The sequence below is a fragment of the Nycticebus coucang genome, unplaced genomic scaffold (assembly GCF_027406575.1).
Source record: "Nycticebus coucang isolate mNycCou1 unplaced genomic scaffold, mNycCou1.pri scaffold_65, whole genome shotgun sequence".
In the NCBI taxonomy this organism is placed as follows: Eukaryota; Metazoa; Chordata; class Mammalia; order Primates; family Lorisidae; genus Nycticebus; species Nycticebus coucang.
Genome location: NW_026515591.1, coordinates 622,078 through 694,166, shown reverse-complemented (window position 1 = coordinate 694,166; position 72,089 = coordinate 622,078). Strand labels below are relative to the sequence as shown.

At 41.3% G+C, this 72,089-nt stretch overlaps 1 pseudogene; it reads right to left on the bottom strand.

Moving 5' to 3' along the window:
• Nucleotides 1–68,076: 68,076 nt before the first annotated feature.
• Nucleotides 68,077–68,906, bottom strand: LOC128579551 (CAP-Gly domain-containing linker protein 1-like; annotated as a pseudogene).
• Between the last annotated feature and the right edge of the window lie 3,183 nt (nt 68,907–72,089).

The following is a 72,089-nucleotide window of genomic DNA, read 5'->3' as shown; positions in this document are numbered from 1 at the left end:
CTTCCTTCCTTCCTTCCTTCCTTCCTTCCTTCCTTCCTTCCTTCCTTCCTTCCTTCCTTCCTTCCTTCCTTCCTTCCTTCCTTCCTTCCTTCCCTCCATCGTTCCGTCCCATCCTTTCTCCTTCCCTCCATCCCTCCCTTCCTTCCTTCGTTCTTTCTTGTTTTTTTTCTTTCCAGTTTTTTACCGGGGCTTGGTTTGAACCCGCCACCACCGAAATATACGGGGGGAGGGCGGGGGTGCCTCCAGGCGAACTCTTTCAACTAAATGGTTTTGAGGAGGGGGCAGTTTTTCTCGCCACCCACCTCCTCTGTATATGGGGCCGGCACCCTACTCCTTCACCCACCGGCGCCACCCGTTAACTTGTATTCTTTTTCCTTTTTGTAGAGACAGAGTTTCACTTTATTGCCCTTGGTAGAGTGCCGAGGCGTCACACACCTCACAGCAACCTCCATCTCCTGGGCTTAGGCGATTATCCTGCCTCGGTCTCCCGAGTAGCTGGGACTACAAGCGGCCCCCACAACGCCCAGCTACATTTTCGTTGCAGTTCGGCCGGGCCTGGGGTTGAACACACCACCCTCCGTATAGGGGGCCGGCGCCTTGCTCACTGAGCCACAGGCCCCGCCCCCGTTATCTTCTATACTTAACAATAGCTTCCCCCAAACACATACATCTCTCCAGATACAGTGAAACCAGGTGTGGGAGAAGGATATTTAACTAAATCGAATTAGGCTTGGCGACGTGAGGCGGCTCAGGCCTGTAATCGTAGCACTTTGGGAGGTCACACCATCTTGGCTCACACGCTGCCGAGTTCGCTCCTGAGCTCTAGTAGTTACACAGGACGCAAGCAGTGCATATTGTCAGAGCACAGGTTTCAGAATAAAGGGAGAGTGAGAATGAGGGGGCAGAGTGACGGAGAGGCGGGAAAAGGGAGGGAGAGAGGGAGAGAGAGAGACAGAGAGAGAGAGAGAGAGAGAGAGAGAGAGAAGACGAACACGAAAGAAGGAACACGGGGTTTGGAGGAGCGAGGAGAGTCTCAGAGCCTCAGGGGATCCACAACTTATACAAGGCCGCCACCTGCTGGACTGACTAGGCCAAAGCACGCAGAAGAGACATCTGGTCGACCAACAGGCGCTGAGGTGACAAGATCCCCGCTCTAAGGTCGGCCACGGACGTCTGCTCATCCGCGGGGCACTGTGGAGACCCAAGTTTCCTAACACCCACGTGTGCTCTACCTGGGTGTCATGCATGCCTGCCTGCCTGGCAGGAGAACCGGCGTGCTCATTCTTAGCTAGCTCCGGTGTTTCATACGCAGGTGCGGGGGGGCCAGGGGAGGGGGTATTTTACGAGGGAAGGAGAGAAAGAAAGGGGAGAGGGAGTGGAGGACAGAGGGATGTGTGTCGCAGCATCTCCTTTAGTCGTTCATAGGCGTCACGATCATGTGTTCCAGCACAAGTGTGAGATGTGCAATGAGAGAAACAAGGGATAAAAGAAGAAAAAAGAAACCCCGAAAGTGCTGCCTTGGGACACGCAGTCAGAACAAGTCAGCAACCTGCAGACACGGAGGACCGGCCCTCTCCGCAGCCAATTGGAGGCTGACAAGAGGTCAGGAGCTGGGGCCTCAGCGGGGGTTTTGCTCAGTTCAGAAACGCGTGTGCCCCTGGCTCAAGGATTAGGGCGCCGGCCCTATATTATACCGTGGGTGTCGGTTCAAGCCCGGACTCCGCCAGAACTGGAAAGCAAACAAACAAACCCATTTTCGGGAGCTCAACTCAGTGAGCTGAAGCGATCCGACCACCTAGATCTCCCAAAGTGCTACGATTACAGGCCTGAGCCCCCTCACGTCGCCCAGCCTAATTCGATTTAGTTAAATATCCTTCTCCCACACCGGGTTTCACTGTATCTGGAGAGATGTATGTGTGGGGGGGAAGCTCTTGTTAAGTATAGAAGTTAACGGGGGCGGGGCCTGTGGCTCAGTGAGCAAGGCCCCGGCCCCATATACGGAGGGTGGTGTGTTCAACCCCAGGCCCGGCCAAACTGCAACAATAAAGTAGCCCGGCTTTGTGGCGGCCGCCTGTAGTCCCAGCTACTCCGGAGACCGAGGCAGGATAATCGCCTAAGCCCAGGAGATGGAGGTTGCTGTGAGCTGTGTGACGCCACGGCACTCTACCGAGGGCAATAAAGTGAAACTCTGTCTCTACAAAAACGAAAAAGAATACAAGTTAACGGGTGGCGCCTGTGGGTCAAAGGAGTAGGGTGCCGGCCCCATATACAGAGGAGGTGGGTGGCGAGAAAAACTGCCCCCTCCTCAAAACCATTTCGTTGAAAGAGTTCGCCTGCGGGCACCCCCGCCCTCCGCCCGCAGATTTCGGAGGTGGCGGGTTCAAACCAAGCCCCGGCAAAAAACTGGAAAGGAAAAAAAACAAGAAAGAACGAAGAAAGGAAGGGAGGGATGGAGGGAAGGAGAAAGGATGGGACGGAACGATGGAAGGAAGGAAGGAAGGAAGGAAGGAAGGAAGGAAGGAAGGAAGGAAGGAAGGAAGGAAGGAAGGAAGGAAGGAAGGAAGGAAGGAAAGAAAATGAAAGAGTAAAAGTAGTTCAGTGCCTGTTCCTCAGAGGAATAGGGCACCGGCCCCAAGTACCAGAGGCGGTGGGTTGAAACCGGGCCCCAGTCAAACACCGCAGAAGAAGGAAAATATTTAATAAATAAATAGATAAATAAATAGGCTGGCGTGGGGTGGGGGTGTGGTGCATAGCACAGTGGTTAAGGCACTAACCACATCCACCGAGGAGGCTGGCAGATTCCAGCCCTGTCTGACAACCTAAACAACAATGACAACTGCAACAAAGCAAAAATACCCCGGCGCTGTGGCGGGCTCATGCAGTCCCAGGTACTTGGGAGGCTGAGGCCAGACAATCGTTGACACCCAAGAGTTGGAGGTTCTTGAGAGCTGTGACACCACACCACGGCAATCTACGGAGGGTGACTAAGTGAAGGTCTGCCTCAGCAAAAAAAAAAAAAAAAAAAAAAAAAATCAAATGGACCAAAAAATAAATTAATAAATGTTAAAATCAATCTAATAAAGAAGTAAATAGAGTGGCGGCGCCTGTGGCTCAGTGAGTAGGGCGCCGGCCCCATATGCCCAGGGTAGTGGTTTCGGACCCAGCCCCGGCCAAACTGCAACAGAAAAATAGCCGGGCGTTGTGGCGGGGGCCTGTAGTCCCGGCTGCTCAGGAGGCTGAGGCAAGAGAATCGCGGAAGCCCAGGAGTTAGAGGTTGCTGTGAGCCGTGTGACGCCACGGCACTCTACCCGAGGGCGGTACAGTGAGACTCTGTCTCTACAAAAAAAAAAAATAATAAATAAATAAATAAATAAAAATAAATAAATAAAAAAAAAGAAGTAAATAGACACGTAGCACAGTTCCTGGAACAGAAACCCTTCCTCTCCCCCAACCCCCGCTTTCCAATCCAGAAAAAAAACTTCAGTAATGAATTAAGTGTTTTTTTTTTTTTTGTAGAGACAGAGTGTCACTTGATGTCATTCGGGTAGAGTGCCATGGCATCACACAGCTCACAGCAACTTCCAGCTCCTGGGCTTAAGCGATTCTCTTGCCTCAGCCTCCCGAGTAGCTGGTACCACAGGAGTCCGCCACCATGCCCAGCTATTTTTTGGTTGCAGTTCAGCCGGGGCCGGGTTTGAACCCGCCACCCTCGGTCTGTGGGGCCGGCGCCTTACCGACTGAGCCACAGGCGCCGCCCCTCAGTTAAGTTTTCGACCTTTATTTCTGATCTGTTCCATTTTACAGTAGAGCTAAGGTGCCAAGCACAGAGGCGCTGACCTGACCTGACCGGAGCCGAGGTTGAAGGGAAAACTCCTAGGATCAGTCCCCGCCCTTCTCCGCACCGCCTCCCCACTAGACTTTGAGAGGACGGATCTGCCCCCGGGTAACAGCTCCATTCACATTCAAAGAAGTTACGGGGTCGGGGGCGGTTGATCTCCACTCTAATGCTAGCATTCTGGGAGGCCGAGGCCGGTGGAGACAGGAGACGACCGCCCCACACCCCACCATAGTCCCACCTGTTCGGGAGTCTGAAGCAAAAGCATCCCTGGAGCTCAAGAATTCGAGTGTGCTGTGACTTGTGAATGGCGCCACTCCGCTCTTTCCAGTGAAGGTGGACTGAGGGTGTATGGCCAAAAAATATATAAATAAATAAATATATAATCCCACACACATATACTGTCCTAGCTGGTTGTGTAGACCTGAATGAAGAAGAGTTTTTTTTTTTTTTTTTTTTTTATAGGAATGTCACACCCCCTAGGCTCACACGCTGCCGAGTTCCCTCCTGAGCTCTAGTAGTTACACAGGAGGCAAGCAGTGCGTATTGTCAGAGCAACCATTTCAGAATAAAGGGAGAGTGAGAACGAGGGGGGAGAGAGACGGAGAGGCGGGAGAAAGGGAGGGAGAGAGAGAGAGAGAGAAGACGAACACGAAAGAAGGAACACGGGGTTTGGAGGAGCGAGGCGAGTCTCAGAGCCTCAGGGGAACCACAACTTATACAAGGCCGCCACCTGCTGGACTGACTAGGCCAAAGCACGCAGAAGAGACATCTGGTCGACCAACAGGCGCTGAGGTGACAAGATCCCCGCTCTAAGTTCGGCCACGGACGTCTGCTCATCCGCGGGGCACTGTGGAGACCCAAGTTTCCTAACACCCACGTGTGCTCTACGTGGGTGTCATGCATGCCTGCCTGCCTGGCAGGAGAACCCGGCGTGCTCATTCTTAGCTAGCTCCGGTGTTTCATATACAGGTGCGGGGGCCAGGGGAGGGGGCATTTTACCAGGGAAGGAGAGAAAGAAAGGGGAGAGGGAGTGGAGGACGGAGGGATGTGTGTCGCAGCATCTCCTTTAGTCGTTCATAGGCGTCACGATCATGTGTTCCAGCACAAGTGTGAGATGTGCAATGAGAGAAACAAGGGATAAAAGAAGAAAAAAGAAACCCCGAAAGTGCTGCCTTGAGACACACAGTCAGAACAAGTCAGCAACCTGCAGACACGGAGGACCGGCCCTCTCCGCAGCCAATTGGAGGCCGACAAGAGGTCAGGAGGTGGGGCCTCAGCGGGGGTTTTGCTCAGTTCAGAAACGCGTGTGCCCCTGGCTCAAGGATTAGGGCGCCGGCCCTATATTATACCGTGGGTGTTGTTTCAAGCCCGGACTGCGCCAGAACTGGAAAGCAAACAAACAAACCCATTCTCGGGAGCTCAACTCAGTGAGCTGAAGCGATCCGCCCACCTAGACCTCCCAAAGTGCTACGATTACAGGCCTGAGCCCCCTCACGTCGCCCAGCCTAATTCGATTTAGTTAAATATCCTTCTCCCACACCGGGTTTCACTGTATCTGGAGAGATGTATGTGTGTGGGGGAAGCTCTTGTTAAGTATAGAAGTTAACGGGGGCGGGGTCTGTGGCACAGTGAGCAAGGCCCCGGCCCCATATACGGAGGGTGGTGTGTTCAACCCCAGGCCCGGCCGAACTGCAACAATAAAGGAGCCCAGCGTTGTGGCGGCCGCCTCTAGTCCCAGCTACTCGGGAGACCGAGGCAGGATAATCGCCTAAGTCCAGGAGATGGAGGTTGCTGTGAGCTGTGTGACGCCACGGCACTCTACTGAGGGCAATAAAGTGAAACTCTGTCTCTACAAAAACGAAAAAGAATACAAGTTAACGGGTGGCGCCTGTGGGTCAAAGGAGTAGGGTGCCGGCCCCATATACAGAGGAGGTGGGTGGCGAGAAAAACTGCCCCCTCCTCAAAATCATTTAGTTGAAAGAGTTCGCCTGCGGGCATCCCCGCCCTCCGCCCGCATATTTCGGAGGTGTCGGGTTCAAACCAAGCCCCGGCAAAAAACTGGAAAGAAAAAAAACAAGAAAGAACGAAGGAAGGAAGGGAGGGATGGAGGGAAGGAGAAAGGATGGGACGGAACCATGGAAGGAAGGAAGGAAGGAAGGAAGGAAGGAAGGAAGCAAAATGAAAGAGTAAAAGTAGTTCAGTGCCTGTTCCTCAGAGGAGTAGGGCACCGGCCCCAAGTACAAGAGGCGGCGGGTTGAAACCGGGCCCCAGTCAAACACCGCAGAAGAAGGAAAATATTTAATAAATAAATAGATAAATAAATAGGCTGGCGTGGGGTTGGGCGGTGGTACATAGTACAGTGGTTAAGGCACCAACCACATCCACCGAGGAGGCTGGCGGATTCCAGACCTGTCTGACAACCTAAACAACAATGACAACTGCAACAAAGCAAAAATACCCCGGCGCTGTGGCGGTCTCATGCAGTCCCAGGTACGTGGGAGGCTGAGGCCAGACAATCGTTAACGCCCAAGAGTTGGAGGTTCTTGAGAGCTGTGACACCACACCACGGCAATCTACGGAGGGTGACTAAGTGAAGGTCTGCCTCAGCAAAAAAAAAAAAAATCAAATGGACCAAAAATAAATTAATACATGTTAAAATCAATCTAATAAAGAAGTAAATAGAGGGGCGGCGCCTGTGGCTCAGTGAGTAGGGCGCCGGCCCCATATGCCCAAGGTGGTGGTTTCGGACCCAGCCCCGGCCAAACTGCAACAGAAAAATAGCCGGGCGTTGTGCCGGGCGCCTGTAGTCCCGGCTGCTCAGGAAGCTGAGGCAAGAGAATCGCGGAAGCCCAGGAGTTAGAGGTTGCTGTGAGCCGTGTTATGCCACGGCACTCTACCCGAGGGCGGTACAGTGAGACTCAGTCTCTACAAAAAAAAAAAATAAATAAAAAAATAAATATATAAATAAAAATAAATAAATAAATAAAAAAGAAGTAAATAGACACGTAGCACAGTTCCTGGAACAGAAACCCTTCTTCTCCCCCAACCCCCGCTTTCCAATCCAGAAAAAAAAACTTCAGTAATAAATTAAGTGTTTTTTGTTTTTGTTTTTGTAGAGACAGAGTGTCACTTGATGCCCTTCGGGTAGAGTGCCATGGCATCACACAGCTTACAGCAACTTCCAACTCCTGGGCTTAAGCGATTCTCTTGCCTCAGCCTCCCGAGTAGCTGGTACGACAGGAGCCCACCACCATGCCCAGCTATTTTTTGGTTGCAGTTCAGCCGGGGTCGGGTTTGAACCCGCCACCCTCGGTATGTGGGGCCGGCGACTTACCGACAGAGCCACGGGCGCCGCCCCCTCAGTTAAGTTTTCGACCTTTATTTCTGATCTGTTTCGTTTTACAGAAGAGCTAAGCAGCCAAGCACAAAGGCGCTGACCTGACCTGACCTGACCTGACCGGAGCCGAGGTTGAAGGGAAGAACTCCAAGGATCTGTCCCCGCCCTTCTCCGCACCGCCTCCCCACTGGGCTTTGAGAGGACGGATCTGCCCCCGGGGAACAGCTCCATACACAGCCAAAGAAGTTACGGGGTCGGAGGCGGTTGATCTCCACTCTAATGCTAGCATTCTGGGAGGCCGAGGCCATTGGAGACAGGAGACGACCGCCCCACACCCCAGCATAGTCCCACCTGTTCGGGAGTCTGAAGCAAAGGCATCCCTGGAGCTCAAGAATTCGAGCGTGCTGTGACTTGTGAATGGCGCCACGCCGCTCTTCCCAGTGAAGGTGGACTGAGGGTGTACGGCCAAAAAATATATAAATAAATAAATAGATAATCCCACACACATATACTGTCCTAGCTGGTTGTGTAGACCTGAATGAAGAAGAGTTTTTTTTTTTTTTTTATAGGAATGACACACCCCCTAGGCTCACAGGCTGCCCAGTTCGCACCTGAGCTCCAGTAGTTACACAGGAGGCAAGCAGTGCACATGGTCAGAACAACCGTTTCAGAATAAAGGGAGAGTGAAAAAAAGGGGGGAGAGAGACGGAGAGGGGGGAGAAAGGCAGGGAGAGAGGGAGAGAGAGAGAGAGAGGGAGAGAGAGAGAGAAGACGAACACGAAAGAAGGAACACGGGGTTTGGAGGAGAAAGGCGAGTCTCTGAGGCTCAGGGGAACCACAACTTATACAAGGCCGCCACCTGCTGGACTGTGTAGGACAAAGCACGCAGAAGAGACATCTGGTCGACCAACAGGCGCTAAGGTGACAAGATCCCAGGTCTAAGGTCTGCCACGGACGTCTGCTCATCCGCGGGGCACTGTGGAGACCCAAGTTTCCTAACACCCACATGTGCTCTACGTGGGTGTCATGCATGCCTGCCTGCCTGGCAGGAGAACGCGGCGTGCTCATTCTTAGCTAGCTCCGGTGTTTCATATGCAGATGCGGGGGCCAGGGGAGGGGGGGATGTTACGAGGGAAGGAGAGAAAGAAAGGGGAGAGGGAGTGGAGGACGAAGGGATGTGTGTCGCAGCATCTCCTTTAGTAGTTCATAGGCGTCATGATCATGTGTTCCAGCACAAGTGTGAGATGTGCAATGAGAGAAACAAGGGATAAAAGAAGAAAAAGGAAACCCCAAAAGTGGTGCCTTGGGACACGCAGTCAGAACAAGTCAGCAACCTGCAGACACGGAGGACTGGCCCTCTCTGCAGCCAATTGGAGGCCGACAAGTGATCAGGAGCTGGGGCCTCAGCGGGGGTTTTGCTCAGCTCAGAAACGCCTGTGCCTGTGAGTGGGCGCAGCCCCTGGCTCAAGGATTAGGGCGCCGGCCCCATACTATACCCTGGGTGTTGGTTCAAGCCCGGACTCCGCCAGAACCGGAAAGCAAACAAACAAACCCATTTTCGGGAGCTCAACTCAGTTTGCTGATGTGATCCGCCCACCTAGACCTCCCAAAGTGCTAGGATTACAGGCCTGAGCCGCCTCACGTGGCCCAGCCTAATTCGATTTAGTTCAATATCCTTCTCCCACACCTGGTTTCACTGTATCTGGAGAGATGTATGTGTGTGGGGGAAGCTATTGTTAAGTATAGAAGATAACGGGGACGGGGCCTGTGGCTCAGTGAGCAAGGCGCCGGCCCCATATACGGAGGGTGGTGTGTTCAACCCAAGGCCCGGCCCAACTGCTACAAAAAAGTAGCCTGGCGTTGTGGCAGCCGCCTGTAATCCAAGCTACTCCGGAGACCGAGGCAGGATAATCGCCTAAGCCCAGGAGATGGAGGTTGCTGTGAGTTGTGTGACGCCACGGCACTCTACCGAGGGCAATAAAGTGAAACTCTGTCTCTACAAAAAGGAAAAAGAATACAAGTTAACGGGTGGCGCCTGTGGGTCAAAGGAGTAGGGTGCCGGCCCCATATACAGAGGAGGTGGGTGGCGAGAAAAACTGCCCCCTCCTCAAAACCATTTCGTTGAAAGAGTTCGCCTGCGGGCACCCCCGCCCTCCGCCCGCAGATTTCGGAGGTGGCGGGTTCAAACCAAGCCCCGGCAAAAAACTGGAAAGGAATAAAAACAAGAAAGAACGAAGAAAGGAAGGGAGGGATGGAGGGAAGGAGAAAGGATGGGACGGAACGATGGAAGGAAGGAAGGAAGGAAGGAAGGAAGGAAGGAAGGAAGGAAGGAAGGAAGGAAGGAAGGAAGGAAGGAAGGAAGGAAGGAAGGAAGGAAAGAAAATGAAAGAGTAAAAGTAGTTCAGTGCCTGTTCCTCAGAGGAATAGGGCACCGGCCCCAAGTACCAGAGGCGGTGGGTTGAAACCGGGCCCCAGTCAAACACCGCAGAAGAAGGAAAATATTTAATAAATAAATAGATAAATAAATAGGCTGGCGTGGGGTGGGAGTGTGGTGCATAGCACAGTGGTTAAGGCACTAACCACATCCACCGAGGAGGCTGGCAGATTCCAGCCCTGTCTGACAACCTAAACAACAATGACAACTGCAACAAAGCAAAAATACCCCGGCGCTGTGGCGGGCTCATGCAGTCCCAGGTACTTGGGAGGCTGAGGCCAGACAATCGTTAACGCCCAAGAGTTGGAGGTTCTTGAGAGCTACCCCACACCCCGGCAATCTTCGGAGGGTGACTCAGTGAAGGTCTGCCTCACCAAAAAAAAAAAAAAAAAAAATGAAATGAATTCTATTTTGAATTCAAAATTTCAAAAAATATATTAATAAATGTTAAAATTGATCTAATAAAGAAGTAAATCGACACGTAGCACAGTTCCTGGAACAGAAACCCTTCCTCTCCCCGAACCCCCGCTTTCCAATCCAGAAAAAAACTTCAGTAATGAATTAAGTGGTTTTTTTTGTTTTTTTTTTTGTAGAGACCGAGTCTCACTTTAAACCCTTCGGGTAGAGTGCCATGGCATCACACAGCTCACAGCAACTTCCAACTCCTGGGCTTAAGCGATTCTCTTGCCTCAGCCTCCCGAGTAGCTGGGACGAAAGGAGCCCGCCACCATGCCCAGCTATTTTCTGGTTGCAGTTCAGTCGGGGCCGGGTTTGAACCCGCCACCCTCGGTCTGTGGGGCTGGACCCTTGCCGACTGAGCCACAGGCGCCGCCCCTCAGTTAAGTTTTCGACCTTTATTTCTGATCTGTTCCATTTTACAGAAGAGTTAAGCAGCCAAGCACAGAGGCGCTGACATGAACTGACCTGACCTGACCGGAGCCAAGGTTGAAGGGAAGAACTCCTAGGATCTGTCCCCGCCCTTCTCAGCACCGCCTCCCCACTGGGCTTTGAGAGGACCGATCTGTCGCCCGGAACAGCTCCATACACACCCAAAGAAGTTATGGGGTTGGGGGCGGTTGATCTCCACTCTGATGCTAGCATTCTGGGAGGCTGAGGCCGGTGGAGACAGGAGACGACCGCCCCACACCCCAGCATAGTCCCACCTGTTCGGGAGTCTGAAGCAAAAGCATCCCTGGAGCTCAAGAATTCGAGTGTGCTGTGACTTGTGAATGGCGCCACGCCGCTCTTCCCAGTGAAGGTGGACTGAGGGTGTATGGCCAAAAAATATATAAATAAATAAATATATAATCCCACACACATATACTGTCCTAGCTGGTTGTGTAGACCTGAATGAAGAAGAGTTTTTTTTTTTTTTCTTTTGAAAGGAATGACACACCCCCTAGGCTCACACAATGTCGAGTTCGCTCTTTAGCTCTAGTAGTTACACAGGAGGCAAGCAGTGCGTATTGTCAGAAGAACCATTTCAGAATAAAGAGAGAGTGAGAATGAGGGGGGAAAGAGACGGAGGGGGGGAGAAAAGGAGGGAGAGAGGGAGAGAGAGAGAGAGAGGGAGAGAGAGAGAAAACGAACACGAAAGAAGGAACACTGGGTTTGGAGGAGCGAGGCGAGTCTCAGAGGCTCAGGGGAACCACAACATATACAAGGCCGCCACCTGCTAGACTGACTAGACCAAAGCACGCAGAAGAGACATCTGGTCGACCAACAGGCGCTAAGGTGACAGGATCCCCGGTCTAAGGTCTGCCACGGACGTCTGGTAGTAGTTCCTTTAGTAGTTCATAGGCGTCATGATCATGTGTTCCAGCACAAGGATGAGATGTGCAATGAGAGAAACAAGGGATAAAAGAAGAAAAAAGAAACCCCGAAAGTGGTGCCTTGGGACACGCAGTCAGAATAAGTCAGCAACCTGCAGACACGGAGGACCGGCCCTCTCCACAGCCAATTGGAGGCCGACAAGAGGTCAGGAGCTGGGGCCTCAGCGGGGGATTTGCTCAGCTCAGAAACGCCTGTTCCTGTGAGTGGGCGCAGCCCCTGGCTCAAGGATTAAGGCGCCGGCCCCATATTATACCGTGGGTGTTGGTTCAAGCCCGGACTCCGCCAGAACCGGAAAGCAAAGAAACGAACCCATTTTCGGGAGCTCAACTCAGTGAGATGAAGCGATCCGCCCACCTAGACCCCCCAAAGTGCTTCGATTACAGGCCTGAGCAACCTCACGTCGCCCAACCTAATTCGATTTAGTTAAATATCCTTCTCCCGCACCTGGTTTCACTGTATCTGGAGAGATGTATGTGTGGGGGGAAGCTATTGTTAGGTATAGAAGATAACGGGGGCGGGGCCTGTGGCTCAGTGAGCAAGGCGCCCGCCCCATATACGGAGGGTGGTGTGCTCAACCCCAGGCCCTACCTAACTGCAACAAAATAGCCGGGCGTTGTGGCGGCCGCCTGTAATCCAAGCTACTCGGGAGACCGAGGCAGGATTATCGCCTAAGCCCAGGAGATGGAGGTTGCTGTGAGTTGTGTGACGCCACGGCACTCTACCGAGGGCAATAAAGTGAAACTCTGTCTCTACAAAAACGAAAAAGAATATGGCGCCTGTGGGTGAAAGGAGTAGGGTGCCGGCCCCATATACAGAGGAGGTGGGTGGCGAGAAAAACTGCCCCCTCCTCAAAACCATTTCGTTGAAAGAGTTCGCCTGCGTGCACCCCCGCCCTCCGCCCCCATATTTCGGAGGTGGCGGGTTCAAACCAAGCCCCGGCAAAAAACTGGAAAGAAAAAAAAAACAAGAAAGAACGAAGTAAGGAATGGAGGGATGGAGGGAAGGAGAAAGGATGGGACGGAACGATGGAAGGAAGGAAGGAAGGAAGGAAGGAAGGAAGGAAGGAAGGAAGGAAGGAAGGAAGGAAGGAAGGAAGGAAGGAAGGAAGGAAGGAAGGAAAGAAGGAAGGAAGGAAGGAAGGAAAATGAAAGGGTAAATGTAGTTCAGTGCCTGTTCCTCAGAGGAGTAGGATACCGGCCCCAAGTTCCAGAGGCGGCGGGTTGAAACCGGGCCCCAGTGAAACACCGCAGAAGAAGGAAAATATTTAATAAATAAATAGATAAATAAATAGGCTGGCGTGGCGTGGTGGGGTGGTGCATAGCACAGTGGTTAAGGCATCAACCACATCCACCGAGGAGGCTGGCAGATTCCAGCCCTGTCTGACAAGCTACACAACAATGAAAACTGCAGCAAAGCAAAAATACCCTGGCGCTGTGGTGGGCTCATGCAGTCCCAGGTACTTGGGAGGCTGAGGCCAGACGATCGTTAATGCCCAAGAGTTGGAGGTTCTTGAGAGTTGTGACACCACACCAAGGCAATCTACGGAGGGTGACTCAGTGAAGGTCTGCCTCACTAAAAAAAAAAAAAAAAAAAAAAAATTCAAATAAATTCAATTTTGAATTCAAAAATTCAAAAAATAAATTAGTAAATGTTAAAATTGATCTAATAAAGAAGTAAATAGACACGTAGCACAGTTCCTGGAACAGAAACCCTTCCTCTCTCCCAACCCCCGCTTTCCAATCCAGAAAAAAACTTCAGTAATGAATTAAGTGTTTTGTTTTGTTTTTTTTTTTTGAAGAGACAGAGTGTCACTTTAAACCCTTCGGGTAGAGTGCCATGGCATCACACAGCTCACAGCAACTTCCAACTCCTGGGCTTAAGCGATTCTCTTGCCTCAGCCTCCCGAGTAGCTGGGACGAAAATAGCCCGCCACCATGCCCAGCTATTTTCTGGTTGCAGTTCAGCCGGGGCCGGGTTTGAACGCGCCACCCTCGGTCTGTAGGGCTGGAGCCTTACCGACTGAGCCACAGGCGCCGCCCCTCAGTTAAGTTTTCGACCTTTATTTCTGATCTGTTCTGTTTTACAGAAGAGTTAAGCAGCCAAGCACAGAGGCGCTGACCTGACCTGACCTGACCTAACCGGAGCCAAGGTTGAAGGAAAGAACTCCTAGGATCTGTCCCCGCCCTTCTCAGCACCGCCTCCCCACTGGGCTTTGAGAGGACCGATCTGCCGCCGGGAACAGCTCCATACACACCCAAAGAAGTTATGGAGTTGGGGGCGGTTGATCTCCACTCTGATGCTAGCATTCTGGGAGGCCGAGGCCGGTGGAGACAGGAGACGACCGCCCCACACCCCAGCATAGTCCCACCTGTTCGGGAGTCTGAAGCAAAAGCATCCCTGGAGCTCAAGAATTCGAGTGTGCTGTGACTTGTGAATGGCGCCACGCCGCTCTTCCCAGTGAAGGTGGACTGAGGGTGTATGGCCAAAAAATATATAAATAAATAAATATATAATCCCACACACCTATACTGTCCTAGCTGGTTGTGTAGACCTGAATGAAGAAGAGTTTGTTTTTTTTTTTTTTTTTGATAGGAATGACAGACCACCTAGGCCCACACACTGCCGAGTGCGCTCTTTAGCTCTAGTAGTTACACAGGAGGCAAGCAGTGCGTATTGTCAGAAGAACCATTTCAGAATAAAGGGAGAGTGAGAATGAGGGGGGAGAGAGACGGAGAGGGGGCAGAAAGGGAGGGAGAGAGAGAGAGAGAGGGAGAGAGAGAGAAAACGAACACGAAAGAGGAACTCGGGTTTTGGAGGAGCGAGGCGAGTCTCAGAGCCTCAGGGGAACCACAACTTATACAAGGCCACCACCTGCTGGACTGACTAGGCCAAACCACGCAGAAGAGACATCTGGTCGAACAACAGGCGCTAAGGTGACAAGATCCCTGGTCTAAGGTCTGCCATGGACCTCTGGTCATCCGGGGGGCACTGTGGAGACCCAAGTTTCCTAACACCCACATGTGATCTACGTGGGTGTCATGCATGCCTGCCTGCCTGGCAGGAGAACCCGGCGTGCTCATTCTTAGCTAGCTCCGGTGTTTCATATGCAGGTGGAGGGGCCAGGGGAGGGGAAGATGTTACGAGGGAAGGAGAGAAAGAAAGGGGAGAGGGAGTGGAGGACGGAGGGATGTGTGTCGCAGCATCTCCTTTAGTAGTTCATAGGCGTCATGATCATGTGTTCTCGAGCACAAGTGTGAGATGTGCAATGAGAGAAACAAGGGATAAAAGAAGGAAAAAGAAACCCCGAAACTGGTGCCTTGGGACACGCAGTCAGAACAAGTCAGCAACCTGCAGACACGGAGGACCAGCCCTCCGGTGTCTGCGGGGACCGTGTCGTCCCTGCAGACACGGAGGCCGACATGAGGTCAGGAGCTGGGGCCTCAGCGGGGCTTTTGCTAACTTCAGAAATGCGTGTGCCTGAGAGTGGGCGCAGCCCCTGGCTCAAGGATTAGTGCGCCGGCCCCATATTATACCGTGGGTGTTGGTTCAAGCCCTGACTCCGCCAGAACTGGAAAGCAAACAAACAAACCCATTTTCGGGAGTTCAACTGAGTGAGCTGAAGCGATCCGCCCACCTAGACCTCCCAAAGTGCTACGATTACAGGCCTCGGCCACCTAATTCGATTTAGTTAAATATCCTTCTCCCACACCTGGTTTCACTGTATCTGGAGAGCTGTATGTGTGGGGGGGAAGCTATTTTTAAGTATAGAAAATAACGGGGGCGGGGCCTGTGGCTCAGTGAGCAAGGCGCCGGAACCATATAGGGAGGGTGGTGTGTTCAACCCTAGGCCCGCCCGAACTGCAACAAAAAAGTAGCCGGGCGTTGAGGCGGCCGCCTGTAGTCCCAGCTACTCGGGAGACCGAGGCAGGATAATCGCCTAAGCCCAGGAGATGGAGGTTGCTGTGAGCTGTGCGACGCCACAGCACTCTACTGAGGGCAACAAAGTGAAACTCTGTCTCTACAGAAAGGAAAAAGAATACAAGTTAACGGGTGGCGCCTGTGGGTGAAAGGAGTAGGGTGCCGGCCCCATATACAGAGGAGATGGGTGGCGAGAAAAACTGCCCCCTCCTCAAAATCATTTAGCTGAAAGAGTGCGTCTCCAGGCACCCCCGCCCTCCCCCCGCTTATTTCGGAGGTGGCGGGTTCAAACCAAGCCCCAGCAAAAAACTGGTAAGAAAAAAAAGAACAAAGAACGAAGGAAGGAAGGGAGGGATGGAGAGAAGGAGAAAGGATGGGACAGAACAATGGAAAGAAAGGAAGGAAGGAAGGAAGGAAAATGAAAGAGTAAAAGTGGTTCAGTGCCTGTTCCTCAGAGGAGTAGGGCACCGGCCCCAAGTACAAGAGACGGCGGGTTGAAACCGGGCCCCAGTCAAACACCGCAGAAGAAGGAAAATATTTAATAAATAAATAGATAAATAAATGGGCTGGCGTGGGGTTGGGGGGCGGTGCATAGCACACTGGTTAAGGCACCAACCACATCCACCGAGGAGGCTGGCGGATTCCAGCCCTGTCTGACAAGCTAGACGATAATGACAACTGCAACAAAGCAAAAATACCCCGGCGCTGTGGTGGGCTCATGCAGTCCCAGGTACTTGGGAGGCTGAGGCCAGACAATCGTTAACGCCCAAGAGTTGGAGGTTCCTGAGAGCTACCCCACACCTCGGCAATCTTCGGAGAATGACTCAGTTAACGTCTGCCTCACCAAAAAAATAAAATAAAAAAAATAATCAAATGGACCAAAAAATAAATTAATAAATATTAAAATCAATCTAATACAGAAGTAAATAGACACGTAGCACAGTTCCTGGAACAGAAACCCTTCCTCTCTCCCAACCCCCGCTTTCCAATCCAGAAAAGAACTTCAGTAATGAGTTAAGTGTTTTTTTTTGTTTGTTAGTTTGTTTTTGTAGAGACAGAGTGTCACTTTATGCCCTTCGGGTAGAGTGCCATGGCATCACACAGCTCACAGCAATTTCCAACTCCTGGGCTTAAGCGATTCTCTTGCCTCAGCCTCCCGAGTAGCTGGGACCACAAGAGCCCGCCACCATGCCCAGCTATTTTTTGGTTGCAGTTCAGCCGGGGCCGGGTTTGAACCCGCCACCCTCGGTCTGTGGGGCTGGAGCCTTACCGACTGAGCCACAGGCGCCGCCCCTCAGTTAAGTTTTCGACCATTATTTCTGATCGGTTCCGTTTTACAGAAGAGCTAAGCAGCCAAGCACAGAGGCGCTGACATGAACTGACCTGACCTGACTGGAGCCGAGGTTGAAGGGAAGAACTCCTAGGATCTGTCCCCGCCCTTCTCAGCACCGCCTCCCCACTGGGCTTTGAGAGGACCGATCTGTCGCCCGGAACAGCTCCATACACACCCAAAGAAGTTATGGGGTTGGGGGCGGTTGATCTCCACTCTGATGCTAGCATTCTGGGAGGCCAAGGCCGGTGGAGACAGGAGACGACCGCCCCACACCCCAGCATAGTCCCACCTGTTCGGGAGTCTGAAGCAAAAGCATCCCTGGAGCTCAAGAATTCGAGTGTGCTGTGACTTGTGAATGGCACCACGCCGCTCTTCCCAGTGAAGGTGGACTGAGGGTGTATGGCCAAAAAATATATAAATAAATAAATATATAATCCCACACACGTATACTGTCCTAGCTGGTTGTGTAGACCTGAATGAAGAAGATTTTTTTTTTTTTTGATAGGAATGACACACCCCCTAGGCCCACACACTGCCGAGTTCGCTCTTTAGCTCTAGTAGTTACACAGGACGCAATCACTGCGTATTGTCTGAAGAACCATTTCAGAATAAAGGGAGAGTGAGAATGAGGGGGGAAAGAGACGGAGAGGGGGGAGAAAGGAGAGAGAGAGGGAGAGAGAGAGAGAGAGGGAAAGAGAGAGAAAACGAACACGAAAGAAGGAACACGGGGTTTGGAGGAGCGAGGCGAGTCTCAGAGCCTCAGGGGAACCACAACTTATACAAGGCCGCCACCTGCTGGACTGACTAGGCCAAAGCACGCAGAAGAGACATCTGGTTGACCAACAGGCGCTAAGGTGACAAGATCCCCGGTCTAAGGTCGGCCACGGACGTCTGCTCATCCGCGGGGCACTGTGCAGACCCAAGGTTCCTAACACCCACGTTTGCTCCACGTGGGTGTCATGCATGCCTGCCTGCCTGGCAGGAGAACCCGGCGTGCTCATTCTTAGCTAGCTCCGGTGTTTCATATGCCGGTGCGGGGGCCAGGGGAGGGGGGTGTGTTACGAGGGAAGGAGAGAAAGAAAGGGGAGAGGGAGTGGAGGACGGAGGGATGTGTGTCGCAGCATCTCCTTTAGTAGTTCATAGGCGTCATGATCATGTGTTCCAGCACAAGTGTGAGATTTGCAATGAGAGAAACAAGGGATAAAAGAAGAAAAAAGAAACCCCGAAAGTGGTGCCTTGGGACACGCAGTCAGAACAAGTCAGCAACCTGCAGACACGGAGGACCGGCCCTCTCCGCAGCCGATTGCAGGCCGACAAGAGGTCAGGAGCTGGGGCCTCAGCGGGGGGGTTGATCAGTTCAGAAACGCATGTGCGTCAATTTTTAAGGCTGAATAGTAATCCATGGTACACATATATCACAGTTTGTTAATCCATTCATGTATTGATCGGTACTGGGGTGGATTCCACATCTTGACAATTGTGACTTGAGCTGCAATAAACCTTCTAGTGCAAAAGTCTCTATGTTAAAATGATTTTTTTGTCTTCTGGGTTGGAGTGGAATTGAAGGATCAAATGAAAGGTTTACTTTTAGTTCTTTCAAAATTCTCCATACTTCTTTACAAATAGGCTATATTAGTTTGAAATCCTACCAACAGCGTAAAAGTCTTCCCTTATCTCCACATCCATGCCAGTCTTAGCAGCTTTGGGATTTTATAATGTATGCTATTCTCATTGGGGTAGATTATATGTCAAAGTGCTTTTGATTTGCATTTCTCTGATGATTAGGGATGGTGAGCATTTTTTTTTCATGTATTTGTTTGGCCATTTGTTCATTACTGTTAACTTAGAACATTATATTTTATGGCTGAGTAACAGTCCATGGTATAGTAAACCCCAAGATGTTTATCCATTCATTTATTGATTAATATTTAGGTACTTTTGATTTTGCCTCGATAATGTATGTTGTAGTCACCCTTATGCTGAGACTCTTTATCTACAGCCTGAGGAACAAAGATGTGAATGGAGCCCTGGGAAAACTCCTCAGAATAGCAGCCCTTGTCTGTGATTAATTAGAGCCTCAGAAGTACTTGAACTCTTTGTGCAACTAGGCCAATGGGTGTGTATTTCAATATCCTATGTCTTTTTCTCTCCCAAGACATGCTTCTTGTCTTTTTATTGCCAAAAAAATTTTTGACTTTGTTTTCACTTGTTTTCATGTTACTTTTATTCAAAACTCCCTGTTTTATTTCTTTCTGACATTTGTTTCCTATATTTTGTCCAGAAAATTCCATCTTTAGGCCATCTACAGTCCCTCATACCTGTAGTCTTAGCACTCTGGGAATCAGAATGGGGAGGATCACTTGAGAATAGTATTTGGAGACCAGTCTGAGCAAGAATGACACCCCATCTCTACAAAACAAATTAAAAAGTTAGTTATGTGTGGTGGTGGAAACCTATAGTGCCAGTAACTCAGGAAGCTGAGGGAGGAGAGTCACTTGAACTGAAGAGGTTAAGGTATCAGTAAGCTATGATGATGGCACTACACTCTACCTAGGGTGACAGATTGTGACTATGTCTCAAGGAAAAAGAAAAAACATAGAAAATTTCATCTTTTGCCAGTTTTCTGAAAACCATTCCTGAAATTTCTGTCACATTTATAGCACATTTTGCATCAAATGCAGACATGATTTCCTCAAACACTATTCTTGTCAATGTTAATACTCTTCACTTTAGCATTTTTTCTCCTTCTACCAAATGAAATAAAAGTCATAGTGTATCATAAGCAATGTTTACATTATCAGGACTGTTTTGTTGCTTTACATGTATGACTTTAATACTGAAAACATTTATTCTAGCTATTTTCTGTCATTTATCTTTCTATCAAGGAAAGATACTGAGATTCAGGTGAACTATGTCCTGGGAAACTGACACTTTGCCCACACTCCTAACTTTGCTGTCCTGCTGTTCATAAGAACTCATGAAGTGACTTTCAACTTCAAATTCATAATCTAGATTTGAAAGCTCACAGATTCAGATGGTTCCTAGCAATGTACAACCCAGGATAGCTCTGACCTGGTATCTCTTTATGGTACAAGCAGAAGTCAGAGTTGTGGCCTCCAGGAGCACAAATTCCTCAATCACTCACTGTTGGTAATCTTTGTCAGTGCCACTTTTGTTCCAACTCTATTCCTGGACCCATGTATTCTATATATTGAGGACATAGCATGTTGCATTTTTTCACTCTTTGGAGTACACATACTGCATCATGCATTTATGTACCAAACCTTTCCTGTTAGTCAAATGCCTGCAATAAGTATAATCTCTTTGAAATAAAAGCATTTTTATATCTTCCATTAAATATATTTTCAAACTTTCCTTCAATACTTCATAATCCTTGAGGATATATTTTACCCCTGCCCTTTCTTTCCCTGATAAACTTTACAATTGGTTTATATTTGTCACGTCTATTTCCACAATACTCATTCCTTTCTTTTTTCTTCTTCATGAGACAGACTCTGTCCCACCCTGAGTGCAATGTTATCATCGTAATTTTCTTCACTTTCAAGCTCCTCGGCTCAAGTGATTCTCCTACATCAGCCTCCTAAGTAGCTGGGACTACAGGCTTCCACCAGCATGCTCGGCTAATTTTTCTATTTTTGTGTAGAAACAGGATCCCCCTCTTAACTTATATACATTCTGCAACCCTTTCCACCTGAATTGTTTTTGCCTCTACATTTATATTTATTTGTAATTTTTTCCATTTCTCTTCATTTGATCATTTATGGGGTACAAGTGCCATTTTTTTGCATGGATATATTGTATTATAGTGAAATCAGAGCCTCAAGTGCATCTATCACTGGACCAATTCACATTGTATCCACTAAGCAACCTCCCATGGCATGACCCCTTCCCAGCCTCCCCACTTCAAGTTTCCATTGTCCATCATGCAACATTCTCCTTCCACATTTACACATCATTTAGCTCCCAGGTATAAGTGAGATCATGCAGTACTTGTTTTTATGTATCTGCATTGTTTCACTTAAGATAATGACCTCCAGTTGAATCCTTGCTGCTGTAAAAGACATTATTTCATTCTTTTTGTGGCTAAATAGTATTTCATTGTGTATATAGACCACATTTTTTTTTACCCAGCACTCCACTGATGGCAACTTAGGTTGATTTCATATCTTTGCTATCATAAACAGTGCAGTAATAAACATATAACTTCAGATGTCTTTTTATACATTGATCTATTTTCCTGTGGGTAAATGCACAGCAGTAGTATTGCTGGATTGTGTGGTATTCCTATTTTTAGTTCTTTGGGAAATATCTAAATATTATCCACATCCTGGCCAACATCTTTTTTTTTTTTTTAATCATAGCCATATTGACTAATGTAAGATAGTATCTCATTGTTGTTTTAATTAAAATTTCTCTGATAACTCTGATGGTGACATTTTTTCATACGAATTTTGGCCATTTGTTTATCTTCTTTTGAAAAATGTCTATTCATGTCCTATGTCCATGTTTTGTTTTTTTTTTTTCTTTCTCTTGGGCTCAAGTGATCCACTTGCCACAGTTTTTCTATTTTTAGTAGACACAGGGTCTGATTCCTGCTCAGGATGGTCTTGAACCTGTGAACTGAAGCTATCCATCCACCTCCGTCTCCCAGAATGCTAGGATTACAGGTGCGAACCACCGCGCCTGGCCTACTGTATTATTTTTAATTTGTATTTTTTATTTTTATTTTTATTTTTTTTTATTGTTAAATCATAGCTGTGTACCTTAGTGCAATCAAGGGGTACAATGTACAGGTTTCATATACAATCTGAAATATTCTCATCAAACTGTTCAATGAAGCCTTCATGGCATTTTCTTAGCTACTGTATGTAGGCATTTGTATTCTGCATTTAGTAAGTTTTGCCTGTACCCATTCCGAGATGCACCGTACATGTGGCCCCACCCATGACCCTCCCTCCACCAAAACCTCCTGCCTCCCTTCCCCTTCCTTGGCCCTTTCCCTAGTATTGTGCTATAGTTGGGTTATAGCCTTCATGTGAAAGATATAATTTAGCTTCATAGCAGAGCTGAGTACATAGGATACTTTTTTCTTCCATTCCTGAGATACTTTGCTAAGAAGAATATGTTCCAGCTCCATCCATGTAAACATGGATGTAAAAACATGGATGTAAACAGCCCTCCCATCTGAGGGCTGTAAAGAGGTAAAGTCTTAGCAGAGAGTCTTAGCAAAGTCTTAGCAAAGTCATAGCAGAGCTGAGTACATAGGATACTTTTTCTTCTATTCCTGAGATACTTTGCTGAGAAGAATATGTTCCAGCTCCATCCATGTAAACATGGCTGTAAACAGCCCTCCCATCTGAGGGCTGTAAAGAGGTAAAGTCTCCATCTTTCTTTAAGGCTGCATAATATTCCATGGTATACATGTATCACAATTTGCTAGTCCATTCGCGGGTCAATGGACACTTGGGCTTCTTCCATGACTTAGCAATTATGAATTGGGCTGCAATAAACATTCTGGTACAGATGTCTTTGTTATATTGTGAGTTTTGGTCTTTGGGGTATAAACCTAGTAAAGGAATTATAGGATCGAATGGCAGGTCTATTTTTAGGTCTCTAAGTATTCTCCAAACACCCTTCCAGAAGGAACGTATTAGTGTGCATTCCCACCAGCAGTGTAGAAGTGTGCCCTTTTCTCCACATCCATGACAACATCTCTGGTTTTGGGATTTTGCTATGTTGGCTACTCTTACTGGGGTTAGGTGGTATCTCAAAGTAGTTTTTATTTGCATTTCTCTGATGATTACGGATGATGAGCTTTTTTTCATGTGTTTGTAGATCATGCATCTGTCTTCTTTAGAGAAGTTTCTCTTCAAGTCCCTTTCCCACCCTGAGATGGGATCACGTGTTCTTTTCTTGCTAATACATTTGAGTTCTCTGTGGATTCTGGTTATTAGACCTTTATCGGAGGTATAACCTTCAAATATTTTCTCCCATCTGAGGGCTGTCTGCTTGCTTTACTCACTATGTTCTTGGCTGTGCAGAAGCTTTTTAGTTTGATCAGGTCCCAGTAGTGTATTTTTGATACTGCTTCAATTGCCTGGGGAGTCCTCCTCATAAAATATTCACCCAGGCCAATTCCTTCAAGAGTTTTCCCTGCACTTTCTTCAAGTATTTTTATAGTTTCATGTCTTAAGTTTAAATCTTTTATCCAGTGAGAGTCTATCTTAGTTAATGGTGAAAGGTGTCAGTTCAATTTCAAACTTCTACAGGTTGCCAGCCAGTTTACCCAGCATCATTTGTTAAATAGGGAATCTTTTCCCCACGGAATGTTTTTAATTGGCTTGTCAAAGATCAAATAACGGTAAGTAGCTGGATTCATCTCTTGGTTCTCTATTCTGTTCCAGACATCTACTTCTCTGCTTTTGTGCCAGTACCATGCTGTTTTGATCACTACCAATTTATAGTACAGTCTGAGGTCTGGTAGCGTGATTCCACCTGCTTTGTTTTTATTGCTGAGTAATGTTTTGGCTATTCAAGTTTCTTTTCTGATTCCATATAAAACAAAGTATTATTTTTTTAAAGATGTTTAAAATATGACAATGGAGCTTTAATAGGAATTGCATTAAAATTGTATATTGCTTTGGGTAGTATAGACATTTTAACAATGTTTTTTTCTTCCCAGCCATGAGCATGGTATGTTTTTCCATCTGTTAACATCTTCAGCTATTTCTTTTCTTAAGGTTTCATAGTTCTCTTTGTATAGATCTTTCACATCCTTTGTTAAGTATACTCTCAAATATTTCATCTTCTTTGGCACTACTATGAAAGGAATAGAGTCCTTGACTGTTTTTTCGGCTTGGTTATTGCTGATATATATAAAGGCTACAGATTAATGGGTGTTGATTTTGTAGCCTGAGACATTGCTGTATTCCTTGATCACTTCTAAAAGTTTAGTAGTAGAATCCCTAGTGTTTTCCAGATATACGATCATATCATCTGCAAAGAGTGAAAGTTTGATCTATTCTGACCCTATGTGGATACCCTTGATCGCCTTTTCTTCCCTAATTGCAATGGCTAAAACTTCCATTACAATGTTAAAGAGCAATGGAGACAGTGGGCAACCTTGCCTGGTTCCTGATCTAAGTGGAAATGATTTCAATTTAACTCCATTCAATAAGATATTGGCTGTGGGTTTGCTGTAGATGACCTCTATTAGTTTAAGAAATGTCCCTTCTATACCAATGTTCTTAAGTGTTCTGATCATGAAGGGATGCTGGATATTATCAAATGCTTTTTCTGCATCAATTGAAAGAATTATATCTTCCTTATTTTTTAGTTTGTTTATGTGTTGAATTACATTTCTAGATTTACGTATATTGAACCAGCCTTGAGACCCTGGGATAAATCCCACTTGGTCATGGTGTATAATTTTTTTGATGTGTTGTTGGATTCTGTTTGTTAGGATCTTATTGAGCATTTTAGCATCAATATTCATTAGTGATATTGGTCTATAATTTTCTTTTCTTGTTGGGTCTTTCCCTGGTTTGGGGATCAAGGTGATGTTTGTTTCGTAGAATGTGTTGGGTAATATTCCTTCTTTTTCTGTATTTTGGAAGAGGTTTAGTAGTATAGGTACAAGTTCTTCTTTAAACATTTGGTAGAATTCTGACGTAAAGCAATCTGGTCCTGGGCTTTTCTTTTTGGGGATATTTTGTATAGTTGATGCTATTTCAGAACTTGATATAGGCCTGTTCAACATTTCCATTTCGTTCTGGCTAAGTCTTGGTAGGTGGCGTACTTCCAGGTATTGGTCTATTTTTTTCAGATTTTCAGATTTCTGAGAGTAGAGTTTCATGTTTTAATGGGGTTACTTGTTTTTGTTGTTGTTGTTGTTGATGAGCTGTTTGAGTTACTTATAAATTCTGAATATCTTATTTTATCCCATTCTGAATATTGCCTTTTCACTCTGTTGGTTAATTCCTTTGCTGTGCAGAAGCTCTATTGTTTAAGTTCTGTTTTTCTGTATTTGTTTTTGTTGTCTGTGCTTTTGAGGTCTTAGTGATGAACTCTTTGCCTAGATAATGTCTAGAAGAGTTTTCTCTAGTATTTTTTATAATTTCAGGTCTTACATTCAAGACTTTAATCCATTTTGAGTTGATTTCCATATGTGGTGACAGAAAGTTATCCAGTTTCACCCTTCTGCATATGGCAACCCAGTTTTCCCATCACCACTTATTGAGAAGGATATATTTTCCCTGGTCTATGTTCTTCTTGACTTTGTTAAAGATTAGTTGGCTGTAAGTATGTGGGTTTATTTCTAAGTTCACTGTTCCATTTCATATACATATATTTATTTCTCTTTTTTTTTCTTTCTTTTACTTTTTAGAAACGGGTGTCTTGGCTCAGCACTTGTAGCTCTGTGGCTAGTGTGCCAGCCACATACAATGAAGCTTGTGGGTTCAAATACAACCCAGGCCAACTACAACCAAAAAAATAGCTGGGCATTGTGGTGGGCACCAGTGGTCCCAGCTACTTGAGAGGCTGAGACAAGAGAATCACTTAAGTCCAAGAGTTGGACGTTGCTATAAGCTGTGACACCACAGCACCCTACCAAGGACAACATATTGACACTCTGTCTCAAAAAAAGAAAAGAAAGAAATGGAGGTCTTCCTCTAGTTCCCAGGCTAAAGTGGAGTGTGATGACTATAGCTCAATGGAACCTCAAATGCCTGAGTTTAAGTAGACTTCCCACCTCAGCCTCCCAAGTAGCTGGGACTTCATACAACCACACTTGGCTGTTTTTTTTCTTTTTTCTTTCTTTTTTTTTTTTTTTTTTTTGTAGAAACAGGAGCTCACTTTATTGCCCAGGGTGAATTTGAACTTCTGGCCTCAAGGGATTCTTCCACCTTTCCCCCCCAAAGTGGTAGAATTATAAGCATAAGCCACCACCCCTGACCTATATGTCTTTTTTATACCAGTTACTGTAGACTTATAGTATACTTTTAAATCAGGCAAAGTGATGCCTCCAAATATGTTCTTTTTCCTCAAGATTACCTTGGAAATCCAGATGTTTTCATAATTGCATATGGTATTTATAAATGTTGTCTCTAAATCTGTGAAAAATAATATTGGTATTTTGATGGAGATTGCACTGAACCTTGCTTTGGGTCATCTGGCCCTCTTAACAATATTGGTTTTTCCAATCGAGGAACATAAGATGGGTTTCCATTTGTGGAAACAATGGAAGCAATTTATTTTATAAGTGTTTTCTAGTTTTACTTTTAGACATCTTTTTCCTATTTTATTTAATATATTCCTAGTATTTTTTTTTCCTTTTTGCAGGAAATAAATTGTTTTGTTGATTTGTTTTTTGCTAGGTTGGTATACAGAAAGGCTGCTGGTTTCTGTACATTGATTTTGTATCCTTAAATTTTCTGTATTTATTTATCAGACCTAGAAGTTTTTTAATGGAATCTTTAGGATTTTCCAAGTATAACATCATTGAACAAGAATATTTGTATCATTTTTATTTTTCTTCTTCTTCTTCTTTTTTTTTTTTTTTTTTGGTCTGATTGCCCTAGCAAGACTTCCAAATACTGTGTTGAATAACATTGGTTAAAATAGACGTCCTTGTCTTGTTACACTTTTTAGGGGGAAATGCCCTCAACTTTTTCTCATTAAGTATGATGCTGGCTGTGCATTTTTATGTATATGGCACTTTGTATTTTGAGGTATGTTCTTTCTATGCTTAGTTTGTTGGGGATTTTCATCATAAGCGATGCTGAATTTTTTCTTTTCTTATGTTTATTGTACATATTTGGAAGATGATGGCCATATCAATTTTTTTAACATTTTTTTTTTTTTTTTTGTAGAGACAGAGTCTCACTTTATGGCCCTCGGTAGAGTGCCATGGCCTCACACAGCTCACAGCAGCCTCCAACTCCTGGGCTTAAGCGATTCTCTTGCCTCAGCCTCCCGAGTAGCTGGGACTACAGGCGCCCGCCACAATGCCCGGCTATTTTTTGGTTGCAGTTTGGCCGGGGCCGGGTTTGAACCCGCCACCCTCGGTATATGGGGCCGGCGCCTTACCGACTGAGCCACAGGCGCCGCCCAATTTTTTTAACATTTTATTTTTTTTAATTCCTTTATTTTTTTAGTGTTAAATCAAAGCTGTGTACATCTGTACAATCAAGGGGTACAATGTGCTGGATTCATATACAATCTGAAATATTCTCATCAAACTGTTCAATGTAGCCTCCAGGGCATTTTCTTAGTTATTGTATGTAGACATTTGCATTCTGCATTTAGTAGGTTTCACCTGTACCCATTCTAAGATGCACCGTAGGTGTGACCCCACCCATTACCCTCCCTCCACCCTGACTTCATATCAATTTTTTTTTAATTCATAATTATATTATTATTTTCCTGAGGTCCTAGGAACTCGTTATTTGTACACCTAATGTGGTCAATTCATGTACGAGTGTATTTATAATACAGGGAAATTAGTTCGTAGAGGATATTTCTTACCACAATGACTATCCATTAATGAATTTTGGTAAGTTCATTTTACTTTTTAAACCTACTGGATTACTAGAGATGCTGAATTATATTGAATGCTTTTTTTTATCTATTAAGATGATCATATGGTTTTTGTCCTTAATTCTGTTTATGCAATATATCACATTTACTGATTTGCATGTGTTGACCCATCCTTGCATCCCTGGTATAAAAGACACTTGACCATGACATAAGATATTTTTGATGTGCTGTTGCATTTGATTTGCTAATATTTTGCTGAGGATTATTGTGTCTATGTACACTGGGAATATTGGTCTATAATTTCCTTTTCTGTGCGTGTTTGTTTGATATTGGTATCACGGCAATCCTGGCTTTGCAGAATGAGAGATAACTCATTTTCCTCTCTCTTTTGACACTAAACTGTCAAAATGGCAATGGATGTGGATCTGCAATCATAATTGGAAGCATGTTATTTAGGCAAGAAGCATGGTAATGTGGTATGCCCACATCTCAGCCTCATAATAGCTCATTGAAGGGCAGTCAATACTATCTTAAGGGCACTTAAGATAGCCTTGTTCCTCTGTCCCTCCCTGTCAGGTAGCAGCTTAAACCTCATTATCACAAACTTGGCCTGAGGGTGTTGCACAGTCGAGCATCAGTCTTGCAAAGTGGCACCTAAGGCCTTTGACCAGCGAGGGCATCTCTACCACCACAGTCATGCAGCATGTGCAAGAAGCTATGAGGAGTGCAATCTACTTCTGTCTTAATCTTAACCACAGCCAGCAGCAAGGAAGTGTGACCCTTCCCAGAGGTGCTTGAAAACATATGGTCTTCCTTCCTCCTCCTCAAAGCAGTGTTGTGGCAGCAGCTAAATCTAAAGACCCCTTTCTCAATTCCTCTGTATAGCCTACTTAGAGGTAATGTATGACAGTCTCCCTAATATCCACAAAGGCTTCCATGACATTTGCCAAAATCAAAGGATATTTTTCAATCCTCGTCTTGTTAGTCCACTCACAAAGTCCCCCAGAACTATTAACCACTTTGATTTTATTCAGAAAGAGTCTTTTTATCATCCATAACACTGTGAACACTAGATGATATACAAAAATCTCCAAAGATTCTTCAAGAGAGGCACATTGTAAAGAGATAATTTCTTAGTTTGGTTCCTTATATAAATCATATACCAATGTATTTCTTTCTTTTTTATCATGATCAAATGGAAGGTCTGATTTTAGTATTTTTGAGAATTCTCCATATTTCTTTCCATAAAGGTTGTATTACTTTGCAATCCTACCAGCAGTGCAAAAGTGTTCCATTCTCTTCACATCTATGCCAGCATCTCCAGCTGCAGAATGTTGTGATGTAAGCTATTATCACTGGGGTTACATGATATGCAATATAGTTTTGATTTGCATTTCACTGATGATTAGAGATGATTAGAATTTTTTAATTTGTTTATTGGGCATTAATCTGTTATCTTCAGAGAAGTTTCTATTAAAGTCTCTTGCTCATTTATAAATAGGGTTGTTTGCTCTTTTCTTATGGATTAATTTGAGTTTTCTGTAGATTCTAGTATACAGGCTTTTCTCAGATTTGTAGCATGCAAAAACCGCTCCAATTCCCATGACTATCTGTTTGCTTTGTTTGTGGAGCCCTTAGCTCTGCAGAAGCTTTTTAGCTTGATCAAATACTATTTATTTATTTTTGATGTTGCTGCAATTGCCAAGGGTTATTCCTCATAAAATCTTTTCCCAAGCCAATATTTGCAAGTGTTTTCCCCACACTGTCTTCTAGGATTTTTATTATTTGACATATTTTTTATTTAATTTTTATTTTTTAATTTTTTTGAAGAGTAACATTCAGTGCCTATCATGTACAATTCTTTATGTAGTTTGGGCGGCGCCTGTGGCTCGGTCGGTGGGGCGCCGGCCCCATATACCGAGGGTGGAGGGTTCAGGCCCAGCCCCGGCCAAACTGCAACCAAAAAATAGCCGGGCGTTGTGGCGGGCGCCTGTGGTCCCGGCTGCTCGGGAGGCTGAGGCAAGAGAATCGCTTGGGCCCAGGAGTTGGAGGTTGCTGTGGGCTGTGTGAGGCCACGGCACTCTGCCGAGGGCCATAAAGTGAGACTCTGTCTCTACAAAAAAAAAAAAAACAATTCTTTATGTAGTTTCTTTCTCTTTTTAATTTATTTTTATTAAATCACAACTGTGTACATTATGGGTTATAGTGTGATGATTTGATATACAATGGAGAATGCTTAAATCTAACTGATTAACATAAGCATCACTCACTTATTTTTGTGGAAAGACATTTATAATTTACTCTTAGTTGTTTTGAAATGTACCCTTGCATTGTGTTCATTATGTAAGATCCCACCGATTGCCCTCACTCCTCCCTCTACTTGACCTCCCTCCTCCTCTCTGCTCCCTCTTCTCCCTTCCTTCCTGCTGAACTATTATTTGTTTTATAATTTGTATTAATGTGTAAGTGATTATATACTGGTTTCGTGATAGTATTGAGTACATTGGATACCTTTTTTCCCCCATTCTTGAGGTAATTTACTAAGAAGAATATCTTCTAACTCCATCCAGGTAAACATAAAAGAGGCAAAGTCTCTATCTTTTTATGGCTGCATAATATTCCATGGTATACATATACCACAGTTTTTTAATTCATTCATGAGTCCATGGGCACTTGGACTGCTTCCGTGACTTGACAATCATGAATTGGGATGCAATAGAGAATCTGGTGCAAATGTTTTGTTGTAAAATGATTTTTGTTCACCTGGGTAGATACCTAGTGATGAAATGACCAGATCAACTGGTAAGTGGAGATACTTCTTTCCAAAAAGGCCTTATTACTTTGCAATCCCACCAGCAGTGTAGAAGTATTCCCTTCTCTTCACATGTATGCACGGTTTTGTGATTTTGGGATGTGGGCTAATCTTACTGGAGTTAGGTGATATCTCAAAGTGGTTTTGATTTGCATTTCTCTGATGATTAAAAATGATGACCATTTTTCATGTGTTTGTAGGTCTTCAGAAAAGTTTCTGTTCAAACTCCTGTGCACAAAAAAAAATGGGGTTGCTTTTCCTTTTCTTATTGATTGGAGTTCTCTGTAGATTCTTGTTATCAAACCTTTATTAGAATCATAACATGCAAAAATAGTCTCTCATTCTGAAGGCTGTTTGTTTTCTTTAGTTATAGTTCCCTTAGCTATGAAGAAGCTTTTTAGCTTGATCAGATACCAGTAATATATTTTTGTGTTGTTTTAATTGACAGAGGAGTCCTCCTCATAAAAATTTTCCTGGGCAAACATTTTCAAGCATTTTCCCTGCATTGTATTCTAGTATTTTTTACAGTTTAGTGCCTTAAATTTAACTCTTTTATCCACTGAGAATCAATTTTGGTTAGTGGTGAAGTGTGAGGATCCACTTTCAATCTTCTACATTTTGCTAGTCAGTTCACCCAGCACCATTTGTGAAATAGGGAATCTTTTCCCCAGTGCATGGTTTTGTGAGGCTTATCAAAGATCAGATAATGCTATGTGGCTGGCTTGATCTCTAGATTTTCTACTCTATTCCATATATCTATCTCAATATTTTTGTGCCAGTACCAACCTATTTTGATCATTGTAGATTTGTAGTATAGCCTGAAGTTTAGTAAGGTGATGCCTCAATATTTGTTTTTATTTTTATGTAATGTATTAGCTATTTGAGTGTTTTCCTGATTCCATAGTAAATGAAGTATTAGTTTTTCAAGTTGTTTAAAGTATGACATTGGTGCTTTGATAGGGATTGCATTAAATATGTAGATTGCTTTGGGTAGTATGAACATTTTAACAATGTTCCTTCTTCCCAGCCATGAGCATCATAAGTTTTTCAATTTGTTAACATCTTCTGGTATTTTTTTCCTCAGGATTTCATATTTTTTTTTTAATAGAGATCTTTCATGTCCCTTGTTAGATAAATTCCCAGATATTTCATCTCATTGGCACTACTGTAAAGGAATAGAGTCCTTGATTATATTTTTGGCTTCACTTTGTTGGCGCATGTAAAGGCTACCATTTTGTAAGTATCGATTTTGTATCCTGAGAAACTGCTATATTCCTTGATCATTTCTAAGAGCTTTGTAATTGAGCTCCTAGGGTTTTCCAGGTATAAGATTGTATCATCCATGAATAGTGAGAATTTGACCTCCTCTGACCCCACTTGAATACCCTTGATCCCCTTTTCTTACCTGATTGTGATGGCTAGGACTTCCAGTACTATTTTGAATACCAGTGGTAACATTAGTCATCCTTGTCTAGTTCCAGATCTGAGTGTAAATATTTTCAATTTTACTCTATTCAATATGATATATAGTATCTCAGGAATAAAAAATATATATATCCAATGTACTCAGTACTACTGTGAAAGCAATTTACAATCACTCACACTTGCATATGAAACACAATTATAGCCTTGGATGAAGGAGGGAATGGGAGGTAGAGGGGAGGGGAAGGGGTGGGTTGATAGAGGGAGGGTTAGTAGGGGGACCACACCTATGGAGCACATTGCAAGTACAAGTTGGATCTATCAGGTGTAGAACACAAATGTCTTAATGCTGTAATTGGGTAAATGAGGTGTAAGCTATGTTGATTAGTAGGATGTAAGCACTCCAATTTGTACAAATAACCAACATATCAAATCCCATAATGGCGTAACTATATTTATGATCTATGTAAAAATGACTTCATAAAAATATGATATTGGCTTTGGGTTTGCTCTAAATGGCCTCTATCAGTTTAAGAAATGTCCCATCTAAGCCTATTTTCTTCAGTGTTCTAATCCTGAAAGGATACAGCATCTTTTTATCAAAAGCCTTTTCTGTATCAACTGATAGAATCATAAATTCTTTGTTTTCAATTTTATTTATGTGGCGTGTTATTTTTACAGATTTACATACACTGGGATAAAACCAACTTGATTGTGATGCATAATTTCTTTTGTTATTGTTTGTTTAGCAGGCCCAAGCCAGGTTTGAACTAGCCAGCTCAGGTGGACGGGGCCGGCACTCTAACCACTGTGCTATGTGTGCCCAACCAAGATGTATAATTCTCTTGATGTGTTGTTGAATTATGTTTGCTAGGATCTTACTGAGTAGTTTTGCATTGATATTCATTAATGATATTGGTCTATAATTTTCTTTCTTTGTTCTGTCCTTTCCTGGTTTGGGGATCAAGGTTATATTTGCTTCATAGAATGTGTTGGGGAGGATTCTTTCTTTTTCTACGTTTTGGAAAAGCTCGTGGAATGTAAGTAGTAGTTCCTCTTTGAAGTTTTGGTAGAATTCTAATGTGAAGCCATCTGGTCTCAAACTTTTCTTTTTTAAGAGATTTTGCATACTTGATGGTATTTCAGCACTTGATGTAGATCTACTGAAAATTGGTAATTCTTTCTGGTTGAGTCTAGGAATGTGGTGTGCTTTCAGGTATTTCTCCATTTCCTTCGGATTATTATATTTCTCACAATAGAGGGGTTTTTGTAATCATTGAGAATTATTTTAATTTCTGTGGTATTTATTGTTTTATTCCTTTATTGTTTCTCATTGACATTATGAAAGTTTTCACTTCCTGATTCTGTTTAGTCAACCATTTATGAATTTTATTAATCTTTTCAAAGAACCAACCTTTCGTTTCATTGATCTTGTGAATAATTCTATTGTTTTCACTTTCATTTAATTCTGCTATGAATTAAAAAGAGGCTATAATTTTAATATAATATTATCTGCTATAATTTTTGTTATTTCTTTTCTTCTGCTAGGTTTAGTGTTGGATTGTTCTTCCTTTTCTAGTTGCTTGAAATGACCCATTAGGATGCTGTCTTTCTCTCTTTCTGTATTCTTGATGAAATCTTCTAAATTATAAATTTCCCTCTTAGGACTGCCTTTGCAGTAGCTACTGCTTTTGATAACTTGTGTCTCCATTATCATTTTGTTCAAAAATTTGATGATTTCTTTTTTTAATCTCATCTTTGACCCAGTTATAATTGAGTCTAAGTTATTTAGTTTTCATAACTTTGTTTGAGTATGAAGATTTTTGTTCCTGTTGACTTCAATTTTTATGCCTTGATCGTTCCAGAAGATACAAGGAATAGTTACTATTCTTTTAAATTTGTTGAGATAAGACATTGTTTCATAAGATATGATCAATTTTGGAAGATGAAACATAGGCTGATGGGAAGAATGTGTAATCTATTTAATTAGGCTAAAATGCTCTATAGGTGTCCATTAAGTCCATTTCTACTAGAGTCACATTGAAGTCTATTATTTCCTTGTTCAGTTTTTCTTGAAGGGTCTATCCAGAACTGCCAAAAGGGTGTTAAAATCTCCAACTATCATAGTGCATGAAGATATCAAATTATTCATATCCATTAGGGTTTACTTTCTGTATTGAGCAGCATTTAGGTAGGGTGCCTAAATGTTAATTATTGAAATTTCTTCATTTTGAGCGTTTCCCTTGACAAATATGTACTGTACATCTTTGTCTTTCCTTACCTTTCTTGGATTAAAAACACTTGTATCTGCCAATAAGATTGCACTCCTGCTTTTTTTCTGATTTCTACTTGCCTATATTATAGAAGTTTATCCCTTTACCTTGAGTCTTTTTTTATCCTTTGAGGTAAAATGAATCTCTGGTATTCAACAGATACATGATCTGAGGTTTTGTATCCAGTTAGCCAACCTGTGCCTCTTTAGAGGACAATTTAAGCCATTTACACTAATGGGAACTGAATAGGTGTGGTAGTGTTTTGGCCATCATGTTTTTCAAAAGTCTAGTGAATATTTTTAATTCTTTCATCATGTGGAAGTTATGTTTTCTTTGATAAATTCTGGGTGAGTTTACTTTGGTGGTAGACCGTTGTGTTTGTCTTTATGGAAAAATGGGTCTGAGTATTTCCTGGAAGGCTGGTTTAGTTTTGAAACATTTCTGTAACATGTATATATTCATAAAATACTTGATTTCTCCATCACAAATGAAACTCAGTTTTTCTGGATACAGGATACTAGGATGAAAGTTCGTTTTCTTTAGAAGATTGAAAGTCAGTAACCATCCTATTCTGACTGGAAAAGTTTCAGCTGAAAGATCTTCAGTCCACCTTATATTTCTTCCTCTCTGGTGATGCTTTTCTTATGTCTGGCTGTCGCAGGATTTTCTCCTTTATACTAACTTGGGGGAATGTTAATTACAATGTGTTTGGGAGATGCTTTATTTGGATTCAGTAATACTTGGGTTCTGAAACTATCTATCTGAATTTTGGTATCTCTTGCAATGTTTGGAAAATTCATCTCCATAATATCTTGGGGTAGAGAATCTGTGCCTTTAGGACCATCCTCTTCTCTTTCAGGAATTCCTAATAAGTCAGATTTTTGATATTTTGGAATGGTCCCCCAATTCTGTAAGGAAATGATTTGTTCTTGTTTTCCATTTATCTGCCTCTTTGAATGTTTGGGATTGATAACAGCCTTCTCTTCAATTTCAAAGATATTTTCTTCCACCTGTTCAGCTCTATTACTGAGGGATTCTACTGTATTTTGAAGCTCCTCAAAGAAACTTTTTCATTTCCTTGAGCTATGCTCTTTTTTCATTATGTCCATATCCTTGTTGATTTTGTCTTTGAATTCATTAATTCCTTGAGACAATTTTTTTTAGCTACTTTTGGATTTCTTTTTCCATCTTTTCCTTCATTCTATTCATCTTATTTGTCATTTATATTCTGAATTCCGTTTCTGACAATTCAGCCACTTGTCTATGAATGGCATCTTCCATTGTAACTCTTTTTACTTTCTAAAGGGAGTTGATTTACTCTGATTATTCATATTACCACTGTTCTTCTACTGGTTCTGCTCCATGAATATCTTCTGCAGTTTGTCAATTAAAACTGGTTGGCTGAGGTTAGATTCAGAGCACCTTTACCAATGAGCTAGGACTGGTGATTTTGACTTATCCCATACAGCCTTATGAAGGTCCCTTTCAGAGCTTCAGCCAGAAACTCCAAGGATCGCTTAGTGAGATAGCACACAAGCTGGCTTTGTCTTGTAGTCAGCCAGCCTCTACCCAATCCTAACGAGTTGTGCTGTTAGGTTGAAATATTAGTTGTGCATTAGGCTGGGAGTGATACAAGCAACTGTGGTGCCCTGTCAACCATCATAGATATCTGGACATGGAGAATCAGTCCCTCCCCACTAGACAACAACAAGCACAGCTCAACCTCACAGGGTCTCCAGGTGGACCACCAAGGTCAAGGGTTCTAATCCGATTTTCCTGGACTGTACAATCAGTGCTCAACAGGGGGAGTTCAAAGGGTCTCCTGCCACCCAACAGTAGGAATCCACAGTCAGTTCTATCCTGCAAACCTGGGGGGCTAGAGCCTGGTTCCCCCATGTGAGCAACAGAGTCAGCACCCACCAAAGTCAGTCCAGGGACACCAGTGCCTCTGCCCTTGCCATGCACCATCACCAGCAACCTCTGGTGAGTGAGGGAGCCAGAAAAGTTCACCTACCATAGTCAGAATAGGATGTCCACACATGTTTACTGTGAATCCCTCTCTCCTGCAAATCCTTCACTCTCCCTAACCCCTGATTCCACTGGTGTCACTGTTTCCACACAGCTGTTCAACTGGCCACACAATCACCAGGCCTGTCACAGAATTGCCATACACTCTGGGCTCTGCAGGGGTCAGACATTCAGACATCCAGGCAAGGGTTGAAAGGTGGACTGGAAGTTCAGGATTGTGGGGAAAAATATTTGTTCAATTTGATGTCAGGCAGGATGATACCTAAGCTTACAATTGGGATCTCCCTGGAGAAGGAGGTTTAGTGTTTCTCAACTCCCTCCCATAGTGTAAAATAATAACTGCTATTATTCATTGCTCACTTACACAGAGCATCCCACTTGGGGGAGGGTTTCTCTTTTTATTGGTGATGGGCTTACTTGGAATTTGCTTTCTTGGATTCTCTTCTTGGAGTCAGCTTGCCTCAGGAAAGATGATGTGCTCTTGTCTATCTTCTTTCTAAGTTCAGCTCCCCAACTTCGCCTTCACCGAGTCCACTTCTCTCCAGTATCTCTCTCTCTGGACAGGAGTCTCTGGAAAAACCTGCCTCAAATTGGCCAAATTCCTTCCTCCTCCTGTTTTATATCTTAAATTTAAATATTTTATTCTGAGATAATCAATGTCAATGTTGAGAGCTATGGGTCCAGTTTCAGTTTATTAAACTGGTTTAATTTATTAAACAGGAATTATTTTGTGCATGCTTTATTAAGTTTATCAAACAGGAATTATTTTGTGCATGCTTTATTAAGCTTATCAAAGATCAAGTGACGATAAGTGGCTGGGTTCGTTTCTAGATTCTCTATTCTATTCCATAGATTTATATCTCTATTTTGTGCCAGTTCCATGTTGTTTTGATGACTATAGACTTGTAATATAACCTGAAGTCTGGTAATGTGATGCCTCCAGATTTATTTTTATTTCTAGGAATTGCATTACCTTTTCAGGGATTTTCCTGGTTCCATATGAAATGAAGTACTATCTTTTAAAATTCTTCAAAGCGGGCGGCGCCTGTGGCTCAGTCGGTAAGGCGCCGGCCCCATATACCGAGGGTGGCGGGTTCAAACCCGGCCCCGGCTGAACTGCAACCAAAAAATAGCCGGGCGTTGTGGCGGGCGCCTGTAGTCCCAGCTACTCGGGAGGCTGAGGCAAGAGAATCGCTTAGGCCCAGGAGTTGGAGGTTGCTGTGAGCTGTATGATGCCACGGCACTCTACCCGAGGGCCATAAAGTGAGACTATGTCTCTACAAAAAAAAAAAAAAAAATAAAATAAAATTCTTCAAAGCATGACATGTGTGCTTTGATGTGGATTGCATGAAATTTAAAGATAGCTTTGGGTAGTATGGACATTTAAATGATGTTTATTCCTACACAGCATGATATGTTCTTTCATTTATTCTTCCATGTCTTCTGCTATTTCCTTTTTTTTCAGGTTTTCACAGTTCTCTTTTTTTTAGTAAGTAAGACATACATAGATCATGAATATATTTATGCCTTTGTGAGATTCAATGTGTTGATTATTTGTACAAATTGGAGTGCTTACTTCCTACTAATTAACATAGTTTTTATCTCTTTTACTTAATCACAGTGTTCAGACATTTGTGTTCTATACTTGATAGATTTGACTTGTACCCTTGCAATATGATCTGTAGGTGTGCTCCCCCTACTAACCCTCCTTCTATCAAACCACATCCCTTCCTTCCCATCCCCTCTCTATCCCTCCTTCATTCTGGTCTATAGTTGTGATTAATCTTTCATATGAAAGTGTGAGTGATTATAAATTGGTTTCATAGTACTACTGAGTACTTTGGATATTTTTCTTCCATTTCTGAGATACTTTACTAAGAAGAATATTTTCAAGCTCCATCCAGGTAAACATAAAAAAGGTAAAGTATCAATCTTTTCTTAATGCTGCATAGCATTCCATGGTATACATATACCATAATTTATTAATCCATTCATGGATCAATGGGCACTTGGACACTTCCCTGATTTCAAAATTATGAATTGAGCTGCAATGAACAATCTGGTGCAAATATCTCTGCTGTTAAGTGATTTTTGGTCTTTTCGATACACATCTAGTAGAGAAATTATAGGATAAAATGGCAGGTCTACATTTAAATCCCAGAGTGTCCTCCAAACTTCTTTCCAAAAGGAATGTACTAGCTTGCATTCCCACCAGTAGTGCAGAAGTGTTCCCTTTTAATCTACATCCATGCCATCATCTGTACTTTTGAGATTTTGTGATGTGGGCTACTCTTACTGGAGTTAGATGTTATCACAAAGTGGTTTTGGTTTGCATTTCTCTGATGATTAAAGATGATGAGCATCTTTTCATGTGTCTGTAGACCATGTGCCTGTCTTGTTCAGAGAAGCTTCTGTTCATGTCTCTTGTCCACAATGAAATTGGATCACTTGTTCTTTTCCTATTAATAAGTTTGAGTTCTCTGTGTATTCTGGTTATTAGACCCCTGTTGGAAATATAACGTGCAAAAAATCCTCTCCCATTCTGAGGGCTGTCTACTTGCTTTACTTACCGTGTTCTTAGCAGTGCAGAAGATTAGGTTGATCAGATCTCAGTAATGTATTTTTGATGTTGCTTCAATTTCCTGGGGAGGGTCCTCCTCATAAGGTATTCTCCGAGGCCAATTTTTTTAAGTGTTTCCCCTGCACTCTCTCCAAGGATTTTATAGTTTCATGTCTTAAGTTCAAGTCCTTTGACTAGTAAGGGGCAATTTTTGTTAGAGGAGAAAGGTGTGGGTCTAGTTTCAGTCTTCTACAGGTCGCCAGCCAATTCACTTAGCACCATTTGTTAGATAGGGAATCTTCCCCCCAATTTATATTTTTGATAGGCATATCAAATATCAAATGATGATAAATGTCTGGATTCATCTCTTGGTTTTCAATTCTTTTCCATACATCTAACTCTCTATTTTTGTGCCAGCACCATGCTGTTTTAATCACTATGGATTTATAGTGTAGTCTGAAGTCTGGAAGTATGATTCCTCATGCTTTGGTTTTCTTTCTGAGTCATGTCTTGGCTATTTGAGTTTTTTTCTGTTTCCATATAAAACGAAGTATTAAATTTTCCAGATCTTTAAAGTATGACAGAGATGCTTTAAAGGGGATTGCATTAAATCTGTAGATTGCTTTTGGTAGTATAGACTTTTTAACAATGTTGATTCTTCCCAGTGATGAGCATGGTATATTTTTTCATTTGTTAACATCTTTAGCTATTTTTTTCTCAGAGTTTCATAGTTCTCTTTATAGAGATCTTTCACATCCTTTGTTAGGTACACTCCCAGATATTTCATCTTCTCTGGCATGATTGTAAAGGGAATAGAGTCCTTGATCGTGTTTTTACCTTGACTCTTGTTGGTATATATATATATATAAACGTTACAGATTTGTGAGTATTTATTTTGTATCCTGAGACACTGCTGTATTCCCTGATCACTTCTAGAAGTTTTGTAGTTGAGTCCCTGGGGTTTTCCAGATATAAAATCATATCATCTACAAAGAGTGACAGTTTGATCTTCTCTGATCCTATTTGGATACACTTGATTGCCTTCTCTTGCCTAATTTTGATGTCTAATGCTTCCATTATAATGTTGAAAAGCAGTGGAGAGAATGGGCAACCTTGTCTGGTTCCTGTTCTGAGTGAAAATTATTTCAATTTAACCCCATTCAATATGATATTAGCTGTTGCTTTGCTGTAGATGACCTCTTTTGGTTTAAGAAATGTTCCTTCTAGACCTATTTTCTTAAGCGTTCTGATCAAGAAAGGATGCTGGATAATATCAAAAGTTTTTCTTCTTCAATTGAGAGAATCATATGGACTTTGCTTTATATTTTGTTTATGTGATGTATTATATTTACAGATTTACATATATTGAACCAACCTTGAGACCCTGGAATAAAACCCCCTTGGTCATGGTGTATAATTTGTTTGATGTGTTGCTGGATTCTGTTTGTTAAGATCTTGTTGAATATTTTTGCATCAATATTCATTAGTGATATTGGTCTATAATTTTCTTTTTTTGTCTGTTCTTTTCCTGGTTTGGAGATCAGGGTGATATTTGTTTCAGAGAAGGTTGAGCAGTATTTCTTCTTTTTATATGATTTGAGAAAGGTTAAGTAATATAGGTACTAGTTTGTCTTTAAAGTTTTGGTAGAATTCTGATGTGAAGCCATTTGGTCCCTGGCTTTTCTCTGGGGGGAGATTTCAAAGGAGTAATCAACATATTAATAAATCAAAATGTTGTTTTTTTTTGAAAAGGTCAATAAAATGGATAAACTTTTTTGAAAAGGTCAATAAAATGGATAAAAGAGAAAAATCCCTAATTTCGTCAGAAATGATAAAGTCAAAATAATGACAGACTCCTCAGAAATTCAAAAAATCCTTAATGAATATTACAAAAAAACTTTATTCTCAGAAGTATGAAAATATGAAGGAAATAGATGAATACTTGGAAACACTCCACCTTCCTAGACTTAGCCAGAAAGAAGTGGAAATGTTGAATAAGCCTGTATCAAGTTCTGAATTAGCATCATAGTTCTCTTAACAGAGATCTTTCACATCCTTTGTTAGACATATTTCCATGTATTTGACTTGCTTTGGAGACACTGTAAAATTTGATTTTATTGTCGTCTTGACTGTTATTAGCATATATGAAGGCTGATGACTTATGGACATTGATTTTGTATCCTTAAATTCTGCTATGTTTCCTGAACACTTCTAAGAGCTTGGTAGTTGAATCTTTGTGGTTTTCCAGGTAGAATATCATGTCATTCACAAGGAAGAAGTTATAGTTGTCTGCAATTGGACTATTGCAACTATTTTACAATGTGGTAAACAAAAAAGTTGATGGGAAAATGGACCAAGATGGCAAAGTAGAAACATCTTCTTACCAGGCACTTACAATGAGACAGGAAAAAGAGAACTCTGTCTGGGAGAACCTAACCACGAACATCATTATGGTGGCATAAGGAAGCAGTGGTGGACTACAGGAGCCAGTGAGGTGGTCTGGAGTTGAAGAAAACTACAGAGAAGGCAAGTGCCTGGGTAAAGACAGGAACTGGCTAGCCAGCTCACCTGCAGAGGACTGGTGATAGAAAACGGCTGTCCTGCAGTTTCTTGAATTTGAACTAAAATTGCTGGACCTGCACTGGAAGGCTTAAACAAATGAATGGACTCGAACAGCATCCAACATCCTGGATTAAATACTGGGTGTGGTGGAGCTCCCATTAGTTTGGTGCCACCATTGTTGAAAGGCCATGCCAGAGGAATGGTCCAGACTCTCAGTGCTTGGCTGGCTCTGGTTCATCTGCTGAGCTTGGGCAATTATCCTTGGGGTGAGCTGAGCAGTCCCTGCACCTTCAGGAAGGCTACTTTGTTGTCAGGGGGCTCTATTTGATGTACCTCCTAAGAAACCTGGCAAGATGTTTAAGACCCCAATCTCACAGGGACTGAATGCTGATAAAGTGACCAGGCCCGACTGAGGGCAAATAAGTCTGGGAAAGAAGATGAGATCTCCTCTATAAGTAGTCAGTGGCTTCTGAACCACAAAGCCATTGTGTGTGTTCTCCATCTCCTAAAACCAAAATGTCACCTGGTGTCCAGGCAATATGTTATTAAAGACAACATATTTTATTTATTTATCTGAAATCTTTCAATTTTTTCTCTTTTTCCAAATTTGCCAATTTATTCCTTAGTTTTTTTCTCTCTCTCTTTTCTTGTTTTTGTTTGTTCATTTGTTTTGTTTTTCTCTTTTGTATTGATTTCATTTTTACTCTCTTCATTAGCCAAGACTCCTCCATTTTTGCTATGGTTTTTCAGACCCTTTTATTCTTTCTTTTTATTTCTTCTCTCCTTTTTCTCTCTTTTGGTAGAGATTTTTCTACCTTACTTATCTTTCCCACATAAATTTCTCATATAACAACTAACATATTCCCTATTGCCCCATATTTCTTTCTTTAACTTAGATAAAATTATTTTTAACATTCTTTATCAATTTTGGTTACTTTTTTCTTTTTTCTGAGTTCTGGGATGTCATAGCATTTGGCTGGTTTTCAGGTCACAGAATTGCTTTGGCTCAAAGAGGTCACGTGCTTACAGTCTAGGGTGTCCTTCTAGATCTGGCCTTTGGAAGGATGGCATTGGTAGGTCCTGATGGGTACATGCTGCCAATTTTCTTTTCCTTTTTTCTGTATTTGGAAGATAAGGAGTTTTGCTTTTCCTCAAGCTGGTAAGAGTTCCTTACTTCAAGGGATGCACCCAACCAGGTTCCCCAAAGTCCTAGATTGTGGGTGTGGGTCCAAATTCCCTACCAAACACCACTATTTCTCCTGTCACTCTCTTTCTGTCCTTCTTTCCTTTCTTCAGTTCTTTTGTCCCAGCCCTTTTCGTTCTTTCTTTTTCTTTTTTCTTTCTTTCTGTTTTTCTGATTTTTACTGTTTCTCTATCAATATTTACTTGGTCTACTGTGCTTCTCATAGTCGCCCAAAGTTTTTGACACAGTATTTGTTTAATTTTTGCTATCTGTGCATCAGTTCTGCTAATTACTGGCCACCCCAAGCTCTCTTCATCACTGATGTTTTCTCTTCCTCTGAAAAAAAGTTTAATCCATTTTCACCCTGTCATTTGTTTCATGGGATTATCCTCATGAACTTGAACTAAAATTTCCCTGATTTTACTTCCACTCTTGCCAATTTTAACAAGAAATGTAGTATTTGTTTATTGTTCTAATTCAAGCTCAGACATTCTGGCAATGGCACACAATAACAATAATAAATGCCACCAAGCAAGACATTGCAAAACATTTACACAAAGACAGCTGTGAGACACTGATATACCAAGGTTATGACATCTTACTGAGTTGTTTGTACAGTGCTGCCAACGTAAGTGCACAGTGGCAAGTTTGCAAACTTATTTGTCAGACCTTGTACGTTATTATAGGTATAGTTAAAAACAATAAATTTGTATACTCAGAAAATAAGGAAAGATAACATATAAACAGAATGGGGGAAATATTTGCAACACATATATATGATAAGGGTCAATTATCCAAAATATATAAAGAACTAGTAAAAGTCAGAACCAAAAGTGCAAACTACTAATGAAAAATGAGCACAGACTTGAAAAGTCATCTCTCCAAAGAAGATACACTAGTTGCCAAGAAGTTTATGAAAAGATGTTCACTTTGTCATTTAGGGAAATGTAATGCAAATGCACAAATACATGCCACTTCACACATACAAGGCAGATATAATCTTTGCAAAAAAGGAAAGCAACAAGTATGAGCAGAGATATGAAGACAGTGTAACACTCATACATTGCTGGGAGGTAAATTGTACCAGCTGCAATAAAAAAAAAGTTTGGCCTTTCCTCCACTTATCACCTGACAGAGCAGTCCCACTCAGATATGGCTCACAAATTTTTTTTTAAGAAATCAAACCAATAAATGTACATAGTTGCTCAATTCACAACAGCAAAGAGAAAAAAATAACCAAAATATACATAAATGGATAAACATGTTTATTATATGGAATATTATTCAGCCATAAAAAGAATGGAGTAGGGGGAAGGGGGAAAGGGTGGGGAGGGAGGGGGGAAGTGGGTAGAGGGAGAGGCATTGAAAGGATCACACCTGTGGTGCATCTTACAAGGGTATATGTGAGGCTTGGTAAATGTGGAATGTAAATGTCTTAGTAAAGTAACTAAGAAAATGCCAGGAGGGCTATGTCAACTAATGTGATGAAAATGTGTCAAATGGTCTATGAACCAAGTGTATGGTGCCCCATGATCATATTGATGTACACAGCTATGATTTAATAAAAAAATAATATATATAATATATAAATATATTATTTTATAATATATAATATATAAATATATATTTTATATATTATATATATAATATATAAAAATATATATATATATAGGAATGGAGTAAGGAGCATTAACCCACAAAATCCAAGGGGGAAATAGTGAGGAAGTAATAAATGGAAGAAAACAGAAAGAAAGGGAGAGTAGAAAGAAAAGAAGTAGGAAGGCAAAAACCAAGGATCACAGGAAGACAACATATCAGAATTATCCTAGGCTGTGATATGTATCATGTTAACGAACCAGCTTTCAAATTGTTTGAATGAACCAGCTTTGATATTGACAATCTCATTGCTATTCCTGTGAAAGCAGGACAGCAAAGGTAAAAGTGTGGGCTCATTGTCAGGGTAGTGCGTTACTGCCAATTTTCAACTGAGTCATTGAGACGTGTTTTCTCTGTGTCTGGATGTTCACCAGCATCTTAGGTATTGTAGTTGAAGTAAAGCAGATGTCAGCCAAGTACAGGTTGGAGAGGAAGAAGTACCTGGGGGTGCGCAGGTGGAAGTCAGAGAATATGGCCAGGATGATGAGCAGGTTCCCCAAAACCATGACCAGGGACATAGACAGGAACAACCCACACAGAAAAGGCTGCAGTTTGGGACCTTCTGAGAGACCCAAGAGTAGAAACTGTGATACTTCTGTGTAGCTTCTGCTTCCATGTAGCTGGCATGTGCTGGGGAAGGAGGCAAATGGAATATCTCATGAAAAGCCAACTGGTATTTCAGCTAGTTGTCACACTACAGTGTCACCCATGGATGGATATTCAAAGACTGAGATTCATCTAGCCAAGTGGTATATTATTTATATTTTAAATGTGAGTTGTTCAGATTTCCTTCCATTTAGCAGCAATGTCTTTATTTATCATCTATTCACTAGATTTAATTTTCATATATGAACCTATGTGCATTAACTAATTTCTTCTTGGATAGAATCTTTCCATATTACTGCAAATATATCTCATATTTTCTTGATAATCCCTACACTTCCTTCATTCCAATGGGTCTACAATAGTGATTAGCACATGGATTTTCAACTCAACCTTCTTTCTGTTACTTGATATTTCCTGTTGTGACAGTTACCTCTTTTTTTTCTTATTTTTAAAGATATGATCATTAGTATCACCTTGTGTGTAAAGTTAAAAACTAATTTTGAATAGTCTCAATAAATAGTATTTGTAAATATTATTATTAAACTTTTCCATTTAGGATAATTATTTGGGGAGGTTTTTTGTTTTTTTTTTTTGTTTGTTTGTTTGAGAAAAAGTCTCCTGTCATGGTCAGTAGAATGTTGTGGCATCATCATAGCTCACAGAAACCTCAAACCCCTGGACTAAACTAATCCTCTTGCCTCAGCCTCACAAGTAGCCAGGACTAGAGGTGCCTGACACTACACCTCAGCTAGTTTTTTTTCTATTTTTAGTAACACTGTTTAACCAGGAGAGTAAGAAAAAAACAACTTTCTAGGATGAGAGAGCAGAATGCTATAGTGCATGCCTCTCAGTGGGCTTCATTGTGGGAACTTGAGGGATAGTGAGATGGAGAGCAGGGGATGAAGGTCAGCATGGCAGAGGTGTGAGCCCCACAGTGAGTATCCCATGGTCTACCTTATGTCTGTAATTTTATTTTTATTTGTGGGTCTGAGGCTGGGACTATTTTTTTTTTTCATTATTGTTGTTTCTAGGGATGTACATAAACTTTGTGCATGTCAGATTGTATGGGGCCAATAGATGCAAATGTTGCATGTGAGACCAAATGTATCAACAATAACACACAAAAAGAAATAGTGAAGCTCATCACATGCCTGAATATAGACTCAAAATGGAATAGTAAGGTTAAATAAAATGCATTCATTTCCATTTTAAAGAAGTAATGAATGATGATCAAGTAATACTTATTTCAGGAAAATTTCATGGTAGGATGTTTGTTAACATAGTACATCATAGCTTAGGTCCAAAAAAGTTTCATTATCACAAAGCAAAAAATATATTTACATATATTTGAGAATATGCAGTTGTCAGTTCTGTGTTCTCAGCCAGGGGAGAGAATCTCCAGACACACATACAGAACAAGAACAACTTCTTAATCCATTACCCAGGAAAGATTAGTGGTTTGAAAACCACAGCCTGCAAAATATTATGCATTAACATACCAGAACATTTGTGTAAATTTTATGATTAGGTGAAAACAGACTACTCCAACACAAATGATTCAATATTCTTCTAATCATTTAAAGAGATTGGTGAAAATCAATCACGAAAAAGGAAAAAAGCTTGAGTGCCAACTGTCAGAAATAAATGCATTATTTGCATTATATTGTGCACACTGGAATGAAAAAATAAGGTGACAACAATAATATAGAACTTTTCAGTATGTCAGACCCACCAGCAACAATGGTTGAGTAAATCAGAAATTCCAATCAAATGAAGAAGAAAATATTCAATACCTGATGCATGAGAGGTCTTTCATGAGAAGTGAATGAATTATTGATTGGATAAAGGGAATCTAACAGGGACCTACAATATTTGGGAGACATTGGAGGAGCTTTGCAGAATGCCCAGAAAATGTAGCATTCAAGAAACAGACATTTCTAACTCTTTCTGGAAGGAGATTATAGATTCAAGAAAGAAAAGGAAACCAAACAAGAGCTGGAAAAGACCAGTCTCAGTGGAAAGTAAATTACCCTCAACGTTCAGGGATTTTACCCTCACAGATTAAATAAGTAGAGAACTGTCTTTGTTTCATTATTGTAAAGGCAAATCCTGACACCCATTTTCCTTTTCTCCTTCTCACCCTACCAGCCCCCCTGCTCATACTGTCTCTGATGATGTCACTGAAACTTTCTCTTCTCCAAGATCTGAGTCTTGGAAGCCCAGTACAGGTAGTGGGCAGCAGGGGCATGTTTAACATTTCTAATTTCTGGAGGGTTGAATTCTTTGAGCACCTCATGTGAAGAGTGGGGTGTGAGGTGGCAAGGCCCCCACAGCCTGGGAGATGTTCAGGGAACAACCTCTAGCTGCTTTCCTCCTGCTGAGTTAACATGTTTTTCCTTCTCTTAAAACTACGTTTTTTTCCTTCTTATGTTTTTGCCATAAGTCAATTATCTCTTTCTTTACCTGGTTAATCTTCAGGAACTATGCAGAAAACTATGTAACCCTTCCCTTTTTATTTATTATCTTTAACATGGTAATGATGTTATGTAGTAGAAAACATTAACAAAATATATTTTTCATGATAAAGTTATTTATATTTTCCAGTCATATTGTAAGACCAAAAATATGTTTGTTTGTTTGTTTGTTTTTGTTATTTGTTTTTAGAGACAGAGTCTCACTTTGTTGCCCTCAGTAGAGTGCATTGGTGTCAGAGCTCACAGCAACCTGCAGCCTCCAGAGTAGCTGAGACTACAGGTGCCCACCACTGCCCCCAGCTATTTGTTGTTGTTGTTGTTACAGTTTGGCTGGGCCAAATCTGCCACCCTCGAATATGGGGCCGACACCCTACTTACTGAGCCACAGGCATGCCCCTACAAATATGTTTTTTGTCTATGCTACTTCTTCATAAAAACCCTGCTGAGATACTATAAAATAAAGTTGATTTTACATTTTGGGGTTGGCTGCAGTGTGTCTGCTCCAGACCTCCTGATCCCATCCTTGTCTCTTCTATCTTTTCTCTCATTCTCCATGATTCCCATCCTGGTTCATTTTCTTTCATGCTGGTTTGCAATAACCTCATTAAATGAACTGTTCCATTGTCTCTGCACTCTGCAAAGTAGTTTAGTCCAAGGGAACATATGTTCAGTTCCTTTGGGCTATAAAGCAGATAGCAGAATACAATCTTTTCAGTCACTTTTGTGTCTAGGGAGACTGCTGTTGGGGAACTTGGATTTATTTTCTCCAAGGAGAAACTCTTTGCTTGGTTTCTTTGAAATGTCACAAGGTTTACCCTAAGGGAAGTTTAATTTCCATGCACAACAGCACTCAGGCATCATCTCTCTGTGATGTGCCAGCATTGAGGAAAGATTGAGATTTTTCACATCTCTTGGTGCCCACAGATTTACTAAGGCAAAGATGTTTTTTCTTCTTAAATGTTGTTCATTAACTTTTAACCAGTTTATAGATGTGTGATTGAAACTTATAAAGCTGTACATATTTAATGCATCAGGATACATCTGTGAAACTATGGCCACCATCAGGCTAAAGACCTATCAATCACCTGATAAAGTTTCCTCCAGAATTCTTTATTATTTTTTATTTATTTATTTATTATTAAATCATAGCTGTGTACATCAATATGATCATGGGGCATATTTTCATGTATGATAAAATATTTAACATAAAATGCCAATTTTTGGTCAATTTTTAGTACACAATATATTATTATTAGGTAAAGACACTAAGCTGATCTCTAAGACTAATTTATTTGGCATCACTAAAACCCCTCAGTTTTATATTATCTTCCCATTTTTCCCTCCCTCAGTCCCTGGCAATCATCATTTCACTCCAAAGAGGTTCTTTCTGATGGGCAAGAAATTGGATACCATTTTTGTTCATTTGAAAAGGACTTCCAAATTTTGGAGAGGAAAATAGCCCTTGACATTTGCTATTTGCAAATGGGAGCCATTGTTGAGAATAGGGCATCATTTATTACTACTAAATAGAGGAACAGGGCAGTGTAACCTGGGTGGAGGTGGTAAACAGTGAGTGCAGAGGAAATACATGGGGCAAATATGAACCAACTATAAAGCTTTTCAGGGATGGGGAAAAGAGAAATTAAGCATAGCCTAAAAGAAGTATGGAGGTTTGGATAATGTTTTTAAAGTGATTTTATTGGTGTTTTAAGGTGTTTTGAAATATATGAGCATGTTTAATTTCAAGGAGAATAAATATAATTAAGGTATGCATTGGAATATATAGGAAATAACAGCTGAATAATGTGAAGAAAGTGATATGCACAGTAAATAAATTAAAAAGTTATACTGTGCTATATCTCCAATATTCAGAACATATGGGTGCAGAAAGTAAGCATTGGGGGCTGAGCGTCTCTGCCTGATATTACTCCTTGGTAGCCACTTAGAGGGCATGCACTTCTGGTCTCTGTAAGATTTAGAAGTCTTTGACTCTGAAAGGAATGGTTCTTCTAAAGACAGGGCAAAAGTCCTGCACCATGAAGCTATGCTGTTGCCTGGCCTTCAATAGTCTCATGCTAAGAAAAGGAGTCAATACCCTGGGGCCCAGGAAGGAACATGCTGTGGTCAGTCAGTATCTGGGAGCAGCCTGGGGCAACCTTGGCAAAAACAGAGTGGTGGTTGCAGGTGCCCATCAGTTAGTAATGCTCCCCACAGACAGATGTTTGAGTGCCGTGACCACAGTGAAGCAGCCTCCTTTAGTTGACATCTGTCAGATATCCATGCTGCCCAGGACTAGAATAATCCCCAAATTCTGAGATGTATTAGTGGGAGTTGCAGCATAGCACTCTTTCCCTCTGCAGATTATCCATCTGGATTCAGCATGTCAGTTCAGGCAGCAGCACCTTCATGGTTTCCTGGGCCTTTCTTTAGGGGAGAGATGTCAATGGCGTGAACTTCTTTCTAGAGAAGTATCAGTGGGGTCAATGTGCAACTTCTTCTACTGAAGGTCATCTCAAGGTCATACTCATATGCAATTTGTTCTCCCTTTTTTCTGTTCTCAATTCCCCTCACCTCTGAATATCACCTCTGGTAGTCAGGATGACTGACATTGTGGAGTGAGATTGTTCCTCATTCCTGAATTTTCTGAGCCTGGCCATCATTTCCATATGTGCTGGCTGCTGCATTTCTCCATCTATGAAAAAAATTCATAAAGGGACCATCACGAAGTGCTAGGTCAATCAGCTGCATGCAAACACTGTCTCCACTTCTCCCATGATATGCCCTTATCATTTGGGGTGATGGTATGATTTATCACAAAGACATATGTTATTAAATGTCATTAGAATGTCTTAGGAGGAGAATCATGGTACAGGCCCCAGGATTCTAGAACAAGGCTATGTCCCCACCAGTCCTCTGCTGAGAATATTTATGTTTCATGGAAAATGACTTCTGGTTCATTACTGAGTTATGGATTTATGAGATGTTTAACTGTAGTGCACCTACTGACCTCATATCTGAAATTTCTCATTATAAGACTACTTTTATTGAACGTGCTAAGTCATAAAGTCAGACAGGTTCAGCACTTTTCCTTGGTGGAAATGTTACCTTTCAGATCAAATCTGAATAGGAAAAGAGGTGTGGGTAAGTGACACAACCAGGCATCCAAGATTCATTATAATTGCACCAACACTACTCCTTTAGCCTAAACCTGTGGCTTATTGAGGGCAGGTGTGTCCTGCACTACTAACTGACAGAGAAGAAAAATATACAACTTTGTTTTTAGATAGATTGGTTTGGTTTATGGGTAGAGACCAAAAATGGACCATGGCTTCTTTATAGCCAATGTCTGGTATATGATTAAAATGTCAAGCATAAGAAAGATACTTGCAATGGGAGGAGGAATAAATGGCACATCTGGTTATCCATTTTGTGAGGAAGAACAAGTGGCTTGAGGTGGTGATACTCTCTGTTCAAGTTCCTTGAAGGGAAAGAACTGGAGGAGTAGAGACAGGTAAATGGGTGGACGCAGAAAAATGGACATGACTTATAAAATATTTTTCCCATGTCAAACAAGACCAGGTAAGCACTCATTTGAACAAGTAACATTTGCCAAGCATCACCACTGGTAACCGTATGGTGTGATGGGCAGAGGAACAGTCTCTGGACATATTGGCAGAGACTCCCACTGACAAAGACCCCCCTAGCTGCTTCTGCATCTGAATGTCCAAACCATCAGCAGTAGAGACAATAACTGACCACACAGATGGAACTGTCTTTGAGGTGACCAAGGACAAGGCCTGTGTGGTGAGGTGTCCACATACGTCTCCTTCTACCTTGGAAAAAACAGTAGTTTATCCTCACAAGCATAGTCACCTACCCCAGGTATCAGTTTGAATTTCCTACTTGTAGACCAACTCTCATCCAACAAGTGGGGCTTAGAGAATGCTGGATCCACAAGCATGGAATCCCACAAAACAAAGCATCCCAGGGGTGTACCTAGCTCATGATGAGGGAAATGTGGGGTAGGAATGCATATATTAAATTGAGAGAATTCTAGCTTCCCTCTACACAGTATTTTGAGTTTTTATTGATTTATTTTTTTAAAAAACTTAATTTTTTATATTAATATAGGGGCACATATGATTAGGTTACATGGCTTTCATTTGTTAGGAAAAGTCCAAGTTGCAGTTGAGCCCTTCACCCAGGAGATGTGCCACATACATTGTCCCCCATAGGTGAGAGCTTACCACTCTCCCTGTCCCCACCATCTTCTTGAATTTAAATATGTTTTTCCTCTCATGCAGGCATGTAGTTGCTCCTTTACTCGTTTAATATGAAGTACATTGGGTGCTTGTTTTTTCATTCCTATGATACTTTACTTTCAGTTGGCTGGGATGCTCAACTCCTAACCTAAAGTTACACCATCATATTGTAACTGAAACAGCTAGAATCATCATTTGATGGGAATAATTGACCTTGATAAGAAGAAGGGGAAGGATGATTTTTTACACTGTGATATCAAGGAGATATACACATAGGAACTATATGGTGGCCAAAAAGTTGGTTCTTTGAAAAGATGAATAATACTGATGAACCCTTGGCTAGACTAAGGAGAAACAGAAAAATAAAATATCTAATAATGACAATCAGAAATGATATAGGGAAAATACAGATGTCACAAAAATACAAAAGATTGTCAATAATTATTATGAAACACTCTATTCCAAGAACTATGAAAATGTAGAGGATATGGACCAATATCTGGAAGCACAATACCATCTGAAATTCAGACAGAAAGTGTCACAACTGCATAAATGATCACAGGAGACACAGATTGACAGTACACGCTGCAAGAGGTGAGGCTAACCAGAGGTGCAGGATACCACTGAGCACTTCTTGCAGAGTCCTTTTATTGAGAAGATACTTAATGGTCAGAAAGATAACTAAGCAAAGACATGCAGGGACTGCGTGCTCAGGGACCATGTGTTTTAGGGGCTATGTGCTCAAGAAAAAGATCCCATATGGATAAAAAAAAAAGATGGTAAAAAGTTATGTACTCAAGGAAATTATTTCCAAAAATTATTTCCAAAAAATTATTTCCAATTATTTCCTACATGCAATTCCCTTTATTAATTCTTCAAGGAACTGCCATAAAATGTTTGCTATTTAACATCAGCCTTACTAAATCAGGTTTGAGCTTTCCACCTCTGGGATTACTGAGTTACTTGGTGGCTTGCCTCCAAGTGAAAGAGATTTCCAGGCTTGCCAGGAGAATGTCTTATTCTCAAGAATTCCTCACATAAGTTATGAGATTGATGGCTATTGTAGTAAATATGATTTTTAATCCTCTACAAGAAAGAGTTAGAAATCTTCAATAGACAATGAGAAACACTGAAATAACATCAATTATAAAAAAGTCCCCCAAAATAAAAGCTCTGGACCAGATGGCTTCACATCAGAATTCTATCAAACCTTCAAATAGGAACTAGTTCCTATGATGCATAAACAATTCAAAAATATGGGAAAGGAAGAAATCCTACCCCAAAAAAATTATATGAAGAAAGTATCACTCTGATCCCCAAACCAGGAAAGGAAACAACAACAACAAAACAACAACAAAACTTTAGACCAATAACATTAAAGAATATGAGTGGAAATATATTCAACAAGATATTAACAAGAATACAATGACACATTAAAAAGGTTATACACCATGATCAAGTGTGTTCTATGCCAGAGATACAAGGTTGGTTCAACATACATCAATCTATTAATATAATACACCACATAAATAGAATAAAAAGCAAAGACCATATGATTCTTTCAATTGATACAGAAAAGGCTTTTGATGATATTCAGCCTCCTTTCAAGTTAAAAACCCTCCAGAAAATAGGCTTAGATGAAACATTTCTGAAATTGTTTGAGGCCATCTACAGCAAACTCTTAGCCAATTTCGTATTGAATGGACTAAAACTAAAGGCATTTCCATTCAAATATGGAAACGGATAAGGATGCACCCTGTCTCTATTGCTATTTAACATGTGTTGAAAAAGTTTCTGCCATCACAATCAGGCAAGAGAAAGAGATCAAAGAAATTTGAATGGGGTTGGGGAGATCAAACTCTCCCTCTATGCATATGACATGATCTTATACCTGGAAAACCCAAGGGACTCAACTAAAAAACTCTTAGAAGGGATCAAGAAATATAGCAGTGTCTTGGCATACAAAATCAATAGCCACAAATCAGTAGCCTTCATAAATGCCAACAATTGTCAAGGCAAGAATAAAATGAAAGCCTATTCTTTCTATAAAATCACCAAAGACGATGAAATACCTGGGAATATATCTAACAGAAGACGTGAATGATCCCTGTAAAGAGAATTATGAGACTCTGAGAAAGGAAATAGCAGAAGATGTCAACAAATGGAAGAATATAAAATACCCATGGCTGAGAGGAATAAACATTGTTAAAATGTCAAAGCTAACTAAAGCAATCTATAGATTTGATGCAATCCCATCAAAGCAACAATGTCATACTTCGAAAATCTTGAAAAAATAGTATCTCAATTCATATGGAACCAGAAAAATACCCTCAACAGCAAACACAATTCCTAGATATTAAAAAAAATCTGGAGGTATCAGGTTGCCAGATTTTAGGTTATACTACAAGACTATAGTAATCAAAACAGTGTGGTATTGGCACACAAATAGAGACATAGACCTATGGAATAGAAAACAGAGTCTAGAGATGAACTCAGCCACATGTTGTCATTCAATCTTCAATAATCCTAACAAAAACTTGAACTGGGGAAAAGAATCATTATTTAACAAATGGTGCTGGGAGAACTTGTTATCCACATGTAGAAAACTCTCAACCTCTCATCACTGACAAAAATTGATTCTTGCTGGATATAAGATTTAAATTTAAGACTTGAAACAATAAAAATTCTATAAGAGAGTGTGGGGAAAACATTTGAAGATAATCTGGGAAAATAACTTTATGAGGAATTTCCCCCTGGCAATTGCAGCAACATCACATATAAATACCTGCTATTTTATCAAGACAAAAAGTGTTTGCACAGCTAAGGGTACTACAGACAAAGAAAACAGACAGCTTTCAGAATGGTAGAAGCTTTTTTCAAGTTATTATTCTGCCAAAGGCCTGATAACTGAAATATACAGACAACTCAAATTAAACAATAAGAAAAGTGCTAAGAACCCCGTCTATAACTAGGCAAGAGACTTAATAAAAATCTCCGAGGATGACTGAAAAATGGCCTAGAAACACATGAATAAATGCTCCTCATTTTTAATCACCAGAGAAATGGATGGTGAAAGGAAGATGACAAACTGAAAGCAGCTTTTACCTGAGGCTCCTGTCCAGAGCTAGAGATATTTGACTGAAATGGACTCAGTGAAGTCAAAGGTGGGAACTAAGCATAGAAAGAAGATAGACAAGTGTACATGATCACTGTTGAGACACGTTGTACCTCCAAGAATTAGATGGAAAGAAAACAAAGTCCAGATATGAAGCCCTTCACCAAGTGGATGGGAGGTCCCTCCCCAAGCCAGAGACCTGTTTGGGGCTCTCTGTAAGTGAGCATGGAACAAAGGACCTCTCACATTGCCCCACAGAAGAAAGCCAGTAAAGCTGGTCCTTCTTCTTCAGGGAGGTCCCATCTGTGAGCCTAGGTGACAACCTGCCTGGAATAAAAGGAATGAAATATTTTCTCCACAATTCTGAACACACAGTTCACCCTTCTCCACTAGCCTGGCTGCCTGAATGTCTACCCCTTGCAGAACCCATAGTGTTTGGTGAATTCACCCAGAGGCTCAGGAATTGTGTGGGCTGCTGGTTACTAGCAGGGAAACTGATTCATGTGGCACCAGGGGTGTGTAGGGAGAGAGAAAAAGGCAGGAAAAGAGGGACATAAAGGAAGAGAAGGTTGCTTGGAGATGGTGCATAGTGGGCACTGGGGCACTGAAAACTCAGTTTTGACTTGCTCAGACAAACTTTCATGACTTCCCTACCCCCCAAAGGGACCAAGCTTCAGCCCCATGGGTTTTTCAGGTGAAATGTCTGTGGATATCTACTTACTGGGCACTTGAAACTCTTCGAATTCACTCCTGTGAACAGTTATTGTACTGACTTGGACAATCTGATTAGAACTTTCAAACTGGGATGTCCACCTAGGGACCCTCCAAGGTTGAGTGGTGATTGTTTTGTAGTGGAGATGGACATATTTTCCTCCTCCAGGTGTTGCTAGTGGGGCCCAGATGAGATTTCAGCCTAGTACAGTGATTCATTAGGCTAGGGTAGGGGAAGCCTGACATGAAGGCAGAGCCAGATTGTGTTATTTCAGCAAGAAAGACCTCAGAGTCTTTGACTGCAGCTCTGAAAGAGACTACTGCAAGGCTCCAGGGGAAAAGCCATAAGCACAAGCCCCAGCTCATTGGTTAGGGGCTGGTTAGATCCAATTCTTGGGACACCAATTCAGTCTCACCACACCAGTTTTAATTTTCTGCAATATAATTGTCAAATTTCAAAAAAATACTCATGGGCAGGAACCATGGAAGAACTCTTACAACATAAATAAATGTTGCATGACTGGAGATGCGAACGAACAGCAGCTTTGCCATGGGTGTAAATTTGCTTCAGTAATTATTAAGTCAATTATTAAACTTGCTTCCTATACACTGTAGGATGGCATATAGCAAAATTCTTTATTCCAAGTTTTAGTTTTGTACTCTTCCAGTCACGTACACACCTAATCTATTATCTATTAGTTTCATCATCTTATCTTCTTTTTTACATAACTGTAATTTAACTTGAAAGGAAATATTTATCATATCAATACAATCACCTGTGTAGTAAATCTCTTCCTCTAAACAGTGACTAGTTTCCGAGCAGGTCACAAAGACGAAAATAGCCATAGGGGAACAGAGTTGATAGAAGAATATCTTCAAGCATTCACTCAGTTCACTCAGTATGAAGTAATGACTGTGTCCTTCCTTCAGGGCAGAGTACCTATAGACTTCTGACAATATGTTGTTAACATATGTCAACCCTCTGGCCCGTATCTCTGAGGAAGGGCGGCATGCCCTTGGATCTCAGGCTTCACGGGGTGTACAGCTTCAGAGAAAAAGCCTAAGGAATTTTACAACTCCAAAAAAGCCTAACTCTGTGAGTAACCCAGGGGGGGTCCAGATCTCTTAAGCCTCAGAAAGAAAAGCAAGTCATTTTAAACTCACACTGAATTTACTTTGTGTGCTTGATGTAGGATATGTTTATTTCTAAATATTATCCTACAATAAACAGAATAGATCAACTTCCCCAAGGGATGACAAAGAAAATATAACAGAAATTACCATACATAGAGAAATGGCTGAAATGTCAGAAAGGGAATTCGGACAAAAAAAAAAAAAAAGAAAGAAAGAAAATTCAGAATATGGATTGAAAATAAGATGAATAGAATGGAGAAAAGAATGGAAATAGATATCCGAACAGTAGTTCAAAATTTATCTCAAGAAATTAATGAATTCAAAGACAATGTCACCAAGACTATGGACATAATGAGAAAACATAGCAGAGATCAAGGAAGTACAAAAGTTATTCATAAAGTTTCAAAATACAGTAGAGTCTCTCAGCAATAGATTTGAGCAGGCAGAAGAAAGGATCTCAGAAATTGAAGACAAGTCTTTTGAATGATCCCAAGCATTTAAAGAGGCTGAAAAAAGAACAAGAATAGAACATCCCATGAGAGAGTTGTGGGATCATTTCAAACATCCAAGTTGTAGGGATTCCTGAAGAACAAGAACAGAACATTCCATGAGAGAGTTGTGTGATCATTTCAAACATCCAAGTTGTAGGGACTCCTGAAATAGAGGATGATCCTAAAGGCACAGATGTTGTACTCCAAGATATTATAGAGGAGAATTTCCCACGCAATGCAAGAGGTACAGAAATCTAGATAGCACATAGTTTCAGAATCCCAGAATGACTCAATCCAAATAAAGTATTTCCTAGACACAATGTAATTAACTATGCCAAAATTACTATGAATTAAAAAAATCCTGCAAGCAGCCAGTCATAACAAAAGTCTTACCTACGATGAGAAAAATATTAGGTTGACTGCAGATCATTTAGCCAAAAATTTTCAAGCCAGAAGAGGAGGGTCTTCAACCTTCAATCTTCTAAAACAAAACAACATTTAGCCAAGGACCCTGTGTTCAGCTAAACTGAGTTTCATTTGTGATGGAGAAATCAAATACTTACTGATGTCCACATGTTGAGGACATTTGCACTTCCTAGACCAGCTCTCCAGAAAATACTCAGATCCATTTTCCATAATGAACAGTACAATGTTCTACCCCAAAATAAACATACCCAGATTTGAACAACAAAATCTAGCTTCCACAGGGGTGATGAGAAAGGGTACCCAAGAAAGGTGAGGTCTAGAATAACGGGTCTTCTCAAGAAGACCACAAGGATACACATGCAGGGTCCTCCCCATGGTGACTCAGCTATTGGGAATTTGTAAACTTAACTTCCTGAAACTTGGAAATTTTCAAGTTCTGTGAAAACCTGTAGTTCTGTAGGGGCGGGAATGCCATCTCCTGCTTGATTCAAACTGGCCAATGAGAAACGTACCTGTGGGGTGGAACTTTATGACTGTCAATAAAAAGGGAAAAACCAAGACAATTGGGGAGCATGGCCATTTGGAATTTTTCTATGCCATAAGCTCCCGGCTGGTGAATAAAGCCCTTCCTCTTATAAACGTGGTGTTTGGGTGCTCTTTCTCTCTGTTGGGCCTTGTCTTCCTGCAACATTTTCGGTTCCCTGACTGGGAAGCGAGATCACCCCTGGAGACAACAGGCACCTGGTAGTTGCCGCCAATCCTCTGAACCCCCACCTGGGGGTCCCTAATCGGCCTAGGTGACGTGAACCACTGAGCGTGCCAGTGAGACAGTTTGGCTTCTCTGTGTGGACACCTCGACTGGGCTGAGAAAGGACCCTGTCAGCGTGGTTTCAAGGAGTCAAACACTATGAGGAACTGGCATGCAGGAACGGGTACCTACACAGGGAGACATCTAAAGCAAGGTATGATCGATCTGGGAATCCCACTACATGTGTGGAATGTGGTGTGACTGAGAGAACTCCAAGGGTGGAGTAGGACTCCCTTCACAGAGCCTAGGGGAGTGTTGGTTTGCCTCCTATGGCTAAGTGGCAGCTTCAGTGGAAAATTGAGGCTGCCCAGTTTAAGAAGTGAGTTGGAATTGTGTGTATGTGAGTGCTTTGAGAATGACTGAGATGGGTAACAATAGATGGGGTTCCCCACCCCCACCCCCCACCATTCATGAGGTGAAAGGAATGTGTGAGTGTGCCCTTCTTCCCTGCTCCAACTTTGTCCCATGGCTGTTCTGAGATAAACTGGAAGTTCCAGGTTTTCAGCTTTCTGTCTTTGGTGGTGGCCATGTGGGACTTGGGAGAAAATGAAATGACATTAGAAAGGATGTTGGTGTAGTTTTGTTAATGGAATTTCTTCAGTGAGTGTTTGGTCTCAGGGATTTGAGAATTGAACCCACGGGCCACAGATCAGTGATAAAATGGCATTTTGTTGGATTGAGGGGCATGCAGAGAGAGTGGGGGGTACCAGAGCTATTGGCAGAGGTGTCGTGCCTTGAAATGTGTTGCAGTTGAAGAAGTCCAGTGAGCTCTGGATGGCCCTTGAAAATCTGGGGAAGAGAGTGTAAATCTCGTGCTGGACAAGGCTGTATCCATATAAGCAACAGGTCTCCAAGGTAAATAGCCCCTGGAAGGGAGGAGGAGGCCCAGATCAGAGGTTTCCTGCATAAGTCCTTTTTCTATGGGTAAATAATTGGCCCTGAGAGATATTTTGGCCAGGACTTGGTAGATGGAAAAATACCTTTACAAACTGAAGGGGTGTTCTAGCAAATGAATGAATGAAGTGCCTCACCATGGACAAGGTTATTAGGTCTTTGCTGTAGTTTTTGTCTGGGTAGGGGGTCAGGGTGTGTGCACCGTAGTCAAGGTGGAGCTGTCCAAAAGGTTTCAGGCTGATTTGTCCATAAGCTTACTGGGGCTCAGAGGGTTTGTGCCTGGAGATGGGAGTCTGATGTCTAAGCTCAAATGAGCCTGAAACATGGTGGTTCCCTGTCCAGCCCTGAGTGGGAAAATTCTGTATCAATGTTACATCTCATAAAATGTCTCTCATTTGTAAAATGTAATACTTTTGTTGTTTAAATTGTTGGGGAAACTGACTCTTTGTCAAAGGATAAGATTTTTGCCTTTTAAACCTTCTAGTTATCAGTTTGGCTGAGTGAATGGGTAACTTCATGGTAAATTGGGATCCTGTTTTGTGGGAAGTGAGTTTTTGAGAGTAAGAGAAATTAAACAGAAAGGAAAATGGTATTGTGTAAAGAAAGAATTTTGCGTGATAATTTTGTCCTAAAACAGCATGGTTGTGTAAGAAAGTGGAAGGCAGGGCAAATGTTAAAGAAAGTTTAAAATGCTTGTAGATGGTCTGTGCAGGTTAAAAAAGCTCATAAAAGAGAATTTGTGAAAGAATTTACATGTGACCCAGTTGACTATGCATTTCCTTTCAAATCTTTTGGCTTGTAATTTTGTTTAAACAAATGTTTTAGGCCTTTGATATTTGAGGAATCTTCCAAAATAAAAACACTAAATCTGTGGCTTGGTGCCTGTAAGGCAGTAGTTGCAATGCTGGGCCACATGCACTGAGACTGGCGGGTTCAAACTTGGCTCAGGCCAACAAACAAATAAACAACAACAACAACAAACTATAAATTTGGTCTTCTTGAAATATTAAGACCACTGAAAGTCACGGAAAAACAAATTAAACTTATTTGATTTATTAAAAATATATAGGAAACATTGTCAAATATGAAATGGTGATGAATTTTATGTGGATTATTGTTTTATATATATATGTTCCAATATTATAAAGCATTTGTCTGTCCTAATGTATAAAGCATTGGTCTGTCCTAATGTATAAGACATTGCTCTGTCCTAACATACATGGTTGGTAATAATTTTAATTCATCTAAAAAAAAAACTATTTCTTATGTAACTGGCTGAATCCAAAGTTCATCCTAAAAAGAAAAAGAAATATTAAGAGAAGCTGATGAATTCTCTCAAATTCAAATTTCTGATGTCTTTGGTAATTGAATACCTTTGGACTAAAAAGCCGATTTTTAGAACTTTCCTTGGAAAGTTAACATGTCTATGAGTATTGCTAACCTAACTTCAAAAGAACAGAAATCAGTTACATGGAACTTGTCTAGTGTGTAATGGCTTTTTGCTTGAATGATTCTTTCTGTGTTCTGTTTTCCAGAAATCAAGAAAATCTTTTTTTGTCTTTTGAGCTATTTGTAGCTTTTCAAGAAATGTATATATAATTATGAGCAGAGTTTGAAACATGTATTTTTCTCTCTCCTTGATTTCTCTGGAATTTGAAAGCCATTTGTAAGTACTCTTACTTTCTGACAATATAGTTATTTGCATAAGTTCAATAAGAATCTGTTTTGTTCTATAGGTCATGATGAAGGCACTGGTTATTTTACCAAAGCTTTGGCTGGAATAGCATTTCCAGAGGTGTGCAGACTGCATTAAAGAATTAAGGTTGACTTTATAAGGCCAATAAAAAAGCCCTTTGGAAAATTGGCCAGATACCCATCAGTAACATTTCCTGATCTGTGGTACGTAATGACAGTCACTTGCTAACGGGTCTGGGAATTGAAATATGCTTGGGAACTTCAAGAGAAGAGGAATTTACCCAATGCATACACGTATCTAAAGGCACAGTTGAAACCTGGGTTCTGAAAGAATTTCAAAAAGTCCAGCCTGAGATTCCTTATAAGAGTTCCAGCAAAGTCAATTTTAAAGAAAAGAAGATCCTAGATGTCTAATAATTATTCTTACTGCACTTTATGTAAATAATCAGACCCTGTATACTGAAGATACAGTTTATTTTGGCAAATAAGTTAGTTCTACTATAATTTGCCTTTAGTAAAAAGAGAAATTGGAGAGATAAAAATAGTTTAAAAGGAGGAAAAAGAGGCTGTGGTCCACCTGTATTTAGATCCCAGCCTTGTCTGTATTGTCAACTCGTAAAATGAGACCTAACTGTTTTACTAAATTGATCTGTTAAATGGGACTAAGAGACTGGCCAAAGAGTATAGAATTACATGCAGTAGTTATATTTACTCTGAAGCCTTAAGACTCCACAAAGGTCACCTGTTGGCTACCCTGGAAAACTTGTGCAGTATTAAATGTTATCTAGAATTTCCCAGTAAATGGTGTAACTGTAAACACTGCATCCTACTCTGCTGAATCTGCTGCCAGAAGAAGCCAAGTGGCCCTCTTGTATGAACTTAAAAGAACACTTTTTCAGTATAAGGCTGGCTCTGGGAAGCCCGAGGCTGTTTGTTTTCCAGTGGGAGAGACCAGACATGGAAACAGTACACATTGACCAGGTTGCCACAGGGGTTCAAAACACCCACAATTTTTGGAGAAGGGCTGGCTTGTGACCTCCAGAAATTCCAGGCTGAGGAATTAGAATGTGTGCTGTTCCAATATGTCGAGGACCTCCTTTCAGGACATTCTACCCAGGAGGTCTGTGCCCGAGGCATGGACTGTCTTTTATGACATCTAGAGGTATGTGGCTATAAATTATCCAAACAGAAGGCCCAGATTTGCCAGCAGCCAGTACATTATCGAAGATTTACTATCCAGCAGGGGTAGAGGTATCTAGGCATGAAATGGAGGCGGGTCATTAATTATCTCCTCAACCTCATGAGCCAAAAGCAGATTTAAAAATGCTTAGGCCCGGGTGACTTCCATTGTCTTTGGATCCCTAAATTTGCCGTTTTAGCTAAGCCCTTGTATGAGGCAACTAAAAGAGAGGAGAGAGTGCCCTTGGAGTGGGGAGGAAAACAGGAACATGCCTTCTCCCAGCTAAAGATGAGGCTGATGGCTGTACCTGCATTGAGACTGCCAAACTTGGCCAAGGCTTTTACTCTGTATGTCTCAGAGAGTGATAAAATGGCTGTGGGTATATTAACCCAGCTGTTTAGGTCCTTGCCAAGGCCTGTAGCCTACCTCTCTAAGCAGTTGGATAGAGTGGCAAAAGGTTGGCCACCCTATTTACAGGCTCTAGCCGCTACTGCTCTCCTTGTGCAAGAAGCTCATACGCTGACTCTAGGGCACGATCTCAGAGTGAAAGTACCGCACTCTGTGGTCAATTTAGTGGACACTGAGGGACACTTTTAGCTCTCTAATGCAACACTCTAAACCAAGCCACGCTCCTTCCAGTCAGTGGAAGAGAGACTGAGCATGACTGTACAGAAGTTATAGATAATGTGTACTCTAGAAGAACTGACTTGTGTGACCAGCCTTGGACAGATGCAGACTGGGACTTGTATGTAGATGGAAGTAGTTACGTGACAGCGCAAGGTGAGTGGCGGGCTGAGTATGCAGTGGTTACCTTAACAGAGACTGTGGAGGCTAAGCCTCTACTTCAAGGGACATCTGCTCAGAAGGCTGAGTTAATTGCCTTGACCCAAGCTTTAGAGTTAAGCCAAGAAAAAAGTATAAATATTTACACAGACTCTAAGTATACTTTTTTGACTCTCCAATTATGCAGGACATTGTAAAAGGAGAAGGGACTATTAAATTCTGGGGGGAAAAAAAGACATTAAGTATCAGCAGGAGATAACTTCAGTTGCTAGAGGCAGTATGGAAACCTCGGAAAGTGGCAGTTATGCACTGTCGTGAACTTCAAAGAGATGCTTCCACCATCACTAAGGGGAGCACCAGAGCTGACACTGAGTCAAAAAGGGCTGCCTCCCAGATGTAACATGTGTCACGAGTGGCTCCCCTCATCCCATGGGTCCCTGTGATCACCCCTATCTACTCCTGGGAGGAGAAGAAATGGTTAGCAGCAGAGGGGAATCAGGAAGCAGAGGGAGGATGAATAAAAATGCCAGACGAATGAGTAGCAGTCCCCCAGATTCTAGGAGCCACCGTGGTGACAGGAATATTTGATGAAGTTGCTTGGCCAATACTTCTACATCTCCCACCTGGCAGCCCTGGCCAAAACTGTCAGTCTACAGTGTGTCACCGGCAGCCAGTTCAATTCGTGCCAAGAACCAGCGGTACCCCCAGAAATCCATTCGTATGGAGCAATGCCCTTCAAGGACTTCCAGGTAGACTTTACTGAAATGACCAGGTTTAGAGGGAACAAGTACTGGCTGGTGATGGTCTATCAGACTTGGAATAAGTAAAAGCCTTCCCCATCAGGATAAAAAGGACTCCCAAAGTAGTAAAAATATTTCCCAGAGAAATCGTCCCATGGTTTCGGTAGCCACTGTTTTAAATTTGACAATGGGCTAGCCTTCATAACAGAACTAGGACAAATAATAAGCTAAAACTTTGAATAATTAATAGGCCTCAAAGCTTAGACAGGGTAAAGTGCATAAACAGTACCATAAGAGCAGAAATTGGTAAACTCTGTCAGGAAGCAAAGCTTAACTGGCAGGCCTTGCCACTGGTGTTGTTCAAAGGAGGCCTCTGTCAATTTTCTGCAATTAAGCTGGAACTCCTAAAATAACTTGGAAAGACTGAACTGAATAGACAAAAACCCTATAAAGAGTAACAAGGAAAATCTCCACCGGGGTAATTAACTGTGTTCTGTTTAGTCATTTGTGTCTTTACATCTTTTCTCTCTGGAAGATCAAGGGGACCAAGTATAGGTCTGGAATCAGAACTTGGTCCCCCTGAAACCAAGGTAGAAAGGACTTTACACCATCATTCTGACCACACGCACAGCAGTGAAGATGGAAAGAATCCTCATCTAGAGTCATCACAGCTGGCTGAATAGGGCTTCCCTGACCCTTGGAAAGCAAAGGTAATTTTTAAGACAATCAACATGCCCTGCTCCAGGCACATACTAGGAGCTGGCTGGTCAATGCATGGCTGAAGCCTGAGGAAACTCCTCGAGGGACTTATCTTAATTGGACTTTGAACTTTGGGCAAAGGGGGGAAATGTCACAGGGAAAAGTAAAAACTCATATGTATATTAGTGCACCACCATGGTACTATTAAGGCCTGAGTAGAGAACCCACCAAGAGTCACAGTCCCTAAAATCTCAGTGCTGAAAAGTAATTAATATTTGCACCTGCAGAAACAAGCTGATATTGAGACCCCAGATTAAAATATATTGGAGTCTCAAAAAGGGGGAATGAGAGATGATACCCGAGAAGGGTGAGATCTAGAAGAACAGGTCTTCTCAAGGAGACCACAAGGATACACATGCAGGGTCCTCTCCATGGTGACTCAGCTCATGGGTATTTGTAAACTTAACTTTCTGAAACTTGGAAATTTCCAAGTTTTGTGAAATCCTGTAGTTCTGTAGGGGCGGGAATGTCATCTCCTGCTTGATTCAAACTGGCCAATGAGAAGAGTACCTGTGGAGTGGAACTTTTTGACTGTCAATAAAAAGGGAAATACCAAGACAGTTGGGTAGCATGGCCATTTGGAATTTTCTATGCCGTAAGCTCCTGGCTGGTGAATAAAGCCCTTCCTCTTATAAACGTGGTGTTTGGTTGCTCTTTCTCTCCACTGGGCCTTGTATTCCTGCAACAGTTAAATAATTAAAAATATACAGTGGACCTTTGAAAAACATGACAGCCAATACACTACTATACCTATCAATTCTTCCATAATGTAAATGGCTTAAATTCTCCTCCAAGAAAAACAGGTTGGGTGACTGGATAAAAACAAACAAACAAACAAACAAAAAAAAAAAAACTCAGACCATATGTCTGTAGCCTACAGGAGACTAATCTTATCTCAAAGAAGAAAGAAAGACTCAGGATGAAAGGATGGGTCATTCATTTACAGGCAAATGAAAATCAGAAAAGCAGGAGTTGCCATCTGATTTGCAGATATAATTTGATTTAAGCCAACTAAAATAAGAAAAAACAAGGAAGATACTACGTATTTGTCAAGGGAAACACTCACCGTGAAGAGATTTCAATAATTAACATTTATACACCCTACCTGAATGCTCCTCAATTTATAAAGGAAAGACTAACTGACATGACTAATTTGATATCTTCCTGGAGTATAATTGTTGGAGATTTTAACACCCCTTTGGCAGTTCTGGATAGATCCTCCACGAAGAAACTAAAGAAGGAAACAATGTACTTAAACTTCACCCTGGGGAAAATTTACAGAACATTTCATGTTAATAAAACTGAATACACATTCTTCTCTTCATCCCATGGATCATCCTCCAAAGTTGATCATATCTTAGGACACAAGTCTAATTGTATCAAATTCAAAAGAATAGAAATGATTCCTTGTCTTTCTTGGACTGTGATGACAGAATAAAAATTGAACTCAACAGTAGGAGAAATCTTCATACTCAAGCAAAGTCATGGAAAGAATGATAGCTGGATTAAATATGAGATTAAGAAAGAAATCATCAGATTTGGCCATCAAAATAATAATGAAGACAGAAACTGTGGGATACTGCAAAGGCAGTCTTTAGAGGGAAATACATAGTATTAGATACCTTCATCAAGAAAACAGAAAGGGAGCAAGTCAGCAACTTATTAGGACATCTCAAGAAACTGGAAAAAGAAGAACAATCTAATTACAAACCCACCATATGAAAAGAAATAACCAAAATTAAAGCAGAATTAAATAAAATTGAAAACAAAAGAATCATTCAGTAGATCAGCAAAACAAAAATTTGGTTCTTTGGAAAGGTGAATAAAATCAATAAATCTCTGGCTAGACTAAACAATAAACAGAAAAGTAAAATCTATAATAACTTCTACCAGAAACAAAAAAGGAAATAACAACAGATAATACAGAAATTAACAAAAAAATCTTCAATGATTACTGTAATAAAACTCTATCCTCAGAAATATGAAAATGTGGAGGAAATGGACCAATACCTGGAAGTACGCCACCTTCCTAAATTCAACCAGAAAGAATTAGAGATTTCAAATAGACCTATATTCTGCACTGAAATAGCAGCAAGTATATAGACTCTCCAAAAAAAGAAAATCCTGGGACCAGATGATTTCACATCAGAATTCTACCAAATCTTCAAAGACGAACTAGTACCTACATTACATGATATTTTCCAAAACAAAGTTAAGGAAGGGATCCTCCCCAACACATTCTATGAAGCAAATACCACCCTGATTCCCAAACCAGGAAATGGCCCAACAAAGAAAGATAATTATAGAATAATACCATTAATAAATATTGATGCAAAAATATTCAATAAGATCCTATAAAAAAGAATTCAACAACATATTAAAAAAGTTATACACTACGTTCAAGTTGGTTTTATTCTAGGGTTACCAGTTTAGCTCAACATATATAAACCTATAATTATAATATGCCATATAAATAAAATCAAAAACCATATAATTCTATCCATTGATACAGAAAAGGATTTTGATAATATCCTTTCATGATTAGCATACTTAAGAAATAGGCTTAGAGGGGCTATATCTTACACTGATAGAGGACATCTACAGCAAACCCAAAGCCAATAGTATATTGAATGGAGTAAAATTGAAAACATTTCCACTCATATCTGGAACTAGACAAGGATGCCCACTGTCACCACTGTTATTCAACACAGTACTAGAAGTCCTAGACTTCTCAATCAGGCAAGAGAAGGGGATCAAGGTTATTCAAATAAGGACAGAAGAGGTCAAACTCTCACTTTTTCAGATAATCTTATACCTGGAAAACCCCAGGGACTCAAATATAAAGCACTTAGAAGTGATCAAGGGATATAACAGTGTCTCGGGATACAAAATCAATACCTGTGAATTAGTAGCTTTTATATATACCAACAATAGTCAAGCCAAAAATATGGTCAAGGACTCTATTCCTTTTACAGTAGTGCCAAAGAAGATGAAATACTTGGAAATATATCTAGCAAAAGATGTGAAACATATCTGTAAAGAGAACTATGAAACCTTGAGAAAAGAACTAGCCGAAGATGTTAACAAATGGAAGAACATACCATGCCCATGGCTGGGAAGAATCAACATTGTTAAAATTTCCACAATACCCAAAGATATCTATAGCTTCAATGCAATACCCATCAAAGCACCAATGTCAGACCTTTAAGATCTTGAAAAAATAGTACGTCAATTCATATGGAACCAGAAAAACCCTATTAGTAAATAAAATTCTTAGAAATAAAAAGAAATCTGGAGGCATCACGTTGCCAAATTTTAGGTTATACTCCAAGTCTATCGTGATTAAAACAGCATGGTACTGGCAGAAAAATAGAGATGTAGATATATGGACTAGCATAGAGTATCTATAAAGGAACACAGACACATTGTCATTTTTCCTTTGATAAGTGACAGATGGTGAAGGATATTCAGTTCTTTCCCACTTCAAAACAACCACAGCTCAACCTCAGAGAGACCCCAGGTGGACAGCCCATGTCTAGAGTTCTCAACAGATTGACCTGGACAGTACAATCACTGCCTGGTAGGGAGAGATCAAAGGGTCTCTTAATTCCTAGATAGTAGAAATCCACAGACAGTTACAGCCAACATACACAAGAGGATGGAGACTGCCCGCTTCTGTGTATGACCAATTCTGAAAAGATCACTAGCCACAGTTAGGACTAAGGCATCAGCACCTCCAGCCTTGTAAGTCTGAACTGGAAATCAGTTCATTTACCCTTCAAAGTCCAAACATGGTGTCAGTGCCCAGCCCTTTAAAGTCCAAACCAGGCATCAATGACTGCACCCTTTGAGAGTCCACACTCCCACAGGCAAAAGTCCCAACCAGGAGTCAGTGGCTTCACCCTTGAATGTCCAAATCACGGTCAGCACCCCCACCCATTAAACTCCCAATCTGAAGATTTTTACTTTGATAATATCCAAGTAATGTATTTTTGGTGTTGCTTCAATTGCCTGGAGGGTTCCCCTCATAAAGGATACTGCCAGGTGAATTTCTTCAAGGGTTTGCCCTGCACTCTCTCAAAGTATCTTTATAGTGTGATGTCTTACGTTTAAATCTTTTACCTAGATTTGTTGATGGCATCAAAAATTAACATATGAGTTCTCCTGAAGTCTGTACACACAATGCTGGTGTTAAATAGCTTAAACACTAGCACGCCTGAAAAAGCCAAGTTCTTGACTTGAGGCTTCATCAGAAGGTCTTGTTGTCATTGCAGTTGGCTGCCCAGTGGCCAAACATCTCTCAGATCTCACAGTACGGGCGTTCCTCACTCCCACTGCCATGGTGTGTAGAGTGGGGAGGGTCATCAGACATCTGTGTCTGGGTAGGAAAATCCTCTGTGCATGCAGGTCAAAGCAGTCACAAATGTCACAGAAGAGGCAAGACTTCTTCTTAGACTGTTTCTCCTGGTCATCACTGTCATAATTGTTGAGCTCATCCCCATTCCCATTGAGGGCTGCTTCTGACATCATCTCTACCTTCATCTTGAGATCTTGATTCTTCCTTTGAAGGTCCACTATTACTGAATTTAGGAAATCAATCTGACTCTCCTGGGCTCTTTCATCCTCTTCTGCCTGAGTATCAGTATTACCTGAGGAGCTGTTGAGCTGCCTCTTGTTTTCTTTGAGTTGAAGCTCCAAGTTCTTTACCTTGAGCTCAAGCTTCACCTTATCGGGCTCTAGAGACTGAACAACTGAATGCAAGGACTTGGCAGAGGCGTTTTCTCTCCTGAGCACTGTGACCTCATTTCTCAGTTTTTCCAGCTCTGCATCCTTTTCTGTGAGTAAGGCACTAGTTATACTGATGAATTTTTGCAAGGAGGCTTTTTCTTCATCTGCATCCTTTATGTACTTGGATTCTCTTTTTTTCATTTCTAACAACTGATTATTGAGCACAGATCTTTCCTCTTCCAGCTTTCGATGACTTGTGACTTTGTCTCTGCTTCTCCCCAGCTCCTCGGCAAGTTTAATGTTCTCTTCTTGCAATGCTGACTTCTGTGTACAGACTTCAGGAGAACTCATATGTTATTTTTTGCTGCCATCAACAAATCTAAGAAAATATTTTGTTCTTCACAAATCACACTTTAGTCTCCCCTTATAAGTTAGATTGATAAATTAAATAATTAGTAGGTGAGTTTTCACCTCTTATTTTGTTTTCTTAAGTTTGAAGACATTGCACCAGATGCCATTACATTCTTTGTCCCTCATAAAAAAAATCTCTACCCATACAATACCTTATTTAAAGTAACTAAATTATGCCGTTACTTTTCGTATTTGCACTAAAATGTTTCCAGGCTGCATTTGTATATTTAGGTTTTTGGTTAAGCTTTGACACTGGAATGAGTTGAAAAAATGTGCCATTTTGCATTTTAATCTACTCATTTAAAAGTATTTTATTCAAAGAAATATCTGAGCTTTTTTGCACTACCTGTTATCAGTAGTGCCTTTATTTCAGGCTTTATAATACTTAGGTGTGATTATAAAATCATGAAACAGGTAAAGGGAGGGGGAAGCCCCCAACTGCTGTGGGGACATTTTATAATCTATATGCTGCATCCGCTTTCTATACTGTGTTTTGTTTATTGGTTTTGCATAATTTTAGCCTATAGATACATGTATATATATTTATAAAAGCTATATTTTGGGAAAAACCATATACAATGTGTCTTTCTTTTCAGGTATTTACCTTTATGAAAAAGAAAACACTTAAAACGATCATCTGAACATAAAAGACCAGTCCAAAAAATAGCATCATAAGGCTTTGCAATTATTTTTTCCTTTTGTTTTCATTTTGTTTCTTTACCAAATTCTAATAACTGGAAGAAGTTTCTCCAAAACGTTTTTCCTTCTCTAGCAGATATCCCCAGCAATAAATTAATTTAATAATAAGCCAGTATAAAAAACCTAAATTAACCAGTTAATCTATAATCTTCCTTTACAAGTTTAACTGTTTTTAGATGAATGTATGATGAGAAATTCAATGTTAATAATTTTGGATTTTCTTATCACAAAAAATAAAATGAAGGACCTCAACCAACAGAACAGTTTGTCAGCCAGTTTGAATCTATTTATCTTCATTTGAATGTCTTTTAGAATATGTAAAAAGTAATAAAATGCATCTTCCATGCTACATGTATAGTAAGAAGTTCTATAATTGTATATATGCTTTTGACGTATTTTCCCCTGAAGATTATCAACTGTGTTTGACAAGTGAATATTAAGTTAATCTGTTAACAATTGAAATTTGGGGTTATAAACATAATAGGAGTTGTTTCACAAACAGAAAACATGTAAAACAGTATTGAAATTTGAGAAAAGAAGTGTTCTGTATCTACTTTAATAAACGGTTATGGTAAAAAAAAAAATCTTTTACCTAGTAAGATTCAATTTTTATTAATGGTGAAAGGTGTGGATCCAGTTTCAGTCTTCTACATGTTGCCAGCCAATTCCCAGCACCATTTGTTAAATAGGGAATCTTTGCCCCAATTTAAATTTTTGTTAAGCTTATCAAAGATCAAATAACAATAGTATCTGGGTTCATTTCTTGGTTCTCTATTCTGTTCTATATAGCTACCTCTCCATTTTTGTGCCAGTACTATGCTGTTTTGATCACTATAGATTTATAGTATAGTCTGAAATATGATAGCATGATTCCTCCTGATTTGTTTTTATTTCTGAATAGTGTCTTGGCTATTAGATTTTTTTTCTGATTCCATATAAAATTAGGTACTATTTTTCCAGATCTTTAACGTATGAAAGTGGTGCTTTAACAGGGATTGCATTAAATTTGTATATTGCTTTGGGTAAAATGTACATTTTAACAAAGTTGATTCTTCCAAGCCATGAGCATGGGGTATGTTTTTCCATTTGTTAACGTCTTCAGTTAGTTCTTTTCTCAGAGTTTCATAGTTCTCTTTATAGAGATCTTTCACATCCTTTGTTATGAATTCCCAAATATTTCATCTTTGGCACTACTGTAAAAGGAATAGAGTCCTTGACTGTTTTTTTCAGCTTGACCATTACTGGTATATATAAAGCTACTGATTTGTGAGCATAGTTTTTGTATCCTGAGACACTGTTATATTCCTTGATCACTTCTAAGAGTTTTGCAGTTGAGTCCCTGGGGTTTTCTAGGTATAAAATCATATTATCTGTGAAGAGGGAAAGTTTGATCTCTGAGCTTCTGCACAGCTATGAACACAGTAAGTAAAGCAAGCAGACAGCCCTCAGAATGAGAGAAGATATTTGCAGGTTATTTTTCTGACAAAGGCTTAATAACCAGAATCCACAAAGAACTTAAAATTATTAAGAAGAAAAGAACAAGTGATCCCATTTCATTGTGGGCAAGAGAATTGAACAGAAGCTTCTCTGAAGAAGGCAAGCAGGTGACCTACAGACACATGAAAATCTGCTCATCATCTTTAATCATCAGAGAAATGAAAATCAAAACCCCTTTGAGATATCATCTAACTCCAGTAAGAGTAGCCCACATCGCAAAATCAAAAAACTACACGTTAGTGTGGATGTGGAAAGAAGGGAACACTTCTGCATTGCTGGTGGGAATGGAGGCTAATATGTTACTTTTGGAAAGAAGTTTGGAGAACACTTAAGGAACTAAAAGTAGACCTGCCATTCCTTCCTGCAGTTCCTCTACTAGGTATATATCCAAAAGACTAAAAGTAATTTTACAACAAAGATATTTGCATCAGATTGTTTATTGTGGCTCAATTCATAATTGGCAACTCGTGGAAGAAGCTCAAGTGCCTTTGAATGGATTAATAAATTGTGGTATATGTATACCATGGAATATTATGCAGCCTTTAAAAATATGGAGACTTTACCCCTTTTATGTTTACATGGATGGAGCTGGAACATATTCTTCTTAGTAAAGTATCTCAAGAATGTAAAAAAAAAGTATCCAATGTACTCAGTACTATTATGAAACCAATTTATAATCACGCACATTTTCATATGAAAGACAAAACAGAAATATAGCCCAGGATGAAGGAGGGGAAGGGAAAGGGTGGTTGGAGGGTGGAAGGGTAAACAGTGAGACCTCGTCTATCATGCATATTGCAAGGGTACATATCAAATCCAAATCCATTCAGTTAACTAATGATTCCATCCTGAATCTGAGTCAAAGCATTCTATTATAGACATACTCTTATCTGACAATGTGAATGTTACTTTCTTTGCATTATTATC